This window comes from Pelobates fuscus, chromosome 6 (assembly GCF_036172605.1).
Source record: "Pelobates fuscus isolate aPelFus1 chromosome 6, aPelFus1.pri, whole genome shotgun sequence".
Lineage (NCBI taxonomy): Eukaryota > Metazoa > Chordata > Amphibia > Anura > Pelobatidae > Pelobates > Pelobates fuscus.
The window spans coordinates 270,362,020-270,434,108 of record NC_086322.1 but is presented as its reverse complement, the minus strand read 5'-3'; the positions used below and the strand labels follow the sequence as shown (position 1 = coordinate 270,434,108).

The window sequence follows — 72,089 nt, the reverse complement described above, 5'->3', positions numbered from 1 at the left end:
CCTGCAGTCTCAGGTCTAGAGGTAGCCACTGTAGGTGCTTCTTCCCGTATTACCCCACCAGTACGTTATGGCGGGTCACCGGAGAAGTGTCGTGGCTTTCTAAACCAGATTAGCATCCATTTCGAATTACAACCCCGCTCTTATCCTACAGATAGAGCAAAGGTTGGATTTATTATTACTCTACTCATTGAAAAAGCTTTGAGATGGGCCAATCCTTTATGGGAGAATGATAATCCACTAGTCTATAATTATAATGCCTTTGTAGCTGCGTTTAGAAGAACTTTTGACCCCCCTGGCAGAAAGGTCAATGCAGCTAGATTAATGTTGCGCCTTAGACAGGACAATCGAACACTTGTGGATTATGCACTAGAGTTCAGGTCTCTGGCGGCAGAAGTTAAGTGGAACGAACAGGCTTATATAGATGTGTTTCTGAATGGGTTATCAGATGTAATTCTTGACGAGGTCGCTACTAGAGAACTCCCTGAAAATTTGGAGGATTTAATTTCTTTTATATCTCGTATTGATGAACGCTTAAGAGAGAGGCAGAACACTCGAGATAGGACCCGTAGACCCTCCGTTAAACTAGCACCTACCTTTCAAATCTCTGAGTTCGAAGACTTACGTATTCCTGAACCTATGCAGATAGGCAGTACTCATCTCACTGAAAGGGAGAGACAGTACAGGAGAAGGGAGGGTTTATGTATGTATTGTGGAGTCAGGGGTCATTTACGCCTAAATTGTCCCAATCGTTCGGGAAACGCTCGCACCTAAGTTCCTCTAGAGGACAGGCCTTGGGTGTTTCTACTTTGTCCTCTATTCACAACTACAAGGAGCTCAGGCTTTTGTTACCCGTTTCTTTAAAGTGGGAGAAGGGAGTAGTTAAGACTATGGCACTAATCGATTCTGGAGCTGCTGAGAGCTTTATAGATCAGGGTTTTGCTGCCAAGCATGCTATTCCATCCCAGTTAAAAGAGACACCACTGGCTGTTGAGGCCATCGATGGTAGACCGTTACTTGAGCCTGTTATTTTCCATGAGACCATACCGATTACCTTAACTGTTGGCATCCTACATAGAGAAGACATATCCTTACTGCTCATTTCTTCTCCGTCTATTCCCATAGTTCTGGGGTACTCCTGGTTGAGGAGACATAACCCTATTATTAATTGGGAGTCAGGGGAGATAGTTTCGTGGGGACAGAATTGTCAAGAGAAATGCTTGCGGAAGGTCTCACCTCTCGGCTTAACCAACACATCGGCTAACTCTGACAACCCTACAGAGACACAAATTCCGTCTCAGTATCTAGATTTAAAGGCTGTATTTGACAAAAAGAAAGCCGATACCTTACCTCCACACAGGTCCTTTGATTGCAAAATTAACCTACTCCCTGGTACTATGCCGCCCAGAGGTCATGTATACCCGTTATCTACGAAAGAGAACTCAGTGCTAGAGGAGTATATTCACGAAAATTTAGACAAGGGATTCATTAGAAGGTCCTCCTCCCCTGCCGGGGCTGGATTTTTTTTTGTTAAAAAGAAGGATGGTTCTTTGAGACCTTGTATTGATTATCGAGGCCTAAATAAGATAACCATTAAAAATGCCTACCCGATTCCCTTGATTACCGAACTCTTCGATCGTTTGAAGGACTCTACGATTTTCACCAAGTTAGACCTCAGAGGGGCATATAACTTGGTGAGAATTCAGCAGGGACATGAGTGGATGACGGCATTCAATACTCGATATGGTCACTATGAATACACTGTTATGCCTTTTGGGTTATGCAATGCACCAGCTGTATTCCAAGATCTGATAAATGAGGTTCTTAGGGAATTTCAGCAAGATTGCGTCATTGTATACCTAGATGATATACTCATTCATTCTAGTGACATTGAGATTCATCACAAACAAGTCAGGAGGGTTTTGCACAAACTTCTCCAGCATGGCTTGTACTGCAAGTTGGAGAAGTGTAGCTTTGATCAAACCCAGGTAACCTTTCTCGGCTATGTGATCTCTGGGGAGGGATTCAAGATGGATCCGGATAAGCTCCAATCCATTCTAGAGTGGCCTTTACCCAAGGGTCTTAAAGCCGTACAGAGATTTATTGGTTTTTCTAATTATTATAGGCGCTTTATTAAGGGTTATTCTTCCATTATTGCACCTATCACTAACATGACCAAACAGGGGGCTGATACTAAGAATTGGACTACTGAAGCTCTCCTTGCGTTCAAGACTCTCAAGGAGCTTTTCGCTTCCGCTCCAATTTTAGTTCACCCCGACACTTCTCTGCCTTTTTTACTTGAGGTAGACGCATCAGAGACTGGTTTAGGTGCTGTCCTATCTCAAAGGTTGGGTGTTGATAAACCATTACATCCATGTGGATTTTTCTCTAAAAAATTGACCGGTACTGAAAGCAGGTATGACATTGGTGACAGAGAATTACTAGCGGTTATCAAGGCTTTGAAAGAATGGAGACATTTATTGGAAGGTACATTACATCCTGTTACCATTCTGACAGACCACAAAAACTTGTCTTATATCGGAGAGGCCAAGCGTCTGTCCTCCAGGCAGGCTCGTTGGTCGTTGTTTCTTACCCATTTCAATTACGTTCTGACTTACAGACCTGGGTCAAAGAATTCTAAAGCCGATGCGCTATCTCGCCAATATGAACCCTCTGCTTCAGTTGAACCACTTTTGTCCTCCATTGTACCCAAATGCAATATTATTGCTAATACCAGTCTCAAAATTCATTCTCCGCTACTTGACCAGATCTTGAAGTCACAACATCTAGCTCCCGGAAACACTCCTGAGGGAAGAAACTTTGTTCCTCCTGAACTTCAACTGGAGCTCTTACAATGTTTTCATGAAAGTAAAATAGCTGGTCATCCTGGTATTCGCAAGACATACTCTCTGATATCCAAGGATTTCTGGTGGCCTTCACTTCGAAAAGATATTGAGGAGTTCGTCGCAGCTTGTGAGACTTGTGCCAAGACTAAACTACCTCATGCATCTCCATGTGGCCTGTTACACCCCTTGGACATTCCTGAGAAACCTTGGTCCTGTTTGTCCATAGACTTTATCGTTGATTTGCCTGCTTCCAAGAGACAGACTGTTATTCTCACGGTGGTGGATAGATTTACTAAGATGGCCCATTTCGTGCCATTACCTAAACTTCCGACTTCTCCTGAATTGGCGGAGATTTTTGCGAGAGAGGTTTTTCGCCTACATGGGATTCCTTCAGAGATTGTTTCTGATAGAGGTTCTCAATTTGTCTCACGTTTCTGGAGATCCTTTTGTTCTCAAATGGGCATCAAATTGAACTTCTCCTCTGCCTATCACCCTCAGTCTAACGGAGCTGCTGAACGTACTAATCAAAAGATCGAACAGTATCTGCGTTGCTTTGTTTCCGAACACCAGGACGATTGGGTCGGTCTGATTCCTTGGGCGGAGTTCGCACACAATAACCTTGTTTGCGATTCAACTCGCTCTAGCCCTTTCTTCATGAACTATGGCTTTCATCCTTCGATTTTTCCTTCGGTTTCCTCTTCTCAGGGGATACCGTCGGTTGATGATCATGTCGCCAACCTGAAGAAATTATGGGATCAGACTCGGCAAATTCTATTACATAGTTCCTCGCTGTTCAAGAAACACGCTGACAAACATAGAAGAGCGGCTCCTGTTTTTGTTCCTGGGGATAGGGTATGGTTGAGTACCAAGAATATTCGCCTAAAAGTTCCATCTATGAAATTTGCTCCTCGCTACATAGGCCCTTACAGGGTTCTCACTCGTATCAATCCGGTTGCGTATCGCCTTGCTCTGCCACCTGCCTTACGCATTCCTAACTCTTTTCATGTCTCCTTGTTGAAACCTCTCATTTGCAACAAATTCTCCTCTAAGGTCTCCTCGCCTCGTCCTGTTCAGGTGGAGGGTCGGGAAGAGTACGAGGTCAGCTCCATCATTGACTCCAGAATTTCAAGGGGAAAACTGCAATATCTGGTCAACTGGAGGGGATATGGTCCTGAGGAGAGGAGTTGGGTACCTCAGGAGGACGTTCATGCTTCTCGCCTTCGCAGAGCATTTCACCTCCGCTTCCCATCTCGCCCCGGTTCATTCCGCCCGGTGGGCGTATCTGAGAGGGGGGGTACTGTCAGGGTACCTGAGGCCTCTACCTCTAAGGGAGGTAGAGACTTGGTGGTTTATCCGTCCAGGCGAGCTGTTTCCTCCGTTCCTCGCGGTTCATCCAGTCACTTAAACACCGGCCGCGAGGAATCCACGTCCCTTTCTAGCAGGACGCTCAATACGTGACGTCATGACGCTATCACGAGCAATCTGTCACTCAAGTGTCCGATATCCAATCGGTACTTGTCAGAGGCGTGATTTCCATCCAGAGCCAGGGTATTTAAGCTTAATCCTTACTTCAGCTCATTGCCCTGTCGTGGTTCTAGCTTGTCTAGTCACTCAGTGCTCTGGTATTCTAGTTTGCTCTTTTGGTTTTGACTCGGCTCGTTGTACTACCCTGCTTCTCTGTTATCCCTTGACCCGGCTTGTCTCTCGCTTATCTGTCTTCTCGTTCCCTCGACCTCGGCTTGTCTCTGACTATTCTTTATTACTCTCGGTACGTTAGTCCGGCCATTCTAAGGCCCGGTATACGTACCTTTCCACTCTTTGTACTCTGCGTGTTGGATCCCTGTCCCGATCCTGACAGAAAGCCCATTAGAATACTCTTATACAATACAACCTATTATTAACCTTTTCCACCAAAATAGAAATTAATACCGACATTGCCACTAAAAGTTGGGGGCTTATATACATACATATAAAAAAGTCTGAAAATAAATCATAAGGGAATTTTCAAAAAAGAGAATTCTATTGATGGAAAATATTTAAGCATTGTGGAAGGGTGAGATGAAGGGGAGAAGTGCTTGGTATATAAGGGTTTCCACCTCACCTAAATCACTTATACATTGTAAGGAAAGTAAGGCAATAGTAAGTTGTCAGTCTTATTTGCATGTTTTGTACACATTCCTGGGATGGGGAACGAAGTAATTAATATATATGAAGCATCATGTCCTTTAATAAAGATTTCCTTCCCCATCTGGAATGTATCAACTTTAATGTACATACCTGTTTTATTGTGTTTAATTTTATTTTATAGATTGGGATCATACATATATGTATATGACTTATGTATAGTTCATGGTTTACATATTATATATATATTCAATAATTATTGATATATTAATTTTCATACCTCCGAGAAAATACTGCACAATTGACGATCGCTACCCACTTCCGGGTATGTGGAACGCACGCCTGGAACGCAGAAGACGTACGTGATGACAACATCCCGTCAAAACCGGAAGTGCCGCCTGAATAGTGAAGCAACACCGGGGCGAGAATGATTGAATGATGAACGCCCGGAGGGGATATATAAGAACTTGGGGGGGGGGGGGGGGAATGTTTTATATATTTGTCTTTTTGCTGTCATTGATGCACCAAGTCCCTGAGGAAGTCCTATCTTAGGACGAAACGTGTAGGACGCCCAGTGGTGATATGCTTATTGTTTTAAACATACATGTAAGTTATTAAATCTTTTTTACTATACTCTGGAACTGCACCTTATTTTTCCATATATATTTTCTCTTTTGAGCAAATATCTCTAAACTACTGATGGGAGTGTGAGGATGAACATAGAAAACTTGGAAGAAAAAGATTACACTCAAGGCTTTTTTACATCTGAAAATTTGTGAGTGGCCAATTGTTAACTATATATCCTCATTTACTCTCACACAGTTAAACGCTATGTTTTTCCATTTGATCTGTGTTTAGCAGATAATCCCCTACTCTATTTTGTAAATTGCCAAAGGCCCTGAGGTTCGTCGGCTGTAAAGGATATTTTCCACACTTTTTTAACACATCCCAGAATCAGTCTTATATTGGCCCTATGCCTTTGGTAGACTATTATGGTTATGACCAAATGATGTGTGATGATAAAAAAGAGTTTATGGTCTGGTATCAAGAGAACCAACATTGTCAGTTCAATTTTCAAGATGAACTTAAAAAATACTGTATAGATGATGTTAAAATCTTGAAACAGGCCTGTGTCTGCTACAGAGAAAGCGTGATGGAGATGACCAAGAAGGTAAAAACTATTATGGGCCCTGACGGTCCTGAAACCGTCATTAATGATATTGATCCTTTTCAACTCACTACATTAGCGTCTGTGTGCATGGCCATGTACAGATTATTTAAGTTTTTACCGAAAAATACCATAGCAATTTTACCCTCTGACAATTACCATGCAAATCAGAAACATTTCTCAACAAAGTCTATACAGTGGTTAATGTATGTTGCACACAAAGAGGGGATCACTATTCAGCACGCTCTACAGGGTGGTGAAAGGGCTGTTGGTAACTCTTTTTTGGATGGCTACGCTCTGATTGATGGCCAGCATACAGCTTTTGAATTTCAGGGTTGTTTCTACCACGGTTGCCCAGTTTGTTATAATGAAAAGGCTTTTAACACAGTTACAAAGACTACCTATGCACAATTACACCACAAAACCAATGTTAAAACCCATTTTCTAAAAATGCTGGGTTATGTGGTCCGTGAGATGTGGGAACATGATTGGTCAAACCTGTTAGAAACTGACAAGGATCTACAGGCTTTTCTTATCGATAAAGATTTTCCACAGCTGCTGGAGCCTCGTGATGCGCTTTATGGGGGCCGCACAAACGCAATCAAATTGTACCACAAAGCGGCCCCATGTGAGAGCATACACTATTATGATTTTACCAGTCTATACCCTTACGTCAACAAAACAAAATTATATCCCACGGATCACCCGGTAATCATTTATGATAATATTCAGTCTTTTGAACACTATTTTGGCCTTGCTAAATTAACAGTGTACCCACCCCGAGGTTTATTTTTCCCTGTTCTACCGGTTAAAATGAATGGCAAACTTATGTTCCCATTATGTCGTACATGCACAGCCAATAACCAAACAACACATTGTGAACATAATGAGGAGGAACGATCTTTGACAGGTACTTGGTGCACTATTGAAATACAACAAGACCTGATTAAGGGATACAGGTTGGGTAAGATCTTTGAGATTTGGCACTTTCCTTACTCTTCCAATACGTTATTTGAAAAGTATATAAAGGTGCACCTTAGGGATAAACAGGAATCCTCAGGTTACCCTGAATGGTGTACGACTGATGAAAAAAGACGCCAATACATCGATGCCTATTACGAGGGTATTTTGTTAAGACCAGAGAATATAGAAGTAAACCCTGCAAAAATACAGATTGCCAAATTGTTTCTTAATTCTTTATGGGGCAAATTTGGTCAGAAACCTAATTTGCAAACCACAAGTCTTGTATCTGATCCTGACAAGCTTTTTGGTTATATATTTTTACCTGAATATGAGGTGTCTTCTCTGTCATTCATAAATGATGACACAGCCATGCTGGAAGTACGCCCAGGGCTGTCACAGTCCGTCTCGCAACACCAATATATTTATTGCATGTTTTACCACCGCCTATGCACGACTTGAACTGTATAACGTTTTAGACCGTCTTCGTGAGAGATGTCTCTACCACGACACTGACTCTGTTATTTTTGTTAGTACAGCGGGTGACTGGAATCCACCTCTAGGGGACTATCTAGGCGAGCTGACTAGTGAAATACCCTGTGACACACACATTACAGAGTTTGTATCTGCAGGTCCCAAGACTTATGGTTACAAACTATCGACGGATAAAACATCTCTAAAGGTGAAAGGCATAACGCTTCATGCCAGTAATGCCCAGTTGATTAACTTTGACAGTTTAAAAGACCTGGTGTTGGACTACCCCTTGCACTCAGACCCTGATGAACAGAAAAGAATAGTGGTACGACAGACCTCAATTGTCAGAAATAAACTCCTTTGGCAGACAGAGACGCGACCACTACAGAAAACACAAAAGTGTGTTTATACAAAAAGATATTTGGTCGACGACTTTACCACTCTCCCATTTGGTTACTAACCATTCACCATGGACACTCGTTTACAACATCCTTTTTCATGCATATTGGCAGGCCCTTCTAATTCAGGGAAAAGTTATTTTGTCAGGTTTTATAGAATGCTACCACATTAATGTTGCACACTCCTGATAACATTGTTTGGTTTTATGCCTGCTGGCAAGTGCTTTATGATGAATTATTACTCACAACCCCAAATATTCGTTTTATAGAGAGTTTACCCACAACATTTAATGACGATAATTTGTTCCCTCCTAACAGAGTAAATTTGACTATTGTTGATGACTTAATGGAGGCTGCTAGTGAGAGTTCAGAAATTGAGAAAGCATTCACCAAGTATGTGCATCACAGAAATCTGAGTATTATGTATCTGGTGCAGAATGTGTTCTGTCAAGGTAAAAAAAGTCGTACTATAGCTTTAAACACTAAATATATGGTACTTTTTAAGAACCCAAGAGATAAACTGCAAATCACTACTCTGGCCCGCCAAATGTACCCCGGTAAATCACAATTTTTTCTAGATGCTTTTGAATATGCCACACGCAAATCTTATGGTTATCTACTTGTAGATTTAAGATCTGCAACCCTCGAAGAGTACCGCTTAAGAACCGGTCTCTTCCCACCCGACCTTCCCTCGGCATATATTTATAACAAACAGCCCTCTAAAAGTCGATAACATACCATTAACAGGTCATTCCCTGCCGAATCTCAGATACTGTAAGGATGTCTATGCGTATACGTCGCAATTGGTTGGCTTTACAAAGTCTAATAAGTGCATCGCCATCACAGAAAAAAGATATTTTATGCTCCGCATCTCATGATTTAGTCACGGCTATATGTGAAATTGCTCTTAATACCCTTAAAGGTAAGATACCTTTATCACAACAACAAGTAGAAAAGCAAAAAAAGTGGCGAAAAAATATAAAAGCACTGAGCAACAAAAAGGTGTCTTTTAGTAAGAGAAGCAGTTGGTTAAACAGTCTGGAGGATTTATTGGCTCTCTGTTTGGATTTGCTATACCTATGCTGACCGGTGTTTTGACTAACCGTTAATGGCACACGCTGAGAAAAAGTACTTAGTGTCTAAACAAGAGTTAGACCTCATACAGCGAACCACTCAGAACTCTGAGGCCACTCGTGAGTCTGTCACTCAGAACCTAGATAATGAGATTATGTCTATTCTTCAAAATAGAGGTGTGTCGGATGATGAGAAGATAAAGAGGTATACCACTATATTGCAGAAATATTTGGTACGTGCTAAACAGAGTGAAAGCGAAAAGTTGGGCTTGACACTTTTCTTACCTCCTGGAGAATCCTCCGAACCAAACACCCCTGTAGCACATCCTCATGCTGCTGGAGTCTCTGATGTTTCAGACGCTGTATTTCATGAAGTTGTTAATAATGTAAATGTCCGCTATAAAAAAAATGCTGAATTGTTGTTGCGTAGATTGTCTCAATTTAAGCACATTACCGCTTGAAATGATAAGGGTGAATTTGTTTATAAAAACACTGTTGTACCGGGATCCAATATACTCGATTTGGTACGTAGTGTTACCCAGAGTCACAATGTTACGGTACGTAAATTACCTCAGGGCTGGGATACTTTTCTTCAGGCTATGGCTGACCTGAACATACCATCTACAGTTGTGGGCAACACATCAAATAGAGACTATTTGGAACAATTGAAATTGCAGAGCCTTCCAAGTGAGACTCGGGACATAACACCCCATTTTCAAAAGAGACAATCGTTACCAAATATTTCTTTTAGCACCCCGGGATTAACTACATCTCACGGCTATTTGTTACCTAAGAAGCGCCCACGTATACTAAAGCATCCTGCTGATTGGTTGAATTTGTGATGTTTATTCATTGCTTTTCTGACTAAAACATTTGATGATTATTGCTTTTCCTACATATATTGTATTATAGCTTTTCCTGCGGATATTGTATTATTGTTTTTCCCAATATTCACAATATTGCATTGACTTTTTTTTTTTTGTCTAATAAACATTGCTATATGAGTTAATTTGGCATTTATTTATTTCTCCGATTTATATAAATCTGTCCTCTGTGTTTGTTCTATGCATTCAAAAAAGATCCCAGACACATCTTTCAAAAACATGCCCAGACACATCCTCTAAATGAAATTAAAAATAAATTTTAAAAATCCAATCAAAGAATGTAATACCTCATACAGCCATATGGTGGCACACTCTATGAACATTGTATCGTGTCTATAACACACCGTGATGTGGTTTCATTAAAATGCTCGCTAATATGTAATAAAGTTCATGGGCGTGGTCATAACACGCCGTGTGTGTGGACTCATAAAAATGGCCGTTACTACGTCAAAAATAGCCTTGGGGTCCGTAATGTGCCATGGTTGTGGTTTAGTGCCATGGTTTAGTAAAAAAGGGGCGGTACACACATCGTCGCGCAATGGGTAGGGTCATATTGCGCAACAGGCGTGGTTTAATAAATCGGTCTGGGGCACCTGACAAAATAAAAATGTATTAGGGGCGGGTCCCATAAGGTGCCATGGGCGTGGTTTAGTAAAAAAAGGGGCGGATCACACGACGCTGCGCAATGGGCGGGGTTATATTGTGCAGTGGGCGTGGTTTATTTAAAAGGGGCGGGGCACCTGTCAAAAGTTAGTTTGATGACTTGTGTAGCTGTACACTACTGTCCTTCCTTCTCTTTGACCCGTCTTCTGGATGGCTGGGTGTGTGGATGGCAGTTCTCCCCTCCCTGGGGACGGCTCTTCTGTTAAAGTATTAATACACAGTTTTAATGGATTCCTCATGTTCATAAACGTCCCCTTCTCTCATGCTGTCACCTTTAGAGATGGGGAGGGTAGATATTTGCGGGTTGATGTTGCAATAGTGTGAACCCCAACACCAATCCTGACCTAGGCCTGTATCTGACTATTCAATTTCCTATGCCTCCTATATGCTTATTTTCTGTGTATAGGACTCTACTTGACTCACTCTTCGCGTGTTAGGGCATCTGTCATTGACAGTTATGTATCCTGAGGCTGTAAAGTCATGCAATATTTACATTTGTGCATGAATTTTTGCAATGAAGCACATTCTACTGTCCAGCGTCATTGTCGTTTACTCTCTAGAAGACGAAGTAAAGGCTACAGGATATGAGCTAAATTTGGCAAAAAAACTGTTGTAATAATTTAACAGAGCAAGATAGGACCTTAGTTATGTCACATTTTGTGGAGTTGGAACATCCTGTAATGCCTTGACCTTCTCATCTGTTGGATGCAGCCCATGTTTGTCAATTACATGAGCACAAAATTCAAGACGATCCTGCATGAATTGGCATTTATCCAAATTTACCTTCAATCCATATTCCATAAGTCTTTTGTCCATTGTTCGCTGCCAGACAGCTGGTGCAGGTGAAATGCCAAAAACCATATGGTTATACCTGAATAGCCCCTGATGGGTATTAATCGTAAGTAGTGGTCGAGATTCTGGATGTGCAGATAACTGTAGGTATGCATTTTTCAAGTCAATTTTGGTGAATTGCTGGCCACCTGCCAATGATGCAAAAATATAATCTACCCTAGGAAGGGGATACTTATCTACCGTATTTTATTTATAAATTCTTTATTTTTGATGTGCACATAAATCATACAGGCAGGTCCAAGGTGCCCCAAAGGCATTCCTCAGGCTTTTCTCACGTGTAACATGTGAGGTAAAGGATTAGCAGGCACAGTATTTTTAAACACATGTGGAAATGGTACAACATTAAAACAACGATTAGGATTGCAAAAACAGGCTGTGAGCAGGAATAAGTCATGTGTGTGTTGTGAAGATCACAATTGTAGATTATGCTAGCTTTAGTGTACCTATAATCTTAATTTTATTAATGACAGGAGGCGAGTATTTGCTTAAGTCTCTCTTTACTAGAACTCCACAGCAGCACAGAAAACAACCAATCAGAAAAAAGTTAGGTACTATAAAACTCCCCTCCCCATGCATCATTTCCTCTTTCAAGCTGCGACAAAACAGAATAAAAGGCATAGAACATCATGGGGAAGAAACGAAGTCCTAGATACGATGAATATAACGATGTCCACCCTCCAAGAGTAACCGACAAACTAGATAGTGTAGATGGGCTGTAAACTGAAACGAGAGAAAAACAGAATAGAACAGGTTGATTATCCAATGAAATGAACTCTGAATAAAACATGTAGGTACCCAATGTAGCAACCAAATTAACCTAATATGTAAATATCCCAACCCTACTTATGGAAAAAAACACAGACATAAGAAACAATCGACAGGTAGCAGAGACAACAAACAGAGTTGCATACGTACCTGATAATCTAAACTATAACATTAAACAAGGGAGGGACAAGAATGGGTGGGAAATACTCGCCTCCTGTCATTAATAAAATTAAGATTATAGGTACACTAAAGCTAGCATAATCTACAATTTTATAACATGACAGGAGGCTTCGTATTTGCTGTTTCAACGCTCAGATCACCAATCCAACGCTGTTTGTGTCGCTGGTATCTCTTCCAGGAAGTATCAGAGTAATCCTAATTGGACATTCCAAGTACGATAAATGACAGCCGACGGGTCAAAGAAGATGCCAACCGACGAAGCATCTCAAATCCGGAAAAAAACACCATCCGCCGGTAAATCCATTGTACGAGGTGTTGCGACCTGTTTCCTAGAAATCGGCCCATGAGCTGGCAAGCTGACCTATTAGCCACCTTCTTGCAGTTGTATAAATTCAAAATCCGATCTAGGACTTAGAGTTGCGAGAAGGAAAACTGACACCAATTCTCAATACCTGATCCGTAAGGCGGCTCCTCCAATCGTGCCAGGCCCATTCGGCGATGCGGCCTTGCAGGTAGATCTCCAATCTCAAGGAATGCACCTAAGACCGCCACCAAAATCGCAAAAGAAAAAACCGAGGAGGGTCTTCCTTCCTTCCTGTCCTACCCGGTGAGATGTCTCATCCGAGGATAAATCCATAATGCAGGCAAGAGTGTGGCCAAACCGGCCGTACTCTAAGTGATACCAATATTCCAAATGGACCGTGTAATCCTCGGACGCAGTAGAGAAAAAAACTCCAAAGGACGTCCATTCAAGGTTCCGAACTGAACTGGTGTGGAGGAAACGGTGGTCGACTACTCTGGGAATAGTGAATCCCAGAATCTTCGAAGGAATGGAAAAGGCAAGCCGGATTGCAGATTTCCATCCAGAGATGCCTCCGTCCAAGAGTGAGAGATGGCTGTGTAGGAGTCGGGGCACACCAAGCTCCTCCATAAAGTCTCGTAGGTCACCTCAACGGTAGTTGAAGAATAGGTTAGCGCGAATCCAGCAAAACGGCTCCCGTGAAGGATAAGTAGAGCCTAAACGGAGGGACCTCTATCTCCGAACCATGTACACCAGGCACGCGCTCCGAGGAGACGGGGCAGCCTGCCATCAATCCCAAGGTCCTAATGATCGGGGAAGTCAAGGCAACCGGGGTTTCTGGTCTTACCATGTGATCCATACGTACGGTTTTACCTTCAGACCGGGTAATAGGCCTACCAGAATCCAGTTACCCGAGCAAGGCAGTGCTCGTTTTCTCCATGAAGGTCACCGTAACTCCTGACGTCTTGACATGGGAGAAACTGTCTGCGCAGTTTGTTCGTAATGGTCTGGATATCCAAAACAGAAAGCAGTCTCTGTATTAGATGGTGGAGAATATGCCAAACCTGCACTCTCAGAATACCGGAGGGCCATCCGTTAGTCGCACCCTCTCCAGGAGTGCGTGTCAATAAGTGGGAGACTCCCCCCGTTATACCTCTGAGTATTTTGTACGTGTTACAGCGGTCCAAATCCAGTAGATCCATAACAGGAGATAGAATAGAGGTCTCTAGTCTAAACATGCAATTCTTGCATGACCAGGCAGTCCTCTAGGACGAAGTCAGTAGCGTGGATGTCATCTCCAATTGAACGCAGGAGGGACGCCCCTCTATGTAGTCATTAATGTCCTGCACAGGTACAAGCCTGTGCGATGAACAGATGGCCTGAAGAGCGTCGAGTGTATGAGAGAGCCGCGCTCTCTACTACTGTGATCGCATACCGTGAGAGCGTCCGGCTGCTAGCCTGAGCGGGCCGAGCCCGTTAGCAACCAACAGCAGAGTCTACATCCGATATCGGTTCCCTCTATGAGAATGGGTCCTCCCAATCTGTCCTCTGCATCCAGCCCAGTATCTGGTTGAGGACGAGTGAGGGGTTGCGCCCTCTAATAATAAATCATTATCCGGCTCTGCATGAGAGGGATCGCCCCATGTTCCTGAAAATAAATACATACTCGGATAGAGGAGATGGGGGGCCGCACCCTCCCATGGTGCAAACTAGAGTCCCTAGAGATTCAGGGTGACCAAACCGTAGGGCGCACCGAATAGTAATGTCAGCATAAGGCTGAGGGCAATCTTCGGAAACAACGATGGAAAACTATCAACCGACTAACTGGATCCCGTGCGCGCGCGCGGGGTCCAGGTAGACCATTGGTAGTCTGAGGAAAGCTGGAGACGTTCTCCGCGATCCACAAGTGCCCAGGAGGCCGGAGGAGGTCAAGTCAGGCCTCACGACGACCAGAGCGAAGGAAAAAGGAAGTATGAAAAACAAAAAGCAACAATCAATGTAGATAAGGGAAAAATACACCAATTCTATCCGGATAGAAGGCAAACAGCAGGCCGGGAGGTAAGAAAAAGTAAGTCCCACCGGACAGGGCCAGGAGCCAACCCGACGCAGGAAAAAACTACTGAACCTATAAGGTTCCGGGGGGCAGATACGGAGTAGCTGGCAAAGACAAGGGAAACACACTGAGTACCGGTCCTTGCCTGTGCGAAGTTCTCCTTGGAGATGTGCCGTCGCCGGTTTGGAGTAAACCGTGGATGTGTCCGGGGTCTTCATAAGAAACTCTGCCCTTCAGGCATGAGGTTAAGGGCCTTCACCCTTCCCACCATATTCAGATGGCCGTATACTGGTGTCCTCTTGAACACTATGGCAATGGTGTTTGTCTGGAGACCTGCCTATCTCCATGTCACCGGTGGGCACTGGGATTCCCTCAGTGATATAACCCCTGGCCTGCGGCCAAGAGGGGGTTCGGTACCAATAGTGTAGGCCCGTCAGTAGGGCGCAGGCCCAGCAGGCCAAACGAATGGACACAGAACGGTTAGTCTAGCAAATAGTCACGGACATAGCAGGCCATTCAAGTAGGCACCGACATAGCGGGCCATTCAGACCTAGCAGGCCGTTCTAAAGGGCACAGACATAGTAGGCTGTCCTTATGGGCACAGACATAGCAGGCCGTTCTTACGGGCACAGACATAGCAGGCCGCTTTTACCGGCGCAGACATAACAGGCCGTTTTTACGGACACAGACATAACAGGCCGTTTTACGGGCACAGACGTAACAGGCCGTTCTCATGGGCGCAGACCTAGCAGGCCGTTTTTATGGGTGTAGAAATAGCAGGCCGTTCTTATGGGTGTAGACATAGCAGGCCGTTCATATGGGAACAGACATAGCAGGCCGTTCTTATGGGCGCAGACATAGCAGGCCATTCTTATGGGCACAGACATAGCAGGCCAATCTTATGGGCACAGACATAGCAGGCCAATCTTATGGGCACAGACATAGCAGGCCAATCTTATGGGCACAGACATAGCAGGCCAATCTTATGGGCACAGACATAGCAGGCCAATCTTATGGGCACAGACATAGCAGGCCAATCTTATGGGCACAGACATAGCAGGCCATTCTTATGGGCACAGACATAGCAGGCCATTCTTATGGGCACAGACATAGCAGGCCATTCTTATGGGCACAGACATAGCAGGCCATTCAATGGGTTGTGTATTACCACAATATTATTATAAACATGTATTTATATAGCGCCTTCCAATTCCGTCGCGCTTTACAGTGGTATGAATGAGTAACGGGGACCTCTGAGTTCGGGTAGAGGTCCCTAAAATAGTAGATCCTCAGGGAATCTTGTGACATAGGACCTTTAGACCATCAACCCTTTTAGACAGCGTAAGGCTGTGTGAGCAACTTGAACCCGGACTGGCAGTCCCTAAGTGCCCGGCAGTCAAATAGTGGTATTCCCTGTATTGGGTACAAGCGGAAGTAGTCCCGTGACCATCATGTCCACGAATGTAAGGTACACTGAGCTTCACTGTCCATGAACTGTGGATAGGTATGCACATGCGCACACGGATCTACTTGAAATATCTTAGCATATTATGGATTACCATCCGCACATACGTGAAGGGGAATGTAATCACGGACACCTCAAGGGGTAGGGTTAAACAACAGCCAACATAATTAGTTCCCCAAGAACCTGATAAATTGTACCGTATCGGTGTAGACTGGTCTCCCATACCAGCTAGAGTCAGATCCAAGTCTTAACTATATATATGCCACGGACAGAGAATACATACCAGAGTAGTCCCATCTGAGAGAAAATATATACACTGAGAAGCGAATGAATCCCAGAGCTAACTGTAGGATGTAGGATATACACCCCTGTACAGAGCTTGTATAACAGGGATTATAAATACTCGAAATTCACAGTAATCTGTGATATACCCTGACGGTAGATCAAACAAAAGTAGTGATATGCACTGTCTGCAAAAACCCGCAGCGATATGAGGTATCCACTGACAGTAAACACACAGCAACATGTGATATACACTGACAGCCAAACAAAATCTTGAAATACACTGTCAGTAACAACACATAGCAACCTGTGATACACACTGTCAGCAAAAACCCACAGTATTCTGTGAAATACAGAAATCATATATACACTAGACAGTAAAATCACAGTACACATAGGTAAATTATGACAATCAAACTCACAGCAATCCTGACATGTAACAAAAAACGAAAATGCAAATGTATATACACCCACACATACATGGATAGTAATCCATAGGAGAAAGTCACTCAGAGTGTCCCTTAATAGAAGGATCAAGCTCAAATCGGTCACTATAGTGGAACTAAACTGACATGCAGTCAAAAGCCTGTATACAGCTCCAAGTGCAGAAGGTAAGCACTGAGCTGGGTGGAGGCAGACCTCCAAAGAGTAGTGTACCGACGAGGGAGGGGGCCGCGGGCGGTCGCACCCACCCCCGGTCGCACTCTCCCCCGCCCGGTCGGACACACGCCGTCCACGGACGGAGGCGTCCGCGGCGAGGCGGCCACGTGGAGAAAAAGATCCGGCCGCCGGGTACTTGGGCGCACACGAGTACCCCGCGACCGAAAAAGGCACGTGGGACCGCCGGAGTCGAAGGGGGATGAAAGAGGCAGAAGAGTCAGCCTCCTGAAGCCCCAGAGCGGCAGGCACACCACGGGAAAAAGCGGAAAGCAAAATAGAATGGAAAACGCATGAACCCAGAAAAGGGAAACGGACAGGGGGCACAAGTCCAAAGAAAACACAATAAGGACCCCAAAGACCCCCACAAATATAGGGAAAAATACATTGATAGAATGAAATTATGCAAGGGCATAGACAAACTGAAACATAAGAAAAAATCTCACAAGGGAAAGATAAATAAATTACTGACTATATATATACAAATATAGCTAAATCCCACAAAGGCAATCTACAGTATAAAATAAAAAATACTGAAAATAAGCAATAAAAACCCCAAAGCCACCCACTATAAGCAGGAGGCAGTGGTACTCTGACCTGTACTGGTGCGGAGCAGCAAAGAAAGAGGAAATGATGCATGGGGAGGGGAGTTTTCTAGTACCTAACTTTTTTCTGATTGGTTGTTTTCTGTGCTGCTGTGGAGTTCTAGTAAAGAGAGACTTAAGCAAATACGAAGCCTCCTGTCATGTTATAAAATTAGAGTATGACATAGGTGTTGCAAGTTTAAAATGTTAGGTACTTTTCTTATCTAGTGTACAAACGTTTAAGAATCAAAAAGAAAAAGAAAAGGAAAGAAAAATTGCTTAACAAATTATTCGGTCAGAATGAAAGTACAATCGCCTATAACAGTGCTGATGACGATAAGGTTATGAGTGGAACATCAACTAGTAGTTTGATCTAGATGCCTCGAGAGGGTAATGTTAGGAATGATGTGTTGACATTCTAAAATGAGGTAACATTATACAACGTTCAATATACCCATAACTATAATACAACTCTATGTAGCATTCAGATTAGACAAATTAAGTAGGGAACCAATTACCCTGTGATTTCAAAAGCATGCGACTGGAGGGTTTTGGCATAGTGGAGGGTTTTGGCATAGCATTATAGGCACAGTTTAAGGACTGAATACCTGTCCAAATAGAGGGAAGGCATATTAGGCAGACATGACTGTGGTAATACTAGCTGCTACCGAGGAAATGACATTGTCATATCAACATTAGGGGGATAATTGCTCTCTTATTTCTTACTATGTTCAGACAGGGATCCTAACGGCAGGTATGCCAAGTAAATGATTATGAGCGGGCGATAAGGTCTCTTAAGGCGGCGTTGGCGTGCTGTTGTCGCCCTGCTAGTGTACTGGGCTTGGTTAGATTTTACGCCCCTGTGTGTAATTTAAGTGGTAGAGGGCTCAATTAAGGGTACAGAGGCGGGGGGGGGGGGGGGGAAGCGAGCTCGCGCTGAGGGCCATATTAACCCTTGTCGGTGGGTGGAAGGCATTGGCAGGCGTTAACTAAGGTGAAAACTTCAGCAGGTGCTAACTAATAAAACAAAACATTTTAACACATTTGGAGCTTTCACTCAGGTTGCGGCCGTGGCACGTCTGTCAGCCGGGACAAACGCGGTAATCCTCGCCATATCCCAGGCATGCGGCTGTGTCGGCGTGCCTCGTGTGTCAGGCTTGGTCAAAGCGTCCGGCGGGAGGCCAAGGGTTGCCAGCAGTGCGGTTGCCTCCTCCAGGTCCCGTACCTCATGAGGAATATTGTCCTGTGTGAGCATTAGTTTCCAAGGTGAGCGCCATCGATAGGGGATTCCCCCATTTCGGAGAGCTGCCGTGAATGGTCGCAGGGAGTTTCTCCATTGAAGGGTTTCTCTGGAGAAGTCGTTGTAAAAAGTCAGCACCATGTTTTCAAATTGGTACGGTGACTTCACTTTTAGTGCCGCCATTACCGTCGCCTTGTCTCTGTTGCAGGTAAGTCGTAGCACTATGTCGCCTGTGGCTGATGCTGGTGCTCTACGGGGCTTCGGTATACGGAAGGTCCCCTCTACTTGAATGGCTTTGGCTTGTTTGGGAGGCAGAATAACACAGAGCAGTCTCCGTATCATGTGTGGAAGTTCTGCCTCCGCTAGGTTGTCGGGCACTCCCCGTACCTTGATATTGTTGCGGCGCCGTGTATCCTCCAGGAGGGCAAAGCGCTGCTCAAAAGATTGTTGTTGTCTTTTAAGACTTCTCACTTCGTCTTCCAATACTCCAATCCGCGTGAGATGCTGCTTATTTGTTGTTTCTACAGACTCAATGTGGCCTACAAGGCCCGCGAGGTCGGAGCGCAGGACGGCGACATCGGCCTGCAGGGTGGTCTGGAGGCCCGCCAAAAGGGCTTTTAAGGTGGCCGTGGTCACAGGCTGGGTGTCTGCACCCCGAGGTATCAACGGAGCATGCTGCGGAGGCGGCGAGAGGGGTGTTCTCCCATCCAGGAGTGAGTCTCCTGAGGTGTCTGAGAAGTCATCATAGTCGGCAGCCATTTTAGGTCTGGCCGTGCCATGCGCTTGCCTCAAAAGATCCGCGATGTCCATGCTGAGTTTGGGTTTTTCTGGTTGAGCTTCTTGCCCTTTCGACCCATAGTGAATGTAAGAGTCTCTGCCACCGTTTTTGGATCACCGTGGTGATTTTATCTCCGGTAAATACGCTGTTTAGTGCGGAGCCCATACGATGTCGATACTTATCTATTTTAAGCTGTGTGTTAAGAGCCATGCGGAAATCCCCACAAATCCGTATCTCCCCATTTCGTTTTCTCATAGGAACAATGGGCGAAGCCCACTCACTATTGTGAACCCGGGAGATGATATTCAGCTCCTCTAATCTCCTCAATTCTGCTTCCACTCCAGCCCTTACAGCAAAAGGCACACTTCTTGCTTTAAAAAATTTCGGTGTTGCTCCTTGTGACGAGACCAATCTCGCCACTGTGCATTGGAGGAGCCTGGTTGCCCGCCTGCTGCCTTTAGACTATGGCCCCATGTTGAAACGCTTGATTTTCCCCTGCAAAGACATGAAAGCTTTGTCATTCGGTACTTGCCCTGTTTGAGCGGTGATACCACAGATAGCTATGCCATGGAGCCCATTTGTATAATGAAAGACTATGGGAAAGACTTTGGCTCCATGGCAATTGAACTGTATGTGTGTGGTCTGAGCACCATTCAGTAATAATGTGTGCTCAGACCTAAGCTATCTGGGGATATGTTGCATGTCTGTATTTTATGTAATAAATGTAACCTTGTGTATTTTATTGTATTTTACTGTCTTTTTACTGCCATGTGCTTAATGGAGTTTTGCCTCTGTCCTTGATGATAATTGGATTACTTCTCAATTTTCTCCAGGATAGAAGACTCTGTGGAACTGGTTTTAGGCAGAAAAGCCATGCTTCATTTGGTCACAAAGGACTACGATCTATCTTTTGAGCCACTGGACCAATTTGTATGATTTTGACATTTGTTTGTATTTCTTGTAATTCTGAAAATGTAAGTTTTATGTGAATGTGATGCATACTTTTAAAGTTATGAATAATGTGGAAAAACTGTATTTCTCTGTCTGTGATAATTACATTGCCCATTGTGTAAGGTAATTGTATCACAGGCAGAGGGGAGGATTTTGTGTGGGAGTGTCTGAGTGTATTGTACGTGTTTATTGGTTGTTTTCCAAAACCCTGTGGGTGGTACTAATGTGTATATAAGAACAATAAACCCACACCTCTGTCTGTTCCTGCTTGACCCTCAAAACGGAGCCTTGTCTCGTTCTTGGGGGGATTTATTGTATGCTGTTCCAGTTTGACTGCTAGGAGTGTAAACCTATTCGTATGGTTTTTCCTATTCGGCTGTTTACAGCTGATGTAGATTAATTTAGAAATAAACAAATACGTTTAAATGTCTATCTGTTCCTGTCCAAATCTGAGATGATTAAATTGCGTATACGCAGAAGTAAGTTCACACTGACACATGGAGTTCAGGTTAAAAGCACTTCAGAAAATTTAATGGCATCTGGTTAGAAAACGGGTATGCAGACCCTTTTAAAGGCAAAATGACATCATCATTGAATATCAGATAATAACAAATAAACATCATTAATTGGATTAAATGTTAAGTGGCTATATCAGTGTCCACCCATCAATATTATTAATTGGCTCAGGGATTTGAGTGACTAGCTAGGTGTCCTCCCACCGGGAGGTGGTATTGTTCTGGACACGGGTGTGGACAGATGGCTCAAGCGCCATCTCTCCCAGCATGAGGCTTACTCGGTGGGAAGGGGGGCTTGAGCGTCATTTTGGGCAGTTAGTGATGTCAGACTCGTGGTCAGGTGCAAGGTTCTTTTATGAATAGAACATTTCATTAGTACAGTGTTCTCATGGCCTTGGCTCTGGCCTTGGTTATACTTTGTTGCATGTTACAGGAGATTCAATAATTCCGGAGTCAGCTATGTCTTTGTAGAAAATACAGTCTCTGTTCATTGTACTAAATGTTGCTGAGAAATTCTGTCATGTAATGTAGACAAAATGGAGGGTCTGTCATAATGTGAGGTTATGTGAGATTAAAATGGAGTTAGTACAATAATTCAATACAGGTGCAATAAAGATTTTTAAATAATTCTACATGTAAGTTTTATGTGAATGTGATGCATACTTTTAAAGTTATGAATAATGTGGAAAAACTGTATTTCTCTGTCTGTGATAATTACATTGCCCATTGTGTAAGGTAATTGTATCACAGGCAGAGGGGAGGATTTTGTGTGGGAGTGTCTGAGTGTATTGTACGTGTTTATTGGTTGTTTTCCAAAACCCTGTGGGTGGTACTAATGTGTATATAAGAACAATAAACCCACAGCTCTGTCTGTTCCTGCTTGACCCTCAAAACGGAGCCTTGTCTCGTTCTTGGGGGGATTTATTGTATGCTGTTCCAGTTTGACTGCTAGGAGTGTAAACCTATTCGTATGGTTTTTCCTATTCGGCTGTTTACAGCATTCGTATGCTTGAGAGCATTCATATGCTTCTCCAGTTCGGTGGATTGGTGTCTACAGTAGCTGTGCCTGTGTCTCTGGAAAGGGAAGATCTACGAAACGGCGGTTTAACCCTTTTATGCCTGGGTGTGCCGTTATACTCCTTCCTTTAATTCTAAGGAAACTTGTTGTCTTGAAGCCCACTTGAAACTTGAAGCCCACTCACTATTGTGAACCCGGGAGATGGTATACAACTCCTCTAATCTCCTCAATTCTGCCTCCACTTCAGCCCTTAGAACAAAAGGCACACTTCTTGCTTTAAAAAATGTCGGTGTTGCTCCTTCCTTTAATTCTAAGGAAACTTGTTGTCCCTTTACAATCCCTAATTGGCCATCAAACACTGGTGCATACTTTTCCTGTAATTCCCTAATCCAGTCAAGTCTGGTCTGATTTTCATTCAACAGATTACATGGATACTTATGCACTTGAGGCATCCCAAGAGCCCTTATCCACTCCCTACCAAAAAGTGGAGGTCCTCCATTCTCTAAGATATAGAGAGGTAGTTTCTTCTTACTCTTGTTGAATGTAACTGTGACTGTCACACAACCCACTGGTATTAACGGCTCTTTAGAATATGTCTGCAGTCTCGCTGTTGTCTGAATTATTGGCCTATATATTTTAAGGCGTTTCCAGTCTGTCAAAGAAATTACTGATACAGCTGCACCTGTGTCCAAATCCATAGTCAGTTCCTTTCCATTTACAACAACCTGAACTGTGAATGCAGCCAGATTAGAACCTATTTTATATATTTTTTAATTTCGGACAGGAAATTGTTCATCCGAATCCTCAGAAGACTCCTGCATTTGTACTCTATAGGCATTCTTTGCTCTGTCTCTCAAGCGATTACTGCCTCTCTCTGCTGTGGATTTACACACTCTTTGTAGGTGGCCCATTTTACCACAAGCATGACACTTGGCCTCCTTGAATCTGCATGTAGTCGCAACATGTGTAGCAGCTCCGCAGCGATAACATTTGTAATGTGAATGTTCCTGTTTTGAAAGTCTCTTTCCCTGTGGTATACTCCGTGCTCTAGCATCTAATTTTAAAACGTCTAGCTCTGCCTCCTGTGTGTTGTGCAGTCTGCTGTGTAATAGATTAGCATCCTTAGACGCTTGTTCTATAATACTTGCCATGTTCATTGCCTTTTTAAATCTTAAATCTTCTTCTGTAAGCAATCTCCTTAGCACTGCATCACTTGCAATGCCGGTTACAAACTGGTCTCGCAGAGCAGTGGGCAGGCAGTCCCCAAAACAGCAGGTGCTGTCGAGTTTCCGTAATGCAATGGCATATGCTGAAACTGATTCACCAGGCTCTTGTCTTCTTTTATAGAATTTAAATCTCTCTGCTATCTCTAGTGGTTTTGTTGGAAATGGCCAGTTAACAGATGGCCAGTTGCCAATGGCTTGCAGGCAGGTTTCTCTGGGTGTAAGAGGCTCCTTAGCGTATCATATGTTCTGGCTCCTATAACTGTTAGGAAAACAGCGACCTGTTTATTGTCAGGAATGTCATTAGCTGTGAAATATTGTTCAAGCCTTTCAACCCAAGAGGCCCATAAATCCGAGTCAGGATCAAAATCCTTTATAGTGCCAATGGCTGCTTTGGGTTCTACAGCCTTGTCGCCACTGTGATGTTTTCTACAAACCAGCCAATAATTCCTCTATAACGAAGTACTCACTTTATTAATACGTATATAACAGGATCTTCATATTGCAGCCTTGTTACACAGGGTTTCTGCAGCCGCCATTTCAAATCCCTGGAACATTCCACCAACTGCCAACAGGAAGTAAAGAACCAAAAGAAAGGATGTGCATCATTCACAGCCAACAACAGCCCATACATCACAATACATACACTCATACACTCACACACTCATACACAGCCCAACCACCCATACATCACACTGCCCCACTAACACTGCCCCCATACACACACTGCACACCCATACACACACTGCCCCACAAACACTGCCCCCATACACACACTACACACACTGCCCCACAAACACTGCCCCCCATACACACACTGCACACCCATACACACACTGCCCCCATACACACACTGCACACCCATACACACACTGCCCCCATACACACACTGCACACCCATACACACACTGCCCCACAAACACTGCCCCCATACATACACTACACACACTGCCCCACAAACACTGCCCCCCATACACACACTGCACCACAAACTCTGCCCCCCATACATACACTGCTCCACACACACTGCCCCCATACACACACTGCCCCCATACACACACTGCACACCCATACACACACTGTCCCACAAACACTGGCTCCCATACACACACTGCCCCCATACACACACTGCCCCACACACTTCACCCCTAACATACCACTGCTCCTATGCCCTATATCCCAGCAGACCCCAAGTAAGTTGTCAAACTGTTCTTAAACGGTTTGACTATTTACTCTGGGATGGGATCCTGGCACTACTGGCGCCAAAACTACTACACTGAGCTGTAGTGGTAATTGTGCCTGGATTATTTCTTTAAATAATCTCCAAGTGCCCCTCCCGAGATCAGGCTCTGGATCCGCCGCTGACCCTGACAAATAGATGCGAGCACACACACACCCATACACACATGCACACCTTGACACATACACACCCCTTGACACAGATACACACACAATCTTGCACACACATAAACACATACATGTTATAATTATTATATTTACAGCTACCCTCCTGTTAGCTTACCTTTGTGTTCAGGAGGATGGCTTCTTTGGGGTCCTGACTGAGGGATGGGAGTGGGCATGTAGCAGCTCACCTTGGCCTCACCTCTGCCTTCACGCTGCCTGATCTGCCTCGAGCCTCCTCCCCCTCTCCTTCCAGAACGGCACACTGTGTATCTGGCAGGAAGTGACAGGCTGTCACTTCCTCCCAGCCAGCCGATATCACAGGGGCCCAGACAGGCTCTTAAAGGGCCGCGGCACCTGACCAGGCCCCTGGTGAGAAATGAAGCAGTGATACCCATCGGGTGGCCCGGACTGTGCGGGCCCCAGTGCATAGCATCAGGGAAGAATTTTGCCTCACCCCGTATGGCAGTCATGGTACCACACAGTTTAGCAGCCGCTGCACTATTTTTTAGTTATATGTATTTTAGTTTATATCAATGAGTTACAAAATAATAGAATCAAACACTGAAATACAATATACATTTATTTTTTTATTTGCAAGTTATTCAAATGGTGGGCATTGAGCATACACTGCGTTAGTGTTATAGTAAAAGACATAAGGAACTCTTTACAGGCAGTTTGATATATTCACTTAATATTTGTTTTGGAGTATAGCGTATTAAATAACTTTTCACCATTCATGAACGAACACGCTTCAAGACATTATCTTATGATTAGACATCCAAGAAAATAGTGTTGAATGTGGATATTATTCTTTAACCTAGAAAAAGAGAACATTGTGCTGCATTGTCAGTCTATCAGTGAAAATCAGTCAATCTAACGTAGATTTAAACATTGGCATCACAGATATCATAGCATTTTACAAATGATCACACCAGAGCAACTGTTTTAGAGATTACTTTCATGCCAGACACCAGTTAGTGTTTCTCAAAAAAAAATTAAAAAAATCCTGACATTAATAACAGGCTATCACACCACTGAACAAATAAATTAAATGAAATTATTCTATATATATATTTTATATTTGAAGGGGTTGTCAATCCAGCCTGATAAAGAGCCGGTCTTCTGTACCTCTTGGTTAGAGAAGAGATGTATTTCTCCCAAACTGAAGCACGTATTGTTACAGGGCCCTTATTGTGGTACTGTGTTTACCCTCTTGATGGGAGCCCTAAGTCATCTGGTAAAATTTCTAGAGATATTCAAGTTAGAAAGTTGTAAAATTTAAGTAATTATAATTTACCTCACACAGGCTTCTGGCACTCGAAGTGACAAGTTTTGGGACAACACTTCTCATCCTTGGGACAAGAACAATCGGTATCGCAAAAAGAACGGTGGGGTTGATTGCAATACATTGGTATCTTTTCACATTTACCTGCCTTCACTGCTAAGAAAGATAAGGAGATGACATAGTTATGACACGGTTAATGAGAAAACGATAACCCAAGAGTAAACTAGTACAACATATCATATATTTATGTTTCATGTATTTATGTATTACGTATGACCTCTTCCTATGTATCAATACTAAAACTTTGTTTTCTGAACGGACATCACCAGCTTCTATAATATTTCTGTAACAGTCTTGCCTAGTTGCGAGGTTCATCAGCAAATTCAAGGCCGCAATAAACTGGGGACTGGGGTTGTTGAAGAACATCAACTGGAAATATTTAGATTCCAGTATTTAAAGGACCACTATAGTGTCAGGAAAACAAACTCGTTTTTAGGTCCCCCCCACCATCAGGGTCCCATTCCCGCAGGCCTGAAGGGGGTTGAAGTGGTTAAACCCTTACCTTTCGCCAGCGCCTGGCTCCCTCGCCGCTGGGGAACTCTCCTCCCTCTTCCGACGTCAGTGCTCAATGCGCATGCGCGGCAAGAGCCGCGTGCGCATTCAATCAGTCAATACGAAAGCATTTCTCAATGCTTTCCTATGAACGTCAGTGTCTTCTCACTGTGATTTTCACAGTGAGAAGCGCCGAAGCGCCTCTAGCGGCTGTCAATGAGACAGGCACTAGAGGCTGGATTAACCCTAGTGTAAACATAGCAGTTTCTCTGAAATTGCTATGTTTACAGCTGCAGGGTTAACCCTAGATGGACCTGGCCCCCAGACCACTTCATTGAGCTGAAGTGGTCTGGGTGCCTATAATGGTCCTTTAATTTCTGCATAGTGGGCACTCAGCATGGACTTTCTTTACCAAGAGGAAATTAAAACTGTGAAGGAATGGGGCAGCACGTAAAATAATGTATAGACCAAAGTTAATTTAGATAGATGTAAATAAGGAAGGAGAGATAAAATGACACAATGGCGGGAATGAGAAAGAGGGGTAAGGATGAATTTACAGAAATGGATAGAAGGGGAAAGGAACAAGGGGAAAGAGAACTGAACTGAAATGAAACAAGCTCAGTACACGGGAGACAGAAAAGGAGAAGAGGAATATGAAAAGAAGAGAAGAAGAGTAGAACAAAAAAAGTACAATGGAGGTATCAGGAACAGAAAATTACAGAGGAGTACATTGTGTTTTTGTGATTAGGAGGGAGAAATGTACCTTTATCACAGGGTAGACAAGTCTTTCCATTTGAACGAAAGCAGCACTTGGATCCAGGAGCACACTCACTATCTGAAGAGCAAAAGTCCTCACGATATTCGAATTCAGGTTTTGGAGCTGGTGGACACTCTCCAGATCTCTCTGTCAATACATATCGCAAACAAGATGGCTAGTTGTCAATGAAATACCGTACATTAGCACAAAAAAATTGATATAAAATGTGACAAAATAGTTAAGAGTCTATAATCCCATAAATTGTTAGAAATAAAACAAGTTCACATATTTACGCCATCTTGGTTAGACAGCATTGAAAGTCATGTTTCAGTGTTTGCAGATGACACAAAACTTTGTAAAATAATACAATGTGAGCAAGATATTACTTTGCTGCAGAAGGATTTAGATAGACTGGAGGACTGGGCACTCAAATGGCAGATGAAATTTAATGTTGAAAAATGCAAAGTTATGCACTTCGGCGTAAAGAATACACAAGCAACGTATACCCTTAATGGAAGTGAATTAGGGATAACAACACACGAAAAGGACTTGGGAATTGTTATAGATAACAAACTATGCAACAATGTGCAATGTCAATCAGCAGTGGCCAAGGCCAGTAAGGTATTGTCATGCATGAAAAAGGGCATTCATTCTCGGGACGAGAATATCATTTTGCCACTCTATAAATCACTGGTAAGACCACATATTGAATATGCTGTGCAATTTTGGGCACCTGTTCTAAAGAAGGATATCATGGCACTAGAAAAAGTGCAGAGGCGGGCTACAAAATTAATAAAAGGAATGGAACATATCAGCTATGAAGAAAGGTTAACAAATTTAAACCTATTTAGTTTAGAAAAACGTCGCCTGAGAGGGGATATGATAACATTATACAAATATATTCGGGGCCAATACAAACCATTGTGTGGAAATCTATTCACAAACCGGACTTTACATAGGACACGAGGCCATGCGTTTAGACTGGAAGAAAGAAGATTTCGTCTAAGGCAAAGGAAAGGTTTTTTTACTGTAAGAACAATCAGGATGTGGAATTCTCTGCCTGAAGAAGTGGTTTTATCAGAGTCCATACAGATGTTCAAACAGCTACTAGATGCATACTTGCAAAGACAGAATATTCAAGGATATAATCTTTCAATGTAGGGTAACTGCTTGATTCAAGGATAAACTGGTAATAACTGCTTGATTCAAGGATAAAACAGAGAAGTTTGGAGAATAAATTAATACATTATGCAAAAAATTGCAAATTGTAGGTCAAAATAATGGAATTGAGACTATGGGGAGTGACAAGGAGAACGGGCCACTACTGTGTATGGTAATGGATGAGAGGAATATTGGCTACTACTACTAGCAACGGGTGGGATGGTGGGAGAATATGAGCTACTATTGACTATCGGTGGGATCATGGGGAATATGGGTTACTATTGGCTATGGGTGGGATGGTGGGGGGATATGGGCTACTATAGGCCTTGGGGAGGAATGGTGGGAGAATATGGGCTACTATTGACTATGGGTGGGATGGTGGGGAATATGGCTACTATTGACTATGGGTGCGATGGTGGGGAATATGGGTTACTATTGGCTATGGTTGGGATGGTGGGGGGATATGGGCAACTACAGGCTATGGGGGAGGAATGATGGGGCAATATGGGCTACCATTGGCTGGGGGTGGGATGGTGGGGAATACGGGCTACTATTGGCTATGGGGAGGAATGGTGGGAGAATATGAGTTACTATTGGCTATGGGTGGGATGGTGGGAAATATGGGCTACTATTGGCTATGCGGAATAATGGTGGGGGAATATGGACTACTATTGGCTATGGATGGAATGGTGGGGAATATGGGCTACTATTGGCTATGGGTGGGATGGTGGGGAATATGGCTACTATTGACTATGGGTGCGATGGTGGGGAATATGGGTTACTATTGGCTATGGGTGGGATGGTGGGGCGATATGGGCTACCATTGGCTGGAGGTGGGATGGTGGGGAATTTGGGCTTCTATTGGCTATAGGGGGGGGGGTAACATGGGCTACTGTTGGCTATGGGGAGGAATGGTAGGAGAATATGAGTTACTATTGGCTATGGGTGGGATGGTGGGAAATATGAGCTACTATTGGCTATGGGTGGGATGGTGGGGGGATATTGGCTACTACAGGCTATGGGGAGGAATGGTGGGGGAATATGGGCAACTATTGGCTGGGGGTGGGATGCTGGGGAATATGGGCTACTATTGGCTATGGGGAGGAATGGTGGGAGAATATTAGTTACTAATGGCTACGGGTGGGATCGTGGGAAATATGGGCTACTATTGGCTATTGACGTCATCTTCCGGCGCCGGTATCAGTACGCGGCGCGCGAGGGAGCTGAAGAGGAAGCACTCAAGGGAGAGTGCTCCCTCGCGCGCCCGCCAGCCTGACTTCCCGCCGGGTGACCGGCCCCCCAGGAGCCCAGCAGCACCACTGGACCCCAGGGAATCCCCTCAGCACTCCAAAAGGTAAGGAGGCTGGGGGGATTAAATTTAAAAAAAAATGTGTTAGTGTGTGTGTGTGTGTGTGTTAGTGTTACTGTGAGTGTTAATGTGTGTGTGTTAGTGTTACTGTGTGTGTTAGTGTGTGTGTTTGTGTTAGTGTTACTGTGTGTGTTAGTGTTACTGTGAGTGTTAGTGTGTGTGTTAGTGTTACTGTGTGTGTTATTGTATGTGTTAGTGATACTGTGAGTGTTAGTGTGTGTGTTAGTGTTACTGTGTGTGTTACTTTTACTGTGAGTGTTAGTGTGTGTGTTACTGTGTGTGTTAGTGTTACTGTGAGTGTTAGTGTGTGTGTTAGTGTGAGTGTCAGTGAGTGTGTCTGTTGAGTGTGTGTCTGCTAGTGAGTGTCAGTGAGTGTGTTACTGTGTGTTGAACCAGAGTGAGTCTAGTATAGTCTGGATAAAAATCCAGACTGTACTAGTCAAATGAGTGGAGCGCTATATGTTAACACTTACCCTAAATTAGGGTTAAATCCCTAATTTAGGGTAAGTGTTAACATATAGCGCTCCACTCATTTGACTAGTACAGTCTGGATTTTTATCCAGACTATACTAGACTCACTCTGGTTCATCTTTCTATTTAGTGGGGGTAAGAGAGCACCCACTAGAGTGTGTAGCTGCTTTTCATTATTCTATTATATCCATAAGTGCACTTGACACAGTAATCACAATTTTTGTGTTACTGTGTGTGTCTGTTACTGAGTGTATTTGTGTTAGTGAGTCTGTTTGATGTCTGTTAGTGAGTGTGTGTTTGTCAGTGAGAGTGTATGTTTTGTGAGTGTGTATGTATGTCTGTCGCTGAGTGTGTCTCTGTCAGTAAATGTGTGTGTCTGTTAGCTAGTGTGTATGCGTCTGTTCGTGAGAGTGTGTGTGTGTCTTCAGCACTTACCTTTCTCCAGCGCCGGACTCCCTTGGCGCTGGGGATCCCTCCGCCTCTCAGCTCCGAATGCGCATGCATGGCAAGAGCTGTGCACGCATTCAAACCGCCCATAGGAAAGCATTACTCAATGCTTTCCTATGGATGTTCAGTGTCTTAGAATCGCGAAAGCTCCTCTAGCAGCTGTCAGTGAGACAGCCACTAGAGGCTGGATTAACCCTCAGTGAAACATAGCAGTTTCTCTGAAACTGCTATGCTTTCAGCTGCAAGGTTAAAACTAGAGGGACCTGACACCCAGACCACTTCATTGAGCTGATGTGATCTGGGTGTCTGTAGTGGTCCTTTAAGTGTGTGTGCATCTGCATGCACTGGTGTACATACCGCGGTCGCAGCCCTGCAACCCCTGCGACCAGGTGCCCGCCACCATGTGTTGAGGCCCCGGCCTGCGCAGAGTAAGCGTGCGGGAGGGGGGGGCACGGATCAATTTTCGCACCGGGGCCCCATAGGTCATGTGTACGCCACTGATTGGCTATGGGTGGGATGGTGGGGGATATAAGCTGCTATTAGGAAAGATAGTGATTAATAACTTCTGCTATTAGAGCTCTCTCTCTATATATATATATATATTTTTTTTTATTTTTTTTTTAATGGATTATTCAGCGTTCTCACATGCTGTTTACTCACCTTTCGCTGGAGGTTTGCAGAATTTATAGCCATTATCTGAGCAGCACTTTTGGTCACCTTCACATTCTGTGTCATTGGCGCATAGATCATAAGGAATAGCCGCAGTGGGAGTAATATGTCTCTCAGGAGGGCAAACTCCAGGCTTCTCTGATACAACAATGAAATACATTAGTAAGTACAGTAAGTATTGTAAATTCGAAAAAGAAAGGGTGCTTCTAATCTTGGTTTACCGTGAAACATTACACTAACAGTAACTTCATATTAAAATGGGACATTGATCGAATGTGAAATTTGTCACTGCATTGGGGTTTTAAAGTGCTTTATTAACTGATTAAGATCAATAATAGCAGTCAGAATAATATTTCTTTAAAATATATAATAATCGGCTTATTTAGGGCCATATAACCAATAAATAGCACAATGTTAGGCAATAAAGACTGTCGTTTGAGAAGCTTTGGATGACTGCCCATTACATTGGTCGGTCACAAGCTTGGGTGGCACAATAAATACCATGAATGTCATAAATTCAATAGGAAAAAATGTGCAGTAGATAAGTTGGCGCAAAAAATTAAGATAAAATATAAATAGGTTTGCAGCACCCACAATATACCCCGGTAATAAGGTACAGAAACAATCACAAAACAGAAAAGTGCAGTTTTTTTATTTTTAATAAATGTTTTTTGTCGGACACTGGAGTCACAGGAGCATTTATCAGATCCCACGTACCCAAGGGGCCGATCCTCCCTGGGCGAGATAGCTTAGAGTGGGGCTCATACCACTCTACATTTGTGAGTTGCATTCTTAAAGAGACAGTTTATTTTAGTTTAAATTTTAATAATTGTATTGCACTAGGAGTGCTTTTTCTGTTCCCTCCCCCCTACTTTTGTCTCCTTAACTACAGATATCAATTGTACAGTCTAACAGGCTATAAGTATACACACATATACACCTGGGCTTGTAGACACCCTATAAGGGATCACACTTGCTTGCACTGTATCATCTGTTTGTAAATACTTCTCAACACTTGAGGAGTTCTATACATATGTATGCGCACCAGCACTTTTCTGTTTTATAAATTCAATAGGAACAGGGCCCTTTAATTATTTATACGGTTTTAGAGGAAAAAAAAAATTTTTAGTGAAAGATGGCACTGTATTGAAGCCCATGGAACAGCGCAGTCAGGGGAGTGGGCCTTGACAGAGCCAAGGAGTAGGCAGGTGGAGTTAAAGATTTAGGGGTGGGTAATTAGTAATGGGGTGTAAAGAGGGGTGGAGAATGAAGGAGTATATTAAGCGGCCATTTTAGCAAGTGGCCATTTTAATCAGAATCTGCACTTACCTGTTAATTGTCCCTCCCACCCTCCCTGTTTTTTTAGCAGTTTCCCGTTTGGTCACAGCGGCGGGATAGGGCTAGGGAAATTGGGATGGAAGAGGAGTATCAAGTGGCTAGGCTAAGGTTAGGCTGGATTAGGCCAGAGTGTTAAGTGGTCTGTTGGTTCGAGCTCATCGGTGGCTCCGAACCTGGTGGTGTAGGGGTGTCTCGGTACACCCCTACAGTTAAGAAAGTTATGGTTATGGGGCCTCTTTGGTAGGCCGTGTGTTATATATTATGTGTTATTTATATTGTTATATATTGTTTATGGTATGGTGTCATTGCAAGGGGTAATACTGTACGGAAGGGGGTGGTAGTAAATTATTATTATGTGGCAATGACCCCAATTTGTTATCTTGTTTGTTGATTACAATAAAATAAAGCTGTAGACTTTTATATTTCCAACAGAAATTCGGTGTCTGTGTTTTTTGGGTTGGTTATTAACCCCTTAAGGACCAAACTTCTGGAATAAAAGGGAATCATGACATGTCACACATGTCGTGTCCTTAAGGGGTTAAGGGAAAAATGCCACAAGCCGAATAACGACTGTGCGCATGTCAAGTTTTTATGTGTTCAAGAAAGGTCAGATTATTGAGGAGGGTCTATGACATTCATGAACAAAGGGGTCCAAAATGAGAAATCTGATGGATAGGAAATTGCTGTTGGGCCTGATTAATTTAAGCATAGAAACTAAGAGAATCTGAAGTTGGCACGCAGGGGGAAAGAGTCCTTTGGTCCAGTTGGCAATGAATGGAAATAAACAAAACAACCCTTAAAGCTTGTAACAAATAACTAGAATTTAATGAATATTTGTAGACATGTTATGTAGCTATAATACACATTAGCTATTAGATTTGAATCAGAATAATGTCACTTACCATGATGATCTGCCTTGATGACGATTACAGAGGTGAGTAGCAGTGCTAGCCCAAACATGACGATCTGACCCGTGTACATCTTGATGTCTGTATGTGCTCTGTCTGAATGTGCAAATCTATTTATCCTCCGATTCAGCCCATTTCATTAGGGTGTGCACCGGGAAATTCTTCCCCTATGTTATTTTGTAATATTATGTAATGGGAATAATTATTAAAAATGTTTACTGGATGCGTGATTTGGGTGTGACCGAAAGTGTTGTAACTGTGTGTGAGGTGTGTGTTGTGGCTTACTGTGTGTGATGTATAATGCTCGCTGTGTGCAATGTGTGTATAGCTGTGAGCGAGTGAGTGAGTGATAAGTTTGGGCTGCTGTGAGTGATGTGTGTAGCAATGTGTAATTTGTGGGAAATACATGTGGGAAGTAGTGGAATTTCCATTTAGTACAAGATTCAGATAGCTAGTGAGGGGTTAGGCACTGCAGTGAAGGGTCAAAGTCAGAAGTGGAAGATTAGGGGCTGTAGTGAGGGGTTGAAGGTGATGTATAGGGGTATACATTCAGCATTCGGGGTAAAGGGCTGTAGTGGGGGATACGACATTAGTGGTAGGTTTGCAGCTATAGTGGTGGATAGGAGCTGAATTGGGGACAGGGGCTGTATTTGGGGTGAGGTGTTGTATAGGGGTATACATTCAGCATTCGGGGTAAAGGGCTGTAGCGGGGAATAGAGACAGTAGTGCGGGATACAGGATGTATTGGGGTATAAAGGCAGTGGTGTATCCTGGTTTTGTGCTGCCCTAGGCAGGACAAAACTCAGGCGCCCCCCTCCCGCCCGCGCCACCCCCACCCAACCCTTCCCCCGCCCCGCCTTCTAAATACACACACACATTCACTGACAGATACGCATACACTAGCTAACAGAAACACACACACACTCACTAGCAGATACACACACACACTCACACTAACAGACACACACACACTAACAGACACACTCACTAGCAGATACACACACTCACACTAACAGACATACACAGACACTAACAGACATACACACACACTAACAGACATACACACACACAAACACACACACACACACTCACTTTTTTTTTTTTTATTTAACCCCCCCTCCAGCCTCCTTACCTTTGAGAATGCTGGGGGGGGGGGGGGGTTCCCTCTCTCCCTGGTGGTCCAGTGGCTGCTGGGCGGCGCTGGCCAGCGGCTGGCGAGGGAGCACTTCCTCTTGCCGCCCCCTGGAAAATGCCGCCCAAGGCAAATGCCTTGTTTGCCGCGTGGCTAATACACCCCTGCTTGGGCGGCACGTAAACCAGCACATTTCACTAGGTAATATGCTCTCAATGCAAACTACAAATTACTAAAGGGACCTGCGCGCCCAAACGTATGTTCGATTGCCAAGCCTAACTTGTTATGTTTTTCTTGTGCTTTAATTATATCTCTGCTAAAGAAAGTACCTGCGAGTCTCAATGTTTTCTCTTGCATTGAAGAAAAATAAAAATCATATTTACAAAAAAAGAATTATAGATAGGGCGGAGGAAAGAGAGGAGAGGAGGGAGTGAAGTGATTATATAAGAAAATGTGGTATTGTTTTTATTACCTTTAATTTTTTATTTATTTTTTTACTATTCATTAATTTATTTTCTCTACTATATTATATTTTCCACTAGAGGGATAATAGTAAATTCTGTAAAGAATGATCACAGAGGTAAATAAATATAGCAATATTTTAGAAAGTAAAGGAATTACACGATAAAGAGTATTATATGATTTTGGGGGCACTTAGCCACAATAATCAAAGATTAAATAAAAGGAAGTTGATATTTTGAATATAAGGTTGTAAGATCATTAAATAGTAAAGAGTACAGGGATAAAGGAAAATGACACGAGCGGCAAGCGACTTAATCTAGAATTAAGGAGTATGCACATTTTCAGATTTTTATTTTTTATTTCACAGAGGTAAACTTACAGGGTATAGAAGCACATAACCAAATAAAAGGAAGCCACAAGTAATAAGGTAATATGTGATTTTAAGGGTATTTAATTACTAATGGAAGAAAGTGTCTACTTTGATATTAGGTTGTAAGATAAAAAGGTAACAAATAGGGTATAGGTGATAAAATATATCCCATGGGCAGAAATTAATTCAATTTAGTAACTAAGGACTATACCTTTAACATATGTTTATTGCTCTCTTCCTCTCCTTTCGCTTTCCTCTCATTTTGATGTTTTTATAAAAATGTTATATAGAAGTGGGAAAACAGTGGAGAAAAGATACTGAGCTTTTTTTTATTATTTAATTCCCCCCCCCCCCCTTACCTTTGGGAATGCTTGGGGGGGGGGGGTTCCCTCTCTCCCTGGTGGTCCAGTGGCTGCTGGGCGGCGCTGGGCGGCGGCTTGCGAGGGAGCACTTCCTCTGAGCTGTCTGCTCAGCTCCCTCGCGCACCGCACAGTGAGGCTGGGAGGCAGAGCCGGAATATGACGTCATATTCCGGCTCCCAGCCTCACTGTGCGGCGCGCGAGGGAGCTGAGCAGACAGCTCAGAGGAAGTGCTCCCTCGCCAGCCGCCGCCCAGCAGATCGCCCGCCCAGAGGGCTTGTCAGTTAGCCACAAGGCTAACAATGCATTTGCCCTGGGCGTTTGGGGGCGGCTTTTTTTGCCGCCCCCTGGAAAATGCCGCCCAAGGCAAATGCCTTGTTTGCCTCGCGGCTAATACGCCCCTGTATAAAGGCAGCACTTGGGAGTGAGGGACTGCATTGAGGGATAGAGACAGTAGTGCAGGATATGGGCTGAATTGGGGACAGGAGGTGTAGTTTGAGATATGGGCTGTATTGGGGTAAAAAAGGCAGCATTGTGGGTGAGGGGCTGTAGTGGGTGATAAAGACAGTAGTGCGGGATACTGACTATTGGGGTATTAAGGCAGCATTGGGGAATTAGGGGCTGAATTGGAATATAGTGACTGTAGTGGGTGGGGAGTTAGGAGATTAATTTTAGCGTCTGAAGTGTAGGAGCTGAAGTGTAGGGTCAGAGGTACTGTGGGAATAAGGAGCTTCAGTAGGTGGTTAGGCTAATAGTAGGGGTTAATAAAACAGGATGTATGATTTTACTGTCTGTAAGATTATATGTGGTTATTTTTTTGCGGTCCCTGATGAAGTTCATGTTTTGAACGAAACGCGTAGGACCTAATGCCGCATTTCTAATATTGATTTTAATGGTGTTGATTTCACCTTTTATACAATAAAAGATTTGGAGTTTCATCCTACTTGGAGTCCCGTGTACCTTTCAGCCATCTCGCATCGCAAGGGAGATTACCAGCCCCCCATACCATCAGGGGAGGCACCTTATGAGCGCTTTTATCTACATCATCTCGTGAGTGCATTTATTAGCAGCGCAAGATACATTGTATTTACAGGGAGTGCAGAATTATTAGGCAAGTTGTATTTTTGAGGATTAATTTTATTATTGAACAACAACCATGTTCTCAATGAACTCAAAAAACTCATTAATATCAAAGCTGAATATTTTTGGAAGTAGTTTTTAGTTTGTTTTTAGTTATAGCTATTTTAGGGGGATATCTGTGTGTGCAGGTGACTATTACTGTGCATAATTATTAGGCAACTTAACAAAAAACAAATATATACCCATTTCAATTATTTATTTTTACCAGTGAAACCAATATAACATCTCAACATTCACAAATATACATTTCTGACATTCAAAAACATAACAAAAACAAATCAGTGACCAATATAGCCACCTTTCTTTGCAAGGACACTCAAAAGCCTGCCATCCATGGATTCTGTCAGTGTTTTGATCTGTTCACCATCAACATTGCGAGCAGCAGCAACCACAGCCTCCCAGACACTGTTCAGAGAGGTGTACTGTTTTCCCTCCTTGTAAATCTCACATTTGATGATGGACCACAGGATCTCAATGGGGTTCAGATCAGGTGAACAAGGAAGCCATGTAATTAGATTTTCTTCTTTTATACCCTTTCTTGCCAGCCACGCTGTGGAGTACTTGGACGCGTGTGATGGAGCATTGTCCTGCATGAAAATCATGTTTTTCTTGAAGGATGAAGACTTCTTCCTGTACCACTGCTTGAAGATGGTGTCTTCCAGAAACTGGGAGTTGAGCTTGACTCCATCCTCAACCCGAAAAGGCCCCACAAGCTCATCTTTGATGATACCAGCCCAAACCAGTACTCCACCTCCACCTTGCTGGCGTCTGAGTCGGACTGGAGCTCTCTGCCCTTTACCAATCCATCCATCTGGCCCATCAAGACTCACTCTCATTTCATCAGTCCATAAAACCTTAGAAAAATCAGTCTTGAGATATTTCTTGTCCCAGTCTTGACGTTCAGCTTGTGTGTCTTGTTCAGTGGTGGTCGTCTTTCAGCCTTTCTTACCTTGGCCATGTCTCTGAGTATTGCACACCTTGTGCTTTCGGGCACTCCAGTGATGTTGCAGCTCTGAAATATGGCCAAACTGGTGGCAAGTGGCATCTTGGCAGCTGCACGCTCGACTTTTCTCAGTTCATGGGCAGTTATTTTGCGCCTTGGTTTCTCCACACGCTTCTTGCGACCCTGTTGACTATTTTGAATGAAACGCTTGATTGTTCGATGATCACGCTTCAGAAGCTTTGCAATTTTAAGAGTGCTGCATCCCTCTGCAAGATATCTCACTATTTTTGACTTTTCTGAGACTGTCAAGTCCTTCTTTTGACCCATTTTGCCAAAGGAAAGGAAGTTGCTTAATAATTATGCACACCTGATATAGGGTGTTGATGTCATTAGACCACACCCCTTCTCATTACAGAGATGCACATCACCTAATATGCTTAATTGGTAGTAGGCTTTCGAGCCTATACAGCTTGGAGTAAGACAACATGCATAAAGAGGATGATGTGGTCAAAATACTCATTTGCCTAATAATTCTGCACACAGTGTACTGTATTACACTATTGTGTTTTTTTCCTATATGTTCCCTTTATAGAATTTTCAGCCGTATCCCGATTTGGTTGTGTTTTATATTTGTAAAGATCGTTTGTTGTGGATAATGATCCCGGGAGGCTGCACACTAATCAAAGCTTAGTAATTTCACATTATTTTGTGGTGTTTATATCTGTTGTTTTTTTAATAGTAGGGGTTAGTGGTGGTAATAGTAATGCAGGGCAGAGGCGGTATTAGGGGATTGGAGGCTTAAGTGTGGGGTTAGAAACAGTTATGGGGATGTGAGAGGTTAGGAGCTGTAGTAGATTGTAATGGGTTAAAGTGAGGGGCTTTGGGCAGTAGTATGAGTTAGATGGTTAGAAGCAATAATAGGTCATTAAGACGTCTAAGGGATAGGGAATGATGGGCTGTAGTAGGGATTAGTAATAGTAGTGGATAGGGGCAGTGATGGGGGTTAAAGGCAGTATTGGGAGTTAGACACTGAAGTGTTTAGGATAAAATTAAAGGTGTAGTAGGGTTAGGGGCTAAATTGAATTAAAGGCTGAAGTTATGGCTAGGACCTGTGGTGGATGGTTAGGGGAAGTAGAGGGGTTTTAAGACCTGTAGTGGTGGCAGGGACTGTAGTGGGAAGTTAGGACTTGTGTCCATCAAGTCAAGATCCAAACCACGGCAAAAAACCCAGTTTGAAGCACTTTCCAATTTTACAACAAACTAGGAAAACATTTTTACAACAAACTAGGAAAACATTTTTACAACAAACTAGGAAAAACTACACATTTACATTTGTAAATCTATCTTCATAACCAAAAAGATTTGGTTCTTTCTAATCATTTTGTAGCCCACTTTTACACTTTTTATAGTCTCATAATAGTCTTCTTTAGAATAGGTAAACACAGGGCCGGATTTAGATGAAAAGAGGCCCTAGGCTATTCCACTTATGAGGCCCTTTCCCCTCCCATTTTTAAGTTTGTAAATTACATGAGAGACAATAAAATTACTGTGATATATATCAATATGTTAAATGAAACATGTTGTAAAAACTGGTTGGAATCCTCACAGTTAAATCTTCTTAATTTCTTCATGTCTTCAGTTGATTGATATATATACGTCTTTTGTATATATAGTCTTGGGCCAAATGCTCGCCATATTAATATATGTCTATATTAATAAAAGTACTATTACGCAATCTGACTTACGGTTTCTTCAGGTTTATTCTTAGTTACGGATACATAATAAAACAACAAATGATGTTACAGGATAATGGACATTCAACAGCAGATGGTAATTGCTGGACTTCTTTACATCCTTACATCTTTACATCGAGAGAGAGCCAGAGAGAGAGACCAGAGCCAAGAGACAAAGACCAGAGCCAAGAGACCTCGTGTCTCTTTGTTCAGTTACTAAATAGAAGTGCCCATACTGACGTCAGCGCATAACTCTTGCCATATAAGGACAAGACCCTCAAATCCACATTCCAGAGCTCTCGGACAAAGAAAGCCTTGTGACTTATTGATACCATCTGTTACTTATGTCAATCCACACATCCATATATATAATCAATAGAAACATAGAATATGCAATATTCTACATTCCCTCTGTTTATGGTTTGTCTTAAAACCATAACACAATGTCACTAACCTGTTCATTCATACATCACTCGTTTCACAGTCATTGAGCATAGAACAAGATGTAGTCACAACTTTTTATTATATGAGAGTTCTTAGAAGGTCGAGTTTCTATCCCTCATAATGCTTACTTTACTTCAAACTCCCTCTGTTACAGCTATGTATTGATATCCATATCCATGTTACATCATAACTACTTGAACATAATATATACATATATATAACAATAATAAATGAATAAAATAAAATATTTACAAGTGTTGATCCAATAAACAATGTAAAGCAATGAGAAAGATCTACCTGCTCAGGTACAGTTATGTCTTTGATAGATAATAAAATCAAGATAATAACTTTCTAAACTATAACTGTGTATCACTATCATATTCCTAATACAGACATATATAGTATAGTATTTTCATTCTCAATACCTGGTATTACTTAAGTACTAATACATGTATTACTATAATATCCTGTCCAGTTATATTTTCATGAATCATATGGTTTCTAGCAACCTTAAACTCTTTAGGTCATTTGTATTAATGAATAACATTCCTATGCCATTAATACCACCTAGTGATGATTGTATCAATACTTTACAATCATAGTATTTAATTTGTATATTCCGTAGACTCTTACTACCTGAAATATATCAACACTACTTATAAGACTCATTCAAAGGATGTGTTATCAACCATGAAGTTTCATAATTCTTCAAATAATATTTATGTTGTTGACAATACTTATTGTTCTAGAAATTCTCCACTCAGAAATCTTTCTATCATAGATTTGTTTTTGTTTACATAATTATAATTTTTACTAAATTCCACCTTGTAGTAACAAACTTTTCATTCAATAGAAACATAGTTTACTTTAAAAGAACTTGGAAAGAATAATTCCAATTCATTAGCATCACTCTCTTCATTAGCATTGTGATGACTTATTAATGTAATACATCTTAAAATAAAAGTAGGATTGTCCTAATGTTACCCAAACATTTGTTCTGACCAATCCGTATTCCTTAGTACACTTCAACTGACTAAACAAAAATAAAATAAAATAAACTTGGGGTCATACTGCCCAGAAACTCTAATTCCTAGTCTGTGTCTAAAAAACTCAGGATAATCATCAAATAACTTATTCATTCAATTTATTGGATACCGTCATATCCAGAAACCTATTCTCCCTAACCCATACCTTTATAGTCTTAGGTCAAATAGAATTGTGTACTATACTCTTAACTAAACTTCAATTCAATTCCTCTTGGATCTCTGAACTCTTATATCCAAGGCATTCTTAATGTATACCATTACTTAATATTAATCAATATAATTTATCCTTCCTTAGTTTTCTTCCTTTAGTTACCATAGTTTGTTATACTTCACCTTGATATAAACAAATTACTCATTATAGTTAATCTATGAAATACTATTGAACTCAATCTTTGTAGAATTAAAGGACCACTCTAGTGCCAGGAAAGCATACTCGTTTTCCTGGCACTAGAGTGCCCTGAGGGTGCCCCCACCCTCAGGGACCCCCTCCCGCCCGGCTCTGGAAAGGGGAAAAGGGTTAAAACTTACCTTTTTCCAGCGCTGGGCAGGGAGCTCTCCTCCTCCTCTCCATTCCTCCCCGTCGGCTGAATGCGCACGCGCGGCAAGAGCTGCGCGCGCATTCAGCCGGTCACATAGGAAAGCATTCATAATGCTTTCCTATGGACGCTTGCGTGCTCTCACTGTGATTTTCACAGTGAGAATCACGCAAGCGCCTCTAGCGGCTGTCAGTGAGACAGCCACTAGAGGAAATAGGGGAAGGCTTAACTAATTGATAAACATAGCAGTTTCTCTGAAACTGCTATGTTTATAAAAAAATTAGTTAACCCTAGCTGGACCTGGCACCCAGACCACTTCATTAAGCTGAAGTGGTCTGGGTGCCTAGAGTGGTCCTTTAAGTAACCATGATCCTTATTTAATCAACTTCATATCTTATCTACCTTTGATACTTCTCATTCTATGTATAGGTAATAATGTAATAGTTCTCTTCATAATACTATCCTTTCATAATTTTACTTTATGTGTTACAAATTTATAAATACTCTTTTGGTGTTAATACACTCATAACTGTTCAATAACTATTCATTGTCTGTTTTATTTTCCGTTAATATTGAGGAATATATATGTATGTTAGTGTCAATCTTTTATTTCTTTGTAAGTCTGTTAATCTTCTGTATCAAATTAACTCTGTAGAATCTTCCATCACAGTTTGCAGATCAGATGAAAAGTCTCTTTCCAACAGTCAATATCCAGTTGTCTGAAGGAATGCTTTCCTGATTTATTGCCACAAGGATCTGTCACGCTTTACCTACATTAAAACAAAAACATGTGCAGCATCAATACAATGGCTTACAATGTTTATCTCATTATTATACAGTTTAACATTGAATTACATTGACTACACAAAACATACTAATTTCTTTTCATGAGATCTACCATCTTGTGGTCATTACATTTATGCCATGTGTTGTATAATCTTTAAATTTCCTTTATATAAAAATCTTTCTGAACATTTTAATTTATCCAAACTTTTTATAAAGCATACCCCCCTTTTAAACTGTTTAATAATCTGGAGGTAGAACCCAACCACATATTAGATGTTACAACAAAATATTGTTTTCCACTATACTTTAGCAATAGCAGCCATCTTGTCTTAACACTGGCACCATTTTGTCACATGAAACAAACTACAAAAAACATATATTGTTTCCTACATCAAATATATCTGCAAATTTAGGTTTTATTCTATCAAAACTTTTGTCTTCTATATAATCAAAACATATGTATGTCCAGGGTTTGCAAAATATAGTAATCCATTATCAGTCATGATATTAAAATCTCATTCTCATGAATTAAATCAAAGATTTTAAATCAACCTCAGAAGTAACAAAGAATATATCCTTTGTTTTTTCCTTATGTAAAATGATTGGAGTACTGTATAATCGCATGCACCAAATATAACTAACTGCTACATTAGTGTATTTCATTCTGACATATTTTCTAAACTTGATGTAAATTTTTATTTTAATTAATCTAATACTTTCTTATAACACACATAAAAACAATGAAAAAACCGTTCAGACTAACAATTCATTAAAACAACAAACTAACATAGATCTCTATTCTTGTGTGCTGTTCTTAATTCTGGAATCAGCCTGTGTACATCTGTTGGCACACATATCCATGCTCATTCCCTAAACTGATCATACCTCTTGAAGTTATCTGATTCTTATAACTTTCTGTGTTACACTGCATTGCTTGTCTGTCTTCTAATTTCGATTTAGCTAAAATTGCTCTTATTTGTCTGATTACAAGTTTACAAGGAAAGGCTTTTATTGATTTATCTCCACATGTATTTTCTCTGTCAAAATTTTCAATCAACAAATTTAATTTCTCATTTGCTTTTGATTTTATATCTCGGATAAAATATCTGCAAGATCTTAAATAATGTTGTTTATTGCACCAAAAACAAATAACTTTAGGAGTTATATTCTGCCTTTGGTTGTTAACTCTGCAGTTTTTAGTTGAGCAAATTGGGAATGGCTCAGCTGTCTGTTTCACTCTTTTACACTCTGTCCTAGAAAAAGGAGGAGGGGGACAAGGGGTGTCAGGTCTGAGTTTCGTACTCTGCCTAATTCCACAAGTCATTTTAACCCCTTCATTTCTGATTTCGCTTCTTAAGTTATCTAAGAATAAAGCAACTTCTGTCAAAGTGCTTTTTTCTCTAGCAATTACAATTGCAGTTGGATCTAGATATTGCATTTTTTTCACAAATTCATTAATTAACTGAGCTTCAGAAAAATTAGCAACAAGTCTATATGCATTTTCAAATTTTACAAGAAAACTAAAAATATCCTCATCATTGTGTGGTTTTATTTTTGCCAACATTTCAATGTCTGCAAAATCATTCCCTGTTGTTAATTTTATTAAATGTGTTAATCTGTCTTGCTTATTTCCATATATTATTTCATCATTGTCCTGACATTTTATAGGCGTGGTCAGTCTACATGCTATTTGAGTCGGCAGCCATATTTTAAATAGTCTATTCCTTTGTTCGTCATTAAGGCTGTATTTGTCCAAATTTAACTAGAAAAATTCCGCTTGTGGTGATGGGTCCAAAAAATTGGCACCACCTCACTAGTGGAAGAACACCTTAGTGGACACTCCAGGGGTGTCCTGGGGCTTAACCCCTTTAGGTCAAGAGAAAAAAATGATAATAATGTGGATTATATAGTTATTGATTTATTGATTGATCTATTAATTTATCTATTTATTTATTTATCTATTGATTTTCTCTCCAGGACTATACTCAGCTAGTCTGGATTACTCCAGCCATCTGAGTATTATCATTTTTTTCATTTGTCCAAATTTGACTCAAAAATCTCAGCATTAGTAAATGCATCCACTGACGTGTCAAAAACTGGAATACATTTCACAATTTTCATTATTTGTTCATGGATTTTCAAATTAAGTTTTGCAGCACTGTCTTGAAATTTACATTTCTGCAAATCACTCTGTGAGGATACGTTTTCAGTATCTATCGGTTCTGGGATTAGATTCTGTGTCTGTATTTTTCTTGTATTAACACACACTAGCTTTACTTCATTTCTAAGCTGGCAAATAAGATCATTTCTTAGTTCAACTCTATCCTCTAGTTCACAGACTGTTTCTGACAATCTCTCACAGTTACAGCATGTACTCTCTGTTACATTGTTAGACTGTTCATTTAAATCTGATTTGTCTTCTGTTAACATATTCAAATCTACTTCTTTTTCTGCTGATTCTAAATTGTCTTGACCTGCATCTCGTTTACAAATCAATGCATTGTAAGTACAGACTAGTTTCATAACATTTCTGATCTTTTGTTTTTTCTTATTAACAAACAATTTCTTGTCAATTTCACTATTGGCAATTTCACATTGTGTGTATAAAGATTGCCACAATACAGCATCTGAATAGCTGCTTTTAAATGCAAACTGCAATTTACTTTTCACTGCAATATCATTTATGAATTCCATGTTACTCACCAGATCAGTTATTTCTGTTTATTTCGTTGCTTCATCCACACAGCTGCGCATTTCTGGGCTCGGATCTGGAAACTTGCCAATCTCTGCCACGTGCTTGCTTCTAGAATTCACGTTGTATCTTGTGCTTTTTGTCTCAGTTGTAGAAAATAGTCTTGTACAGTCTTTGTGATTTGAAAACTTTCTTTTTCTTACAAACACAGTTCTTTTGTGACAGTCTAGATTCTTTTTTTCTCTTAAAGTTTGTTTTCCCAGTTCCAAAACAGCTTTGTAACTTGATTCTTCTCTCCCCCCCTTGAAGTGGGAACAAAACTTGAATAGAAGACGGGCTGGCTAGCCAATGTAAAAACTGGTTGGAATCGTCGCAGTTAAATCTTCTTAATTTCTTCGTGTCTTCAGTTGATTGATATATATACGTCTTTTGTATATATAGTCTGTGGCAAACCTAGCCACTTCTGGACTATAATATGGGAAGGTTGTCTGTAGGCTGTACTGTGTGCTGTGTATAACTTGCTGTGTGTATATTAGGCTATAGTAATTCGCATGCTGGCAGCCGTAAGCTACCAGCGTACAAGTACTTCGTTCGGCGAACAGCGGCTATCTAGGCCGTTCGCCGAACAAATACGGGCCCCCCTGGTAGATCACACACTTAGGGTCGTGTGGCACTTGTTAACCGATTGCAACAATGTTGCAATCGGTAATTATAGACTATCCTTGGTGGCCGTCGTTCGACTACCGACCATGCGGCGGTCGGCCATCTTGGATTCGTCTATTCTGCAGCGGTGTTTGATCGTCGAGTGCCTGGAACTAAAAACGGCTGCTCGATGATGCGAACACCGCTGCACTTCCAGGCCGTTCGGAGCCCGGTTTTCGGTAGAATCGTTCCCCTAAATACAATCGACAGATTGAGGGGAACTTCTATACAGAACTGTATTTGTTGCGGCGTTCGGTCATTTCAGCTGGGATCTGAGCGGTATTCTCACAAAAGGTGCGCTCAGACCCCAGCTATCTACCGAACGTTCGGTCGTCTCAATGTACCGAATATTGTGTAAAATATATATTTTAAAGTAAATTGTCGGTTCTGCTGCACGAGGGGATAATCCACTTAATCGTCCATTTTAGTGGGAGTATCCCTCTCGTGCAGCAATGCCTGTTGGGAGAAACACAATGCATGATGGGAGAAATCCCCTGAATTATCTATACAGAAACCCCTTGCATGGGGAACTGCTTAAATATGCCAGCTTGTGAATAAAGCCTGTTAGTTGACTCCCAAACTGTGTCTCGTCCGGTTATTGGGAGGATTTGGGGACTTGCCTTACTTTTCAGCGCTGACTGTGGATTTACCTGTGAAACCAGCGGAGATCGTGGATTCGAATACTGCCCTCCGCTACATAGTCTTGGGCCAAATGCTCGCCATATTAATATATGTCTATATTAATAAAAGTACTATTACACAATCTGACTTACAGTTTCTTCAGGTTTATTCTTAGTTACGGATACATAATAAAACAACAAATGATGTTACAGGATAATGGACATTCAACAGCAGATGGTAATTGCTGGACTTCTTTACATCCTTACATCGAGAGAGAGCCAGAGAGAGAGACCAGAGCCAAGAGACAAAGACCAGAGCCAAGAGACCTCGTGTCTCTTTGTTCAGTTACTAAATAGAAGTGCCCATACTGACGTCAGCGCATAACTCTTGCCATATAAGGACAAGACCCTCAAATCCACATTCCAGAGCTCTCGGACAAAGAAAGCCTTGTGACTTATTGATACCATCTGTTACTTATGTCAATCCACACATCCATATATATATAATCAATAGAAACATAGAATATGCAATATTCTACACATGTTGTGATTGGTACTAACCTTTATAAAAAATGTGGCACGGATAATAAATAAATAAAAAGTCGAGATGAGGAGAGGGGGTGGGGGTGATTGTGAGAGGGAGGGGGGTGATGAGGAGAGGGGTGTGACTAAAAAAATTACCTTAAATCCCTGGTGGTGCAGTGGGGGCTGCCTCGTGGTCCGGTGGGGTCCCTGGTGGTCCGGTGGCCCTCGTTTCCGTTCTGCAGCTCCACAGAGCTGCAGACCATGGATCTCGCGAGGCCCAATCAGAGCGTTGCCGTGGTAACCCGCGGCAACGCTCTGATTGGGCAGTGCACGCGAGATCCATGGTCTGCAGCTCTGCACATTGCGGAGCTGCAGACCACCGGTCTCGGCGATCGCGGCAGGAGGGGCATTGCAGTCTGCCCCCGGCACCTCCCTAGTACGTGGCACCCGGGGCGGACCGCCCCCCCCTGAGTACGCCACTGGACATATCATATGCGTAGAATTTCTCCTTATTTTCGGTTCAGTGTTTTAGTGTTCACTGTTTTTAGAGTAGTGTAATTTTAATTTTGCTAACAATTTGAATGTAGGCCCCTCTTGATTTTGCAAAAGAAATTCGAAAAGGTAAAAGCGCACACCAAAAAAGACGAAAGATGGTTACCTGTATTTGGATATAGTGACTGGTAACTGTTTAGTAAATATTCCTCCCTTTTTGTATAAAGGATATGTTCAAATATACACGGTACAGATTACCTATACAAGAAATATATAACAAAACATAGTGTAATCTGTACAACATTTTCAATAATAGGAAAAATTATGAGCTGAAACCACTCACACTTTTTTGAGCCGTTTAGAAGTTGGCTCAGAACTTAGCGTCTTTATGTCACTTTCAAGGACATTCAGCTAGCCTTCCTCCTCTCAAATAGGTCCAGTAGTTGTAGTGGCCATTCAGTAAGAATTTGGAGTCAGGAGTAGAAAATGGGAAGTTGAAGATTTATTACATATAAAATAAAATAAAATATGCACAATGCGTTTCAAACATTTACAAATGGTCTTCCTCAGGTGCTGTTCAACATAACAATGACACTAGTATCCTATTTATATGAGTTAGCATGGGTACTTAATTATATTATCCTCTACACATGTAGCAAACAATTACACTCATTTCCTTATATGGTCTGAACCGGATGTGTAATGCCACCTCCAATATGTCCACACATCCGGTCCAGACATATCTAGTGGTATATTAGTATCCTCAACCTATCACAGTAGACAAAGATAAAAAAATCAGTAAAAACAGGCAGGCAGATAAAAGCGAAAGAGTTCTCTTTCTATCCGATGATTAGCTCGTAGGTGTCCCGGTGAAGTAGGGAAGCTGGGGGTCCTCTTTGCCCGGCCGTCACGTCATTTCCTGTGACGTTTTCGTTCCAAGCTCCGGTGCGTCACGTCACTTCCGGTTAGGTCCGGTAACAGCAATATGTCTGTTCCTTTCTTCCAAATTGATTTGGAGTTCTCATTGGTCCCTCACAATGCCCAGAGGGGCCATTTTTTAAATGGTATAGTAGTCCCATATATTGATCAAAGGGATATATATAGGAACAAATACGAAAAAAGGGGAGATGTAAAATATACTTAAATCTTATCATACAGTTAATACATATATAGAAAGCAAATTCAATATAACTAATGTTTAAAATGAATTCATAAAAAAATTATCCTAAAAATATATAAGTGTATATTTATTAAAAAGTACCTATATAAAAAACACACATTTATATATATAAGCCCAGTAAAAAAATGTCTCAGATACAAGTAAAATGCCCAATAAGAATAATGTAAAATAATAATAAATAGTGTAAACCTTTGTAAACCTTTATGGGCAAACCTTTATGTAAACCTTTATGGGCAAAGCAACACAGTCCTCTACGGTAACAGGCATAGAACAACAGTCTCTGGTGCAAAAATGGTGTGGTTTATTTATAGCGTGCACAAAATCCATACAGCAATCAGTTTGTTCAAAAACTGCAGCACAACAGAAAGGAAAATCTACAAAATAAATCCTAGCTCAAATTTGAGCACTAACTAAACATAAAGAAATGTCCCTTACTAACCAGGGTAATAAACTACTTTTAGCACTTTGTTTAGATGCTGCTCTGCACAGACCTGCTCTCTCTCTGCAGGTCAGATTGTATCTGACCCTTTCTGCTCTGAGACCTGCTAATTAAAGCCTCAGCAGTTGCTAATTGGGCAGGTGAATGAGTATAGACTATGGAGGATTCTGGGTCCTAGATACCTTCCTTCTATTACCCTCCCATAGACTCTGTCACAACACTAATATATTATTATAAAATCTTATTAATCTCAAAGTCGATGTTAAGTCATTTTGGGATTAAAGTGCGTAATTCAAAAATCCATTTAGATTCTTTTAAACTTGATCTTGAGGCCCTAGGCTGAAGCCTAGCTAGCCTATAGGAAAATCCGGCCCTGGGTACAGAGCATATTCAAGGTGTGATCTTACCATCAACTTATGAAGAGGCAAAATTATATTTTCATCCTGAAAATGAATGCCAATTTTTATACATGACAATACCTTACTAGCTTTAGAAACTGCTGATTGACATTGCACATTGTTGTCTAGTTTTTGTCTATACATGTCTAACATGAGGTGATGGTCGTGGATGAATGGCAAAACAATGGACTTCAGGAGCTTATCACTGTATCTCTGTGCTTTCAAAATGCCATCAATAAAATGCACCTGTGTACGTTGTCCATAACATACACCTGCCCATACCATAAAGCCAATGCCACCATGGGCCACTCTATCCACAACGTTGACATCAGCAAACCGCTCACCCACACGACACAATACACGCTATCTGCCATCTTCGCTGTGCAGTGAAAACCGGGATTCATCCTTTGGGAACACCTCTCCAAAGTGCCAGACACCATCGAGCATTTGCCCACTCAAGTTAGTTACGACGACGAACTGCAGTCAGGTCGAGACTCCGATAAGAACGACGAGCATGCAGATCAGCTTCCCTGAGACGGTTTCTGACAGTTTGTGCAGAAATGTTTTGGTTATGCAAACCGATTGTTTCAGCAGCTGTCCAGGTGGCTGGTCTCAGACAATCTTGGAGGTGAAGATGCTGGATGAGGAGGTCCTGGGCTGGTGTGGTTACACATGGTCTGCGGTTGTGAAGCCGGTTGGATGTACTGCCAAATTCTCTGAAACACCTTTGGAGACGGCTTATGATAGAGAAATGAACATTCAATTCACGGGCAACAGCTCTGGTGGACATTCCTGCAGTCAGCATGCCAATTGCACGCTCCCTCAAAACTTGCGACATCTGTGGTATTGTGCTGTGTGATAAAACTGCACATTTTAGAGTGACCTTTTATTGTGGCCAGCCTAAGGCACACCGTTGCAATAATCATGCTGTCTAATCAGCATCTTGATATGCCACACCTGTGAGGTGGATGGATTATCTCATGACAGGCGCACAGTCGGATTTGCCGGCATATGCGCTAACCTTACCCAAACCCCCATTAAAACACGAACACAGGTTATAGTAATTAGTAATTAGTCCACAGCTTTATTAAATTATTAATAAAATAATTAAGGAATAACAAATGGGGTCATTGCCAACAAATCTTATTAAAGTTAACATCCCCCCATATACATAACATACCCCTAGCAATGACCCCACAATAATAACAATAGATAACAATCTAAAAAACATGTTAATACAGAAACTGGCCGTCCAATATGACCACATTTCCACCAGGTTAAATTGTAGGGGTGTACCGAGACACCGCTACCCACCATATCGATTGTAGGGGTGTACCAAGACACCGCTACCCACCATATCCATTGTAGGGGTGTACCAAGACACCGCTACCCATCAGTTCCAGTGTAGGGTGTACCAAGACACCACCACACCCCCAGGTTCGGAGCCACCGACGGGCTCGAACCTACCAACCACGTGCAACACTGCCCAATCCACACTAAACCTCAGGATGCCCACTTTCTCCTCCATCTACCCTCCGATTTAACCAGGCCATTCCCCGCCGCTGTGAAAAAACGGGAAATCAACTAACCTAACCAAATACAGGGAGGGTGGGAGGGACAACTGACAGGTAAGCTTAGGTTCAGTTAAAATGGCCACTTCATATAATGGCTTGTGTAAATATTCCCCTTATGGCTCCGCCCTACCCAGCATGCTAGCTGTCACTAACTTCCTGTGGTTGCTATGCCTACCTCCTGGCTCTGTCAAGGCCTATTCCTCTTAGCTGCGCTGATCCATGGGCTACAGCAAAGGAGAAGTGCTCACTAACACAGATTTAGACAGATTTGTGAACACTATTTGAGAGATATAGGCCTTTTGTGTACATAGAAAAAGTCTTAGATCTTCGAGTTCAGCTCATGAAAAATGGGGGCAAAAACAAAAGTGTTGCGTTTATAATTTTGTTCAGTGTAGAAATAAACTTATACCTCCCAAATGTCCCTATTTAGAAAAGACAGTCCATATTTTGGGGCCCAAATTTCTCTGTCCCTCTGTTCTATGAGCTACATTTTTTTTTATTGCAGAGCTCCACTGCAATAATGCTCACAGTATAGAGTACATTAAATGTGTTTCGAAATTAGTCTATGTAAATAACATGCAATGATGTTTTCTATATATATAATTTTAGTGGCATAAATTATTATTGGTGAGATATCATGAATCTCTCAGAAACGCTTTGCCCCTGGCCACACCCCTATAACTACAGTGTCCCTATTTTCTTCATTTTAAACTGTTGGGTGGTATGTAAACTCACTTACATCAAGTGTCACCTTGAGAAAAGCTTGTGTTAGGAACCGAAACATTGCCAATACACTTCAATAGAAAAAACAGTAACTTTTTATGCATATGGTGTGTCTGCCCTCCCCCATATGTCCCCCCTGCCCCTTCCATACATGCAAACAGATATACATGCAGACACACGCATAGACACACACACATATACAGAGACACACACATGCACACAGACAAACACATACAGGCATACACAGACACACACACATACATACATACATACAGACACCTACACACACACACACACACAGACACACACAGACACATAGATACATACATATACTCAGACAAACACACACACACACATTTTTATTATTATTATTATGTTATTTATATAGCGCCATCAAATTCTGCAGCGCTTTACAATGGGTGGACGAACAGACATGTAGTTGTAACCAGACAAGTTGGACACACAGGAACAGAGGGGTTGAGGGCCTTGCTCAATGAGCTTACTTGCTAGAGGGAGTGGGGTAAAATGACACAAAAAGGTAAGGATAGTATTTGACTAGTGACAGTTGCAGAATAGGAATCAGTCAGGAGCTATTAACAGTTTAATTGATACGATTTTTGAAGGAGTGGAGACTGGGTGAGCATCTAACGGAGGAGGAAAGCGAGTTCCACAGGAACGGTGCAGCCCTCGAGAAGTCTTGAAGGCGAGCATCAGAGGTGGGAGTACGGACAGAAGATAGACGTAAGTCTTCAGCAGATCGTAAGGGCCTAGACGGGACATACTTGTGTATAAGGGAGGATAGATAAGTGGGAGCAGCATTATGTAGCGATTTGAAAGCACGAACCAGAATTTTAAATTTAACTCTATATTTTACATACACATAGACAGACATACACACACATACATACAGAAACACACACATACAGACACACATACTTAGAGACAGACATACACACACATACATACAGACACACACACAGACAGACACACACACGCACATACATACAGACAGACACACATACATACATACAGACAGACACACAGACAGACATATACACACACATACACACATAGTTACATAGCTGAAAAGAGACTCATGTCCATCAAGTTCAGCCTTCCTCACATTTGTTTTTTGCTGTTGATCCAAAAGAAGGCAAAAAAAAAAAACAGTTTGAAGCACTTCTAATTTTTCAACAAACTAGGGGAAAAAATTCCTTCTTGACCCCAGAATGTCAGATTAATCCTTGGATCAAGAAGCTATAACCCTACATTGAAAAATGATATCCTTGAATATTCTGTTTTTGCAAGTATGCATCTAGTTGCTGTTTGAATATCTGTATGTACTCTGATAAAACCACCTCTTCAGGCAGAGAATTCCACATCCTTATTGTTCTTACAGTAAAAAATAATTTTCTTTGCCTTAGACAAAGTGGCTCAGCCACTCTGACTCCCTACTCTCTTTCCTTCCGCGCAGCTCACTCTGATTGCTGGGAGGAGTGACTGGGGCAGTCACTTCCTCCCAGCCTCTGACCTCATCAAAGGGGGCCCGGTCGCACTGTTAAAGCACCACAGCGCTGGCCGGGGCCCCCTGGAAATAAATAGACCCCTGAACGCGTGGGCCCTGCAGTTCTAAAGAGCGGGCCAGGGCCGCGTTATTTAGCCCAGTTGCAGCTGCGACCCCTGCGACCGAGGTAGTTCCGCCCATGACCGCACTCTTAATTATAGCCATATATACCAACAGTAGGCAAGTAAATCTTACCATCCTTTTCATTTTATTTAAAGTGCTCTGTCACCCCCTACCCCACCCCCCAAAACATTTTTTTTACATTTTATAAATATCTTTTTGAAATTCTAATAAAGACTGTGTTGAAATATTACTAAGTGATACCTTAAAGGGGTGAGGGGCAGTAGGGAAGGGTAGTATAGTGCCAGGAAAAAAATGTTTTCGTAGCACTATAGTTTCCCTTTAAGCTTTAACCCCTTAAGGACCAAACTTCTGGAATAAAAGGGAATCATGACATGTCACACATTAAGGTGTTAAAAGGCATACAACAGAATAATCTAAATGCTGTGGTATATATAAACAATTGTGTAATCATAGTGATAGGACAGCAACATAGCCTCCCTAAAACCAATAATTACAATGAGAACATCAACCAGGGCCGCCATCAGGGGGTGTCAACCATGATGGTTGTCACGGGCCCGGTGGCCCTGGGGGGGCCTGGACTGCTCTGGCAGTCCGGGCCCCACTTTCTTTCTCTGCACTCATAGATAGCGAATATCACGATCTATGTGTGCAACCGCGGGCCCCCGGCTCCCTGTTACCATGGCAATGTTATTAGAAGAGAGGAGAAAAGAAGAGGAGAAGCAGTGTGCTGCCTGGGCCCCCTCTGTGGTAACAGGAAGCCGGGGGGGCCCCCTCGCCACCGGACCACCAGGGATGGAATCTTCCCCCTCCCTAGACACAGGTAAGCAGGGAGGGGGAATAACATTTAAATAAATTTAATAAAAAATTTATGTGAAAATGCCCCTTCCTCCCTCTCCCCCTCAGATTGCACATTCACACACTGCATACACTACACTAACACACACACACCATACACTAACACAACACACACACTGCATACACTAACACAACACATACTGCATACACCAATACAACACACACACTGCCTACACTAACACAACACACACTCTGCATACACTAACACAACACACACACTACAAACACTAACACAACACACACTCTGCTTACACAGTAACACAACACACAATACATACACTAACACAACACACACTGCATACACTAACACAACACACACACTACAAACACTAACACAACACACACTCTGCTGACACTAACACAACACACACACACACACACAATACATACACTAACACAACACACACACACTGCATGCACTAACACAACACATACTGCATACACCAATACAACACACACACTGCATACACTAACACAACACACACTCTGCATACACTAACACAACACAGACCTTGTGCTTTGTCAGGGGCCCCAAAATTTCTGATGGCGGCCCTGACATCAACATAAAGTGAATATATCAGTCTATATAAATACCTTATGCAATAGAATAGAAAATAAATTTCTACACAGCGTATATAATTAACATGGCACAATACATTTAATCACTTAGAAATGTTAATTACATCCTCGTAATATACATTAATCACAAAGAGAACATCAATCATTATAAATACAGGCAGAAACAAAGTCAAATATTAATTAAACAAAATAAACAATTTTGTAACATTACATATTATTCCAATTTGACCCATATACCTGCCTACCCAATGTGCTGCTAACAAAGTATCCCCACTGCATCATATCCAGATACATCAAAGGCACATCCCAAGCAATACCATAAAAATCAAAACAGTTATATTATCTTCATCTTTCTCATTGTCTTATGTCTGATATTCCAAAAGATGCGGAGAGAGCCCAAACACACAGGTTGCATCACACTACAGACTCTTTGGAATAAGCACATGACAACGTTTCGGCTGATATAGACAGCCTTCCTAAGGTATTCTAGGAGGTTTACCATCTCTTGACTTTGGAGCACCACTATATTGTATAGATCTGGGGTGCCAAAAAGGTAGATACCCATAACTTGTAGAGCGACAACTCCCACAGTGCTTTGCATGCATTTAGAATGCATCATGGGAGCTGTAGGAGGCACCCCTAGTTTAGATTATTACCATATTGTTGTTATTATTGGTATTTATATAGCGCCAAATAATTTCGCAGCGCTTTACAATATTATGAAAGGGGGGGGGCTTTACAATAAATGATATAATTACACAGTGACACAGGAACAATAGGAAGATGAGGGCCCTGCTCAAACAAGCTTACAGTCTAGAGCAGTTATAGTGAACCCATGGGGGGTACGCGGCCATAGGTTGCTGGGGTGACGGGGAGGGCACTGCCAGTCGGCAGCCAGGGCCAGATTAAGAGCCCAGTGGGCCTGGTGCTGACAATTATGATGGGGCCTAATAACAGAATCTTATCGACTAAAAACACTAAAACAGTCCTACCTCTCAAGCGTCGTGTATCTGATGGAGTTGGTGAAACTCTCACTGCAGCTATGAGAAAACATATACTCTATGCTAATCTATTTCTAATATGCTTTCATCTATCAAGTGAATCCATACCCCCTAACAGCAGTGTCCAGTGAAGCAGGAAGTCTATGGGCAGGGTAAAGGGTGGGCAACTGACGTGAATTACGTGACCAGAACTGCAAAAAGGGGCGAACATGCCCAAAAAGGGGGCATGTCTGTCCAACGAATTGGAAGGCCAGCCTGGCATCAGTGTCCCTATGTATCACAGTGTCAATGTCGCCCAGTCCCCTAGTCTCCCAGCGTCTCAGTGTCCCCATTTCTCTCATTGTCCCCATGTCTCAGTGTGTCCTGTGTCACAGTGAGGCATGGGGACACTGAGACACTTGGGGACACTGGGAGACATGGGGACACTGAGACATTTGGGGACACTGGGGGAAATAGGGACACAGACACTAGGGACAAAGAGACATGGGGACACAGACCCTGGGAGATATTGTCATGATCTTGTGCAGGTCAGATAGAAGACTTATGAGTTGACTTCAGGTACTTTATTAGTGATTTTAGACATATTATGAAACTTGAATGAAAACAGACTTTAGACAATATGCCACAGGTTACTTGCACATAATAATGAATGTCTGTAATTTCCAGGTAACAAAGGCAGACTGGTAACAGTGGAAGGCTGGTTACAGAGGCAGGCTGATTTGGAGTATAGGTAAGGGTGGAGCAGGTTATTGTTAGGAGCAGGTTTAAAGGTAAGTCTGAAGCAGGTTCACAGGAGCCAGGATATGAAGTCTTTCAATAAGAACATTAACTTCAATGTAAAGGCCTTAAACCGGAGACTACAGAGTTAACCAATGTTCTAACAATCATTACTGAAAGTCTCTTGGAACTATGTGTAACTGTTTCTTTCTTACTGCAATCAAGCTCCTGCATATCACCTGAGAAAAAGACTGAGACTGTCTTACCTTCCAGGAAAAGCAGGAAACGAGAGCCGTTAACAAAGGTAGAAATACAAAAGATACTTCAGTTCCTGGCTCCAGATTTACCTTCAAACCTGCTCCTAACAATAACACGGACACTGGGAGACTAGGGGACACTGGGAGACATGGGGATACTGAGACCCTAGGGACACTGGCTGGGGGACATGTAGACACTGGGAGAAATGGGGACACAGACATTTAGGGACACTGGGAGACATGGGGACACTGAGACACTAGGGACACAGACACTGGGAGACTAGGGGACACTGGGAGCCATGGAGACACAGAGGCACTAGGGACACTGGCTGGGAGACACACACACAACACGCACTAGGGACACTGGCTGGGAGACACACACACAACACGCAATCCCTCACACACAGCACCCTCCCCCCACATGCCCCCCCCACCACATTCACACAAAGCAGTCGGTGTGTATATATTGATTGTATGTACTGCATTTGTTGGTGTTACTAATAAATATAAGATTAATTTTATCTATAATTTATATCATTATTGAACTCTCTGTTCTTGGACAACTCAGTTGTTTTTTCTAAACTTAAACCTCAGTATTCAGGTTTAATTGCCATGTTGGCACTATGAGGAAAATAAAGTTGGCATGTATTGTGGTTTGGGCACTCGGGCTCAAAAAGGTTTGCCATCACTGCTCTAGAGGATGAAACTTTACACCATTGATGCTAAACCCCACAGGCAGAGATAAAAAGCTATAAAGTGAAAATACAAATAAGGAGACAAGTCCCTCTCTTCATTCTGTCCTCTGGGAAACAGAGTCTGCAGTTCATGCATTTAGAACAAGCCTCCACTAATAGCCACTCTCCCCCTCTATAACCAATATCCACCACCATAGTCCCTATCCCTTACTATAGCTCTAATCCTACCACTACAGCCACTATTCCCCACTATATTCATTATAACCCCACTAAAACCCCTATTCCACCCACTACAGCCTTAAATTCCTTCAAATTCCACTGCTTGTGGTGTTGTACATTCCTTAAAAGGTACAACACCACAAGCAGTGTGTGTGTGTAGATAGATAGATAGATAGATAGATAGATAGATAGTGGGAGGTGCATTATGGATACTGGTAACAGGAAAAGTTGGACATACAGAAACAGAAGGTGTTTAACATCAAACAAGCTTACATTCAATGAACATATACAAAATTGTCAGACAAAACAACAAAATGCTGAGCCACCGGCCATTGCATCTTACCAGTTTGAACATTACTTTGGTATTTCCTGATTTTATTACATGACAGGAGGCTTCCTATTTTGCATGACTTTCTTTACTCATGCTTCCAGCAGCACAAGTCAATCATCAAAACTTTGAACCAATCATAACAGTCTACATAACGTATATAAAGCCCTGTGTGTCACATGACTTCCTCTTTCTTTGCTGCTTCCAGCCAAGGCACAGGTCAGAGTATTAGCTCTCTACTGTTTTTCTTCTATATGTAATACAATTTGTCTTCTGGTCCCTTTAAATTATTTGGGGCATTGTACATTTACTTTTCCACTGTCACCCCTTTCATCTGCCTCCCCCCTTTTCTCCCTGGACTGTTAGGTGTATTTTGTTATACTGCCGGTTTTCTCCCCTGCTGGGGTCTGTTGCTGTTTGTTTGCTTGCCTGTTGGTCTCTCGCGGTCCGCGGCATTTTACCGCGATCGCGCAGGACCGCCAGGTTTTCCAACAATAATCCCAGGGTACTGAAGGGTGGGTGGGGGGGCTCGAGGGGGTGCCGTCGATACGTCGGTTCGCGGTCCGCGATCGCGGGCTGTGCAGCAAGTTTGCGCGCGAACAGCGGCCATCTTGGATCTCGCGATACCGCGAGATCGTCGGCGGCCATCTTAATTCCGCCAGTTCGTGATTCCCACGAACTGGCACAGTATTATCAATTATCCAAATGTCTTTACACCTATAAATCAAGCCTTCATTATGTGGGATTCATATACTAAGGTCATATAACTAATCACAGCCCTGGGCTGGAGACACTACACTGTGGGTCTGTAAACACCAAGTCAGCAGGATAACTCCCATCAGGCTCAGGCTACATTTGCAAAACAAATTGGATGAACACAATAAGGATTGTTTAACACATGTGGAAATTCAGATGACCTACCCACAGGACACTTAATGAATAAATAAATAAATAATAATAACAAAAAACAAGTACGCTTTATTGTATGCGGCACCTCCATAGTACAACTGGGGTGATCCCGCAACTCACAGTGGCTACAACCTTCCGCAAATTTTATTTACAAGGGTGAACTCCTTACAAAGCGTACTGAGGTCTCCGATACCTCCCATTACCGGGTTCTGTCCCGCCCATTACCGGGCTCTGTCCCAACCATTACCGGGCTCCATCCCGACCATCACCGGGCTCCGTCCCGACCATTACCGCGCTCCGTCCCGACCATTACCGGGCTCCGTCCCAACATTAACGACCGCACACCCCGGTCGATAAGAGGGTGACCCCCTCTACAGACCACTAGTCACACTCCTAGTGGCACTTAAGGCAGGGTACCTGGGTGAACCCCAGTTGTACGTGGAAGCCACTGTGTAGCCATATACGCACTGACGTATATTCTGTCTCCCCACAGACGGGAACGAACAAGCAGACATAATGTCGGACACTCCTCCACCATCAGCAGTAGACTTCCAGGCAATGATCAATGCCGCAGTGTCGGCATCGGTGGAAAAGGCGTTAGCCAAAATGATAACACAGTCACCGTCGGAGTCGACGGACACCATGCCGCCATCAAAAAAGGAGGATAAAGATCCGACACAACGTAAGCCGGAGGCAACGGCGTCCAAACGCCACTGGAAGGGCTCCAGTACGACCCTCCCAAGATATGAGGGGAAGATTCTGAAGAAGCGGAGCCGCCAGTCAAGGCGCCTGGAAAGCTCCCCTCCACAAGACCTCTCATCGGGGGATGAGGGACCATCATCGCCACCGTCCTTGGAAATCATGGACGAATGGAGGGCGGAGGACTCGCCCTCGGAGGAGGAGGACTGGCTAGACATACCGCAGGAATGCGGAGAGTTCAGCCAAAGTCAGCAGTTCAGCAGCAAAGGTTCTCGCAAACCAAATACAGACGTGGACGAAGCTGGGGTGTTCCTGGACGAGACGGGCAACCCCATGTTCGACCCTCGCCAGATACGACACCCCAGATCGTCCGAATGGAACCTGCCGGACCATCTGACCCAATTTATACATTTCTGGCTATGGAAGCCGATGGACAAGGAAGTCCGGGCCAAACTCAAAGCAGAGTGTCCGCGTCCCGTGCCTCTGGACAAGATCGCCATCACCCCAGAGTTTGACACCACAGTAGGGGTGTTTATGTCCCGCTCGGGCAGAGACCCATGGAAGGGAGTTGAAAAGGGCATGGAATCGGTCCAGGACAAAATGCTGGACATGATAGGCCCGCTGGCAAAGATCCTATACTTTGCTGATATGGCACATACTCAGGGGACACCCCTCGAAGCACACGATATCAGAGAATGGGCACAACGGGCGATATGCCTCCTTGGAAATTCTAATGCCGCCATGTGCGCAGAAAGACATAAGGCGGCTCTACTGAAGATAGACACCAAGCTGTTGGATCTGGGAAAGAAGGAGCTAGGTCCCCGGGCAGACGAGCTGCTCTTTGGAGAACCTTTCCTGGCGGAACTAAAGAAACATGTCGGCCTATTTACTACACTAAATAAGGCCCAATCTTCCATCAGACAGGTCTTTCGGACCCCGCAAACAAACAGGAGTGTTTTTGGCAGGGCTGGTCGGCAGAGGGGTCGGGCCGCCAGCCACTTCTGGCCATCTGGCCCCAGTCGTCCATTCGCAACTCATCAGTTTTTCCCATCGACAAGAGCCACATTCACACGGGGATCCTTCCGTACCAGAGGAACTCGGAGCAGAGGACGAGGAAGATTCAACTCAGGTGAGCACGAATTGTTTTCCGTTATGTCATTCAGGTGTAACTGCTGGCAGGCTATCCCTTTTTCCACAGGAATGGGAACGCATCTCCACAGATGCATGGATTCTTCAGACCGTTCGAGGGTATGTGATAGAATTCACCCATACACCATTTCAGACCAGACGGCCGCCGCCTATACGGGCGTCCGAGAATCAGAGACGCATCAAAGACACGGAGATAAGAGCCCTGTTCGCAAAAGGAGCGGTGGAATTCGCCGCAGACGACCAGGGTTATTTCAGCAACATGTTCGTAGTCAGGAAAAAGACGGGAGACTATCATCCAGTTATCAATCTAAGAGAACTCAACGGGTTTGTGGCTTATCGCCACTTCAAAATGGAAGGTATTCATCTCTTGAGGGACCTATTGAACGAACACGACTGGTTCACACGTCTAGACCTAAAAGACGCATATCTGTCGGTTCCCATGGCAAGAGAGAGTCGACCCTTCCTCCGTTTCAACTGGAAGGGCCGCCCATGTCAATTCACATGTCTCCCATTCGGACTCAGCTCGGCTCCATGGTGTTTTACGAAACTCCTCAAACCAGTCATGGCACATCTGAGAGGAAGGGGAATACGTTGTCTCATCTACCTGGACGACCTGTTGATCTTCTGCGAATCCAAATCCAGAATTCAATCTCAGACGACCATTCACTTCTTGGAATCGCTAGGGTTTGTAGTGAACAGAGAAAAATCAGCATTGACACCATCACAGGTAGTCCAGTTCCTCGGGTTCGAGATAGACTCCAACTCGGGAGTTCTACGCCTCCCCGCATCCAAGATAGCGGCCATTCGGAAGGAAATTCGACGCATACTCAGGAGGGACACCATACCCTTCAGACTACTAGTGAGGATAGTAGGCCTACTCTCCTCATCAATACAGGCGATCTTCCCGGGCCCGCTCCATTATCGGGCCATGCAGAGGCTGAAAGCTCACTACCTACAGGCAGGACACACATACGATCACTGGATTCCTGTCTCCACAGAAGCTCGGACGGAACTTCGATGGTGGCTACTTCACATGGAAGCCTGGAACGGCAAAGCCATCTTCGGGAAGAACCCGGACTTCACATTGGAGTCGGACGCGAGCCTTTGGGGCTGGGGAGCCCACTGCACCCACGCGTCCACAGGAGGTCCATGGTCCCAAAAGGAACAGGGTCTCCACATCAACTGTCTGGAACTGATCGCGGGATCATTTGCAATTCGCAGTCTAGCCAAGGACATGATGGACTGCTGCATCTTACTGCGCATGGACAACATTTCAGCGGCCCAATACATAAATCGCCTGGGAGGAGCAAGATCAAAGAACCTGACAGAGGCGACGAAAGGGATATACCAATTTTGTATTCCCCGCAACATTACAATCAAGGCGGAATATCTACCGGGAATCAACAACCTCACGGCGGATTGGTTCTCTCGACACTGGAGAGACGGCAGCGACTGGCGACTGGACACATCAATATTCTCAGCGGTGAAAGACATCAGGGGACCACTGGTCGTGGACCTGTTCGCGTCGCGGACGAATACACAATTACCAAGATATTACAGCTGGCTACCGGACCCTCAATGCGAGGCGGTAGATGCTTTCCTACAACAGTGGCCCCCGAAGGGAGCGTACGCATTCCCACCATTTGCAATGATAGCGAGAGTGATCCATCGCATCAGAGTGACCAAGATCTCGATGATTCTCATCACACCGTTATGGAGAAGTCAGGCGTGGTTTACGGAATTATTGGCCCTAACACAGGACCATCCCCTACTTCTACCATCGTTTCCCCTCCTACTGACAGATCCGCAATGGAACCACATCCACTAGTGCTACAAGAGAATCTAGAACTGGTAGCCTGGAGTCTTTCAGGGGAACCTGGTCCGTCGAAGGACTATCGCAACCAGCTAAAGACCTTTTATGGGATTCTTGGGTGCCGGGTACCCGACGCAGTTACATATCAGCATGGAATACATGGAACCGCTGGTGTGTGGGAAGGGATTGTGATCCCTTTACAGCACCTATTCCCACGGTGGTGAATTACTTGTCACACCTCTTCACGGAGGGAAAATCCTATCGTTCCATCAACGTGGCACGATCAGCGATTTCAGTGGCACATGTGCCAATACAGGGTTCTCCGGTGGGTCAGGATCCTTTGGTATGTCGCCTTCTGCGAGGCATCAAACTATCCAGACCACCGGAACCTAAGTATAATCATATGTGGAACATAGAGGTGGTCCTCAGTTTCCTTAGGAATTGGCCAGACAACGCAGACTTATCCCTACGTCAGCTGTCAGCCAAACTCACTTTACTTCTATGTTTCGTCTCTTTTCGACGAGTTTCCGATGTACGAGCGTTCGACGTGGACGGTTTCTCTATATCACCAGAAGGGGTTACCTTCACGGTGTCTAGAAGAACTAAAACGAATTCGACATCTAGATTTTATCCCTTTTTTCCTACGGTTCCCCGTTTATGTGTAGTTTCCACACTTACTCGTTACGTGGAGGTTACTACAAACCTTCGGGCTTTTAATAGAGGTCAACTGTTGGTGTCATACACCAAACCTTATAAACCGGTTACCACCACTACACTGGCACGATGGGTTCGTTGGATTCTATCCTTAGCAGGAGTGGAAACGTGTTTCGGAGCTCACTCGGTTAGGGGCGCGGCCGCATCGCGAGCGTTCTCGGCGGGGGCGTCCCAGCGGATATATTACGTTCCGCGGACTGGACACGGGAAGATACCTTCCGGTTATTTTATTTTCGTCAAACCACACACGCATCTTTCTCACTATTACCTCAGCTTTAAAAATGCAAAATAGGAAGCCTCCTGTCATGTAATAAAATTGTAGATTATGCTAACGTAGTGTACCTATAATCTTAATTTTAATAATGACAGGAGGCGAGTATTTTCCCTCCCTCCTCTCCCGTTTATACGGGTTGTCTTCTGTCAACGTTTCTGTAGATCAGCTATAACTGTTATAGTTTATCAGGAGGATAGGGATTAGAAGTTTGAGGTAATAGATGAATATTTACTGATATTATAGTTTATTGTTAATAGATGAAGATAGGTTAATTTTAAATGGTGTTCAATATGGTATATTAGGATAGGTTATTATTTATGATATTATATATGGATAGATACTGTAACTATGATATCATGTGGACATAAGTCTACTTCCATCCTCTTACACTCGTTTCTGTTACTTGCAGCGTGATGGCCGTTATTGGTTCCAGAGAAGACACATCGGCTGTGGAAACTCTCGAATCAAGTTTCAATACCGATATGAGTTACCAGTTTGAAGTCGGATTAAAGGAAATTAAGACTACCATGGAACAAGTTTGGACTGTTATATGTTTACGAACTTTGGGTTTATTCCTGGACATTACATGGACTAATCTCTCACCAAAGAAAGAGGAAGTCATGTGACACACAGGGCTTTATATACGTTATGTAGACTGTTATGATTGGTTCAAAGTTTTGATGATTGACTTGTGCTGCTGGAAGCATGAGTAAAGAAAGTCATGCAAAATACTTGCCTCCTGTCATTATTAAAATTAAGATTATAGGTACACTACGTTAGCATAATCTACAATTCTTACTGTACATGCCCTTGTGATCTCATCAATGGATATATCACAAACTTAGACTGAAAGTTGCAAAATTGTCAACTTGTTACAATTAACACAGCAAACGCAGTGGTGCATTCCCACCACTGGGAAAGTAACCATTGTTCAGACACTTTCTTGTCCACCCCACATTCCTTAGCAAATGGTCCTTTAAGTTTCTGCTCCTCTTATATGAAAATAAGTGTCTTTCGTGGAAGCGAACAGCAATTTTGTTATTCAATTGCAAAGTACCCCAGTGTTTGTGAATAAGGTACTTCACCTCCTGGTAATGAAAAAAAAAAGTTGCCCATGAAGTTCCACTTGTTTGTTTTCAACGTATCACATCGAGAAAAACTCCCAAAAAACTGTATGCTCTTCAGTCCTTAAGAACATCTCTTGGCCATACTGTTATGGGCAAATGCAAATATTACAAGTTTTAGAATGAAATGTTGTATTTTTTAAACTGTGTACTTTGTCTTTAAGAGATATTGCAAATTGACAAGGTGTTAGAAATGGAACATATTGTTTTTCATAGATGTTTCTTTAAACAATAACCTCAGTGCAAAATATGTTTACGCCATTTTGTCCCAGACGAATTACAATAACAATAATCCATAAACAAGCTTCAAGGCTATACTACGACTCTTTCAGTACATAATATACTGTGGTAACCCCAAGTTAATGGAACTTCCCCAAATCCGGGAATCTCCCATGACTGTGCACTTACGTCTTAGTATAAACAACAGATAAGCTATTCGGACTTTAAGATGCCATCTTGAACTAAGTCAGGAAAATTTCCATGATGTATGCACCCTTTAGTTATGGCCTTGTATGTTTGCCAAATTAAGGGAGGTCCTAAAATGAATAAAGTAAAAGAAGTGTTACTTTTTCATATATGAACTACGGTAACCCTAAAATGACGACACCTAAGGTATAAATAGGTGTACTTTTAAATGTTAACAGACAGAGGAGAGTCTTGGAGACAGACGCTGCTCCATCTTAAAATGACAGAGAGGCTGACATGATGACATGTTCAGAAGGGTATGTTAACCTATAAATGATATTTGCAAGCATTTAATTTCATCTTATAAACTCTGCTATAATTGATTTTATATCTCTATATTTATATTTTTATATAATAAATATCTAAAAGACAAAACTATTGCTTCCAAGACAATCCTTATTTTATATTGTATTCTCAATTATTTATATATGTTAAATAAAGGATCTCTTACTAACTATATCAAATTATGGCTAAGATATCTTTATGGTTAGCCCTACTAAGTTCTATGCTTTAAGACATTATAGTGGTAAATAAGGGAACCGCCAGCGGTTACATTACCATCTGGCAGTAAAAGGTTCTACCATTTCCTCAGCCCTTTCACTGAATTTCACATCTTCAGAAACTATGCTCCGAACACGCACAAATTGTCATCAACAAAACCCTTGGATGGAAGGAATCATCATGAAGATGTACCAATGATTTCTGGTACAAGTCCGTCACCATGTGCTCTTCTCTCACCTCTATGGTGTCATCCAGAAAATGTATTTTAACCGGATCATACTCCAAGGTAAATGGGTCTCCAAGCTGTTGTCAATCTTTCCTTTGAATGCGTAACGTGTATCCACATCACAGTCAGAAGACAAAACACTACATATCTATATATCTGTAGATCTATATATCTGTGCCACTTACGATGTGCCCCCAATTCTCACTCATCCAAGAAAAACGTATCAGGCATGTCGATATCAGGAATGTGGGTGCGACAGTTTAGATGCTCATGGTATTGATAATGATGCCGATTTGACTTCATATGTAATGAAAAATCTGCTTCTATTGGGAAATGAAACTTTGACCTAGTTTTTGACTGTATTTGCAACAATTAATTTATGTATTTTGCTATTCAAATGTATTAGAAGGCAGTAATTAGAAACTCTAATTGATGAGATGTATTTTTGCTTTTTTAATTATTTACTCTGTGATAAATGTGCTCCCTATTCTGTTGCATAAAATAGATGATACATTTCAAAGGTATTTATATAAACTATGATACATTAATTGGCACATTTTCCATTTTTGGCAACTATTGCAGTCAGTATAGGGTTGTGGATCTCGTTATTGAGGACATGATGATGCGCCCGATTACAAAATACGCTGATGGCCATCAGTTGTGCTTTAGGGTATATATTATAAGACAAGGGAGTAGATTACACACTTGTCCCTTGAGAATGGCTTTGGTTAATGTTTATACGTTGGTGGTAGGATGCTATGCACGTGTTTCACTTTCCGATAGGCTAATGTCAGCATTATTTGCTATTGAGAAGTTGAAAATACTTATAACTATTTTGTATGTCTCTGATGTTTTATCGTTGCATCTTATAGAATAAAGTCAATTTTTACATTATATATTGCATTGGTGTGCATCCTTATCCATTTTATTGCCTGTGTAGTATGTTTTGTTTGTTTTTTTAGTTTGTGTGTCCTTTATTGTGTGCTGTCAAGTTGATCTTGTTCTTGCCATGGGACTTAGAGGAACACTATAGTCACCTAAATTACTTTACCTAAATAAAGCAGTTTTAGTGTATAGATTATTCCCCTGCAATTTCACTTCTCAATTCACTGCCATTTAGGAGTTAAATGACTTTGTTTCTGTTTATGCAGCCCTAGCCACACCTCCCCTGACTATGATTGACAGCGCCTGCATGAAAAAAAAAAAACTGGTTTCACTTTCAAACAGATGTAATTTACCTTAAATAATTGTATCTCAATCTCTAAATTGAACTTTAATCACATACAGGAGGCTCTTGCAGGGTCTAGCAAGCTATTAACATAGCAGAGGATAAGAAAATCTTAAAGGACCACTCTAGTGCCAGGAAAACACTCGTTTTCCTGGCACGAGGGTGCCCCCACCCTCAGGGACCCACTCCCGCCGGGCTCTGGGGGGAGGAAGGGGTTAAACTTACCTCTTTCTCCAATGCCGGGCGGGGAGCTCTACTCCTCCTCCTCTTCTTCCTCGCGACGTCATCGGCTGAATGCGCATGCGCGGCAGGAGCCGCGCTCGCATTCAGCCGGTCGCATAGGAAAGCATTCATAATGCTTTCCTATGGACGCTTGCGTGCTCTCACTGTGATTTTCACAGTGAGAAGCACGCAAGCGCCTCTAGCGGCTGTCAGTGAGACAGCCACTAGAGGCTCTGGAGGCTGGCTTAACCCTCAGAATAAACATAGCAGTTTCTCTGAAACTGCTATGTTTATAAAAAAAAGGGTAAAAGCTAGCTGGACCTGGCACCCAGACCACTTCATTAAGCTGAAGTGGTCTGGGTGCCTAGAGTGGTCCTTTAATTAAACAGAACTTGCAATAAAGAAAGCCTAAATATGGCTCTCTTTACAGAAAGTATTTAGGGAGGCTGTGTAAGTCACATGCAGGGAGCTGTGACTAGGGTTCATAAACAAAGGGATTTAACTCCAAAATGGCAGAGGATTGAGCAGTGAGGCTGCAGGGGCATGTTCTATTCACCAAAACTGCTTAATTAAGCTAACGTTGTTCAAGTGACTATAGTGTCCCTTTAAATACCTGCTTAACTCTTTGGAAGTACTTGGATGGTTTTTATCTTCCTTGTCTCTTACTCATTGTTTCCAATGTATTTGTTGTGTTCCCTGTCCCAGGAAAGGGTAGCTACTCTCTTTATCGCCTATCTGGTCCTTTGGTATCTGGTCCTTCAGTCTTGATTATCTTTCCTCTTTTTGATCTCATTCCTACTAGAGATACTTTTTCTTTAAAGGACCAACACTTGGAATTAAAAAAACAATTCCTCAATCCCTAAAACCCAATACACTACATGAAATATTAACATTCTATACTACCCTAATACTCTACATTTGCAATTACTATTATAATTGCTTAAACATTACCCTTCAGTACATTATTGATAAAGCTCTAAACTAACATTTCTACTAATGAAGATCGAAAGATAGATTGTAGTATAAAAGGGACACAAAAGTGAAACATGTATTAGGGAAAGACAACATCATCTCGGGGATCTGGAATCATAACTTACTCGATCAACATTGCCCAGGATATTAAAGTAACATGATAGGGTCAGGAACAAACATGTATCCCTGACCCTATAGTGTTAAAACCACCATCTAGCCCCCCTGGCTCTCTAAATATAGTAAAATCTTACTATATACTATATCTACTCAGCATGGTGGTCAGGCCACGCCCCCAAGAACTGATTTTGTTTTAAACCATTAGAATTACATAATTATAAAATTAGTGCAACGTTAACTATCGCCAGTTTAAAAGGTTAATTATTCATGTTTGGAAAACAGCTTTAGCTTAATTAAGCAGTTTTGGTGCAGAGATCATGCCTCAGTAGTTTCACTGCTCAATTTTCTGCCATTGAGGAGTTAATTCACTTTTGTTTCTGTCCATGCAACACTAGCCACATATTCCCTGGCTGTGACTCATACAGCCTGCCTTAAAAAATTAAATAGGGGGGGGCGGAGCCAAGCTACCATGCTGAGAGGCCACACATGAGACAAGCTCCGTGCAAAACTGCTCTAAATAAGCCAAATTTGGGGCGAAAACCACAAGTTGGACGGCTGGGGGACCTGGGGAAGTGAGCACCAAACCGGAGTGCCAAGACACAGGTATCCAGACCGAAATCGGGGGCATTTAACCAAAAATAGACCTGAGGCCTAATCAGACAAAGCGAGGGAAGTGACCGATCTCCACACTGCCTGCAGCCACGCACCCGGAGGTCTCTCGGTACAATTCCTCCCCCCCCCCGCCAGTGAGGGATATCCCGGCACCTAAAACTTCAAGCCTGAGACACAGCAGCAAATCCGAACCAGGGATTGCCCCACACAGCCGGAACAGCACCAGCAAACATTAGGCCACTGGGACGCAGCTAAGATGGCCGCCCAGCGAAGGCCCCAAAAGCGGAGCACGTACGCCCAACCACCCACGCACCCCCTGGGGGAGTTCGACCGGCTCTGCGAAAGCCTCTGGACCATGCTACACAAACGTGGAATGGCTTACCACCGGGCAGCAAGACTAGTGGCTTCATGGATTCGTCCAGCGACCCGTCGGCGCCATTATAGGCACCCACCACAGGCATCCAGAAAGGCCGCCAAACTACGCAATCACCGCCGTTCACACTTTAATGGGTGCGGGACAACTAAACAAGCCTGCCATGCCGGTCTCTCACCTGACCCGAGAAACGGCGCTCAGCAGAGCTCGATCCCATCCCTCCAGGACGCAGCCGCAAACTGGGGTACCACACACTTTCACAACCCACTGAGTACCAGAGACGGACCCCGAAACAAGGCCCTGCACACGAGCGCAAGGAGGAAGAGCAAGGCAGCAAGGAGCTCCAACGCAAAGCTGGTGGAGATCAGCGACAAAGCTCTCTATGGAACAACCTTCCTGGCTACCGGGACTTTATCCGACGGGCATGGGCTGAACCACTGACTCTCCGCAACCTACCAGCCACAATGACTAGACTTCCACGGACATGCCAAATCTTTTCCGAACAGCGGTATTTCTCACTCTTAACATGTTTTCGATATGCTATCTAAATTTTATGGGCCCTGCATGCATGTATAACTTGCCCATAGGTTGACCCACGCTAATACATATGAGAATCTTTACCTACTGTGGCCCGCGTGAGAGGAGGGCTGACTTGAGACTAATCCCGACACCAGCTGATTGGACTCGGCAAATCCGCCAGCCCAGGATGAGAAGCAAGCTATTAAAGTGTTCTAAGTTATGCCATACTAACTGTCTTGCCAATGCCAGCGAACTAACACACACACAACTATCATCCCACCACTAGGGTACCTCATAAATGAGCTGTGCATTATATATACACATATTGAGAGCAACAACACTCACCTATATAGTCCCCAATGTATATAGAGTCCCCATGCATGTACAACAGGTTACGAGTTCTAAGCACCTTGCGTTAGTTAATGCTCTCACGACTACTAGTTCCCAGTGGTTTTATATTATGTTAGCTATATTTTGTTAGTGCAAATTATGTATAGGCGTCTATGTATACTCTCTCACGTATAGGAGCGACTGGAAGCCTGCTACGATTAATCATATGATCCAACTACCTAACATAGCAAACCCAGCAGCGTTAAACAATACCTGATCTCACTTACTTCATGTATTTTCACTATGATACTTACGCTCTCCTATTAGAGATGTAAAGCAAAGGTAACAGATATTGCTGCACAGGAGAATAATCAACCTTAACCGTAACAATGCTGGTAATCTCGGACCCTATCGTTTAAAATGTATCTTATGACCTAATCTTGTTTCTACAAAAACAAAAAAGTGCAATGTTCTTTGGATGCTACACTACTGTTCTTGCATGTTCCCTTTATGTTCGCACCAGCTGTTGTGGCAGTGCAAACCTGTCTGTTTACTATATGCACAACTAAAATAAAGAATTAAAAAAAAAAAAAATTAAATAGTTTAGTTTTCAATCAGATATTAACTTGCTTTAGACGTTTTTGTCTCCTGCTCTGTAAATTGAACTTCAATCACACACATGGTGACAATATGACATGAACATTCTAAAGCAGTAATGAAAAATTAAATACTCTATCGTCTTCGGTAGGTGTGCATAAACAAAGTGATTTAACTCCTAAATGGCAGAGAATTGAATATTGAGACTGCAGAACATGATCTATAAACCAGAACAGCTTCATTAAGCTAAAATGGTTTTGGGGACTATAGTGTCCCTTTAACCCCTTAAGGACCAAACTTCTGGAATAGGAAATCGTGTCCTTAAGGGGTTAAATTGTATATCAGTCATAGGATGTAACATTCCCCTAAATGTTCTCATCTCTGTATTTCCTTATGCTCCCTCAGTCGATTATCTTGTTTTTGTTTCCAAAACTTAACCAGATAATTTTTTTTTTTGCATGCTCCATTATTAATTTTCCCACTGTCCCTTTTAAAAACAAAAAATAAGTTGAGAAGAGAAACGAACTCTAAGTCACTGAAGAAAAAGATGCAAATATACCATGAACATAGTGACCGGGATAGAGAAGACTCCGTGGAAGCAGCTTCTGGGATCGCTTCTATTTACCATATTTATAAATGATCTTGAAATAGGTATTGAAAGTCATGTTTCAGTGTTTGCAGATGACAACTCTTTCAAGTAATACAATGTGAGTAGGATATTGCTTTGCTGCAGAGGGATTTAGATAGTTTGGGGGACTGGGCACTCAAATGGCAGTTGAAATGTAATGTAGAAAACAGAAATTTTTACTTACCGTAAATTCTTTTTTCTTAATATGGT

The 72,089-nt window shown here is 42.6% G+C and overlaps 1 protein-coding gene across 1 annotated transcript; it reads right to left on the bottom strand.

Moving 5' to 3' along the window:
- Positions 1-26,249: 26,249 nt before the first annotated feature.
- LOC134565814 (WAP four-disulfide core domain protein 3-like) lies at positions 26,250-33,929 on the bottom strand (the record flags this gene model as incomplete). The annotated part of the gene is made up of 4 exons (XM_063425472.1): positions 33,807-33,929; positions 31,558-31,704; positions 27,456-27,596; positions 26,250-26,293 (listed from the first exon to the last, which is right to left on the bottom strand). Coding segments are annotated over exons 1-4 (411 nt in total), but the record flags the coding sequence as incomplete, so codon positions are not given.
- Positions 33,930-72,089: the final 38,160 nt, after the last annotated feature.